At 40.0% G+C, this 72,089-nt stretch overlaps 1 long non-coding RNA gene across 1 annotated transcript; it reads left to right on the top strand.

Moving 5' to 3' along the window:
- The first annotated feature begins 36,787 nt into the window (after positions 1-36,787).
- On the top strand, positions 36,788-67,400 carry LOC137159715 (uncharacterized). Its single transcript, XR_010921713.1, has 3 exons — positions 36,788-36,875; positions 64,201-64,289; positions 67,209-67,400. It is a non-coding gene; the product is annotated as an uncharacterized lncRNA (long non-coding RNA).
- Positions 67,401-72,089: the final 4,689 nt, after the last annotated feature.

Here is a 72,089-nt window from a genome sequence, read left to right as displayed (position 1 = left end):
AATCTTTATTTCATGCCCCTGACTTTAGACACTCATTTAAAAAAATGTCTATTTGTTTTCCATCCCTCCACCCTCTTCCTCTATATGTATTTATTGTAACCCTTCTACCACTTGGAGTCCTCAGTAACAAGGACTAGGTTCAAAATCTAGAGGTTCCTCTTCAACAATACAACACAAAACCAGCTTGAGCCCTACCCAGTAACCTGGGACAATTACAGACCACCCCTTGGGTGCCTCTAAAGGCAATATTTTCCCTCTCCCCTCAAGCACAGAGAATGAGGGTAGGAAAGAAACTTTTAATAAAAGGGGAATGTAACTTGGCATTAACTTGGGAAAACACCACAAGCAGGGTCCAGAAGCATAAAACCACAAGCAAAAAAACACCCACCCCAGAGTTCGTTGAGCAGTTTCCTTTTTCCTCAGGTTTTTAAGTCCAGCAACCAGAAGTTCCTTTAGTTTGCCCCTCCCTTCACCGCAGCCCACTCGCAGTAGTTGTCCTTGGTCAGAGAAAACTCAGAGTTCAGAGGTGCATGTGTGGAGTTCACCTTCCACCCATTTTAAGGTTCTTCTGACATTGCTAACACTACTTAGGTATTTTGCTATTTACCATCCTATAAGAAAATGTGTAACAATGCCACTGCTTTCACTATGGGCCCTTGAGGTCAATGAAAAGACTCCCATTGACCTAAGTGGAGCTAGAGGAGGCTGGCTCCATGCTCCAGCATGGCTTGTGGAATTCCTGTGACATTACAGCATATTGAGCCATCAGTTGAAGATGGACTTTGCTGGTCTGGACTTGCGGACATTTAATCCTTCTCAGTGTTTTAAAACTTAAACGTTTAGGCACAGAATCTTTAGACTGGTACTTGGAATATTAACCTGACCCTGAAAATGTCTGATGTATATTAATGTTTTATTGTAACTTTGCCTTAATAACAACTTAGGCACCTAGGCCTCATTTTCAGAGCGTGCTGCTCCCGCTAAAGTCAAAGGGAGAGGCAGCTGCTCAACAACTATGAATGTCAGTCTATTTACTTGAAATTGGGAGTTAAATACCTAAGGGGCCCAGTCTACCTCAGAAAATTAGGTTGGTTTAACTACGTTGGTCAAGGGTATGAAAAATCCACACCACTGAGCAGTGTTGTTAAATCAACCTAAATCCTCATGTAGACAGTACTAGGTCAATGGAAAAATTCTTCCCTCGGCCTAGCTACCACTTCCCAGGGAAGTGGATTGCCTGCACAGAGAGGAGAACCCTTGCCATGTGCCTAGGTAGTGTCTACACTGAAGCACTGCAATGGTGCAGCTGTGCCGCTGTAGTGTAGACAAGCCCTAACTTAAGCCATCATTTTTAAGTTTGGGTATCTGAAGTTGATTGTGGGTGAATGTGTCCTTTTTTTCTTAGGGCTGTTGGTTTTCTAAATAAAAATCTAATTTAATTGATGTGATATGCAGCTTCAAAATAAAATTAATTACAACTTTATTTGAAATATTCTGTAACTATTAAATCTTTTGAGTGTCAATTGCAATAGATAGCCTAGAGAATTAGCTTAATTTAAATATGAAGTTCACATTTTGTGTATGGCATCTCAATAGGAATTTCTTAATTAAGTGACAGGGCATGACAGGGTGTGAATTATGGTGCAATAATTCATGCTTACTGAAATCTCACCTTATGCCATCTTCTGCAAGTAAGCAGGGGTAATTATACTATATTTCAAGCCTTAGAGAGCTTTATTTTGATAACATTTGTCATTAAATAAAAATTACTCTTCTCCTATTTCACTACTTCTCTTATCTCTCCATGAAGAAGCCTTTGAATATATGTGTTATATCTCTCTGCCCCCGTTCTTCCAGTGAAAAGTAGATCATGGTAGAAGGCAAGAAATGCAGAGTTTGGAAAAATAGTAACTGACATAGGAATTCCATTATCAGAAAAGAATAGTAAGCCTTCTACTAAGTTACTTTGTCCACTGCCCCAGGGGATGGCATAAAGCATGCATAGGAAAGCTGCTCATCTTGATAGCATAGTATAAATCTAAATACAACAAAGAGAGTTCTTGACCACCTAAAATGTATTAAATATTGTGAAATGAACAAGACTGGTTTTATACCTGGCAAGTGCCTAAAGCATTGAGGATGTGATTTATTACCTGCATTGTAAAAGCAAAGATTATTACCATTTATTATTTGTATTGTGGTACCACCTAAGGATCCCTCTTACAGAACAGGATTCCACTGTGGTAGGTGCTGCACACATGCATAACAAAAAGAGTTTCTCCCCTGACGATTTTAACATCTATGAGACAACAGATGGATACAACAGATGGACATGGAGAGCCCAAGGAAACAATGGGAGTTTTTTAAAGTTATTTGGGTTGAAGTGCTAATTTCAAAGAGGTTTTAGATGTTAATTAAATGTCAAATACTTTGTTTATTAGGAAAGGATTTTTGGCACCACACATCATTGAAGTCCACAGGGTTATTTCCTGTGGACTATCTACGTCAGCTGAGAGCCTGGGAAAAGCATTCTTTTTTGGTCTAGGATGTTTAACAACTAGAACCAGCCTTGGGTTTGAAAGAGATGCAAGCTCAGCTCTCCAGGGGCTTATCTACATTGAGAAATTGTATTGTGTTAAAACATGAACTTTAGGAGTCATGGTAATTAATAGCATAGATGTAGACTGTAAATTGAACCTTAAGGTAAACCACAACCAGCTGACCCAAAAGAAAACAGGACTGTCAATCTTTGTCCTCACTGAATGTTTCACATCTTTTGTTACCCAACACTGCAGTGACATGTTTTAACATGATACAGTGTAGATAACAGATAGTTCTTCCACTAGACTGCTTAGCCTAATGCACAGGTAAGGCCAGGCCTTTAGAACTAAAAGTTTAGTGTCTTAGTCCACTAGATGTGAGGTCAGAAGCAATATGGTATTATCATAAAACAGAAATACCCGAAAATAATTGTTGAAAAGGAAAATTGCCATTGCCACTGTCATGTGATCTCTTCAACAGACATCAATATCCCCTGTTTTTTATATCGCCAAAACAACATCCCATAAAATAAATGCACTGCTGACTTCACTGTGAAGGACACAGACAATGGAACATTGAAAATAAGTGTTACAGACAGATAAAAAAATTTAGACCAAAACTTGTGACCAACAGAACTTTGTGCAATGGTGTGTTGTTACTAGAACAGAACTAGCTTGACAGTTGTTCAGATATAGAGTCAAAATACTCTTACAACCATAAATGGAACCCATTGCAATGAGTACTTGATGAATAGGACCCTACCAAATTCACGGCCGTGAAAAATGCTCCACAGCCTGCAAAATCTGATCTCCGCCATGAAATCTGGCACCCAGCTGGCGCTGCTATCCTGCATAGGGTTGAAGCTCCTAGTCCTGGGCAGGGATGGGGAGGGCTGCTCCCGGGGCGGGTCAGACCTCCAGGAACTTGCCCCAGCTGCAGGAAGCTTTTTGGCGGAGAGGCTGTGACTCCAGTTGTCACCCCCACACTCCGGAGGGAGACTGTCAGGAAAACCAGACATATGATAACTCCTTCCTCCCCTCCATGCCCTGTGACCCTCACGTCTGCGCTGCTGCTGGTGGTGACACTGGCTTTAGAACTGTGTGCCCGGCCAACAGCATTCCTCTCTTTTTTCCCATGTCTGAAGACAGCAGCCCGGCCAGCAGCAGAGCAGAAGTAAGGGTGACAATCTCACGACCTTCCTACAATAGCCTTTCAACCCAGACCCCCACAGTTACAACACCCTGAAATTTTAGGTTTAAACATTTGAAAATGTGAAATTGACTAATTTTAAAAACCCCTGGCCATGAAATTGAGCAAAATGGACTGTGACTTTGATGGGGCCCTATTGATGAACTTTGCTTTGCTTCCAAACATTCAGAATGATGTATGTTGTCAAGTTCAAAGGAGAAAACCAGTGAAAGATGGAAAATGGCTAATCTTGAGACAGCAGCACTAGAACATTTGTGATTTTTGACCCAGGTAATCTCAGTACTATGACAATCTCTAAAATCAAAGTTAATATGGGCACTAAAATCAGATGTATGGATTTGTACTTCTTGTCATCTAAAATTTTAGACAAAAAGAAAACGGTTTTTTTTGGATAAGGGTTAATAGCCACTAACTTTCCTCATTTAAGGAGTGTCCCGGAAATCAAGAGACCATGTAACCATTAGTGAAAATTGGACTGATACTGAACTTGTTAGGACAAACCTTTTACTTCTTCACTTTCATAATGAGCAAATTAGTGGTCACCATCAGGGCAATCTGCATCTAAGTATGTGCAGTAGCGGTGACCTCTAAGAATGAGTGCCAAAGAAAAGTAGCTGACTTCTTACTCATTTTTTTCTTTATAAAGCTTTCTTGATAAAGTGTTTACTTGGGAATTCGTCATTAGAGGCACTTAGAGGATTTTTGTCTTGCAGCATTCAGAAGAACTTTTATAATGCCATTTTTACTTTACTTTTGCCACTTTTGTTGTAATTTGAAGTGACCACTTGTCAGATAATGAATGGGAGTGCTCATTAATGAGTCCATTTTAAATGACCTAAAGGACCTAGGTTTTCTTTTCATGTACTTTCCCTATTAGTTGGTGAAGTTAATTATATTACTACATTTGATCAGAATATGTTTGATGAAAAAAGTATGTTTTCTGAGGACTGTTACTTCTCAAACTCTATCTCTGTCAGTTAATGCCTCATTCATATTATATTTTGCCATTGGTTAATTGAAACCTTTTTGGGGAAAGGAGTGGTATTAACTTTTTATATTATGCTGGCCATGCAGCAAATATATTTAATTACTTTAACCCTTTTACAATTGGACTTTCACTGTTTCTGCTGTGCGGCTCTTTCTCAGTTACACTCAGCTGAAACTAATAAACTTTATCCGTCACATTCAGCCTCACAGCAGGCTTGTTCTAGTTATAAACATTCCAGGTACGTCTATGAATGTGGTAAGTGAATGGCTGCAAACTTTGGTGTCCATGATACTGAAAACTGTGTCTTGCAATGATCTGTTTTAAGCCTTTATGTTCAAGTTTCAAGACAAGCCAGGTGCTTTCTGGAAACACATATGACAATATGTAGTTTTAGTATGCCAAAGAATGTTTTTCCTCCCCAACGTATTTCCTTATACTAGCTGTAAAGGTAACAATTTCTGTGCGTATGCTTTTGTGACAAAGGTAAGAACAGAATTTCTCAGTAGAAAAACTACCTGATTTTAAATTGGTATTGTACAGTTTTAGCTACTAAATCACATTTTATTTTTATATTGATCTAGAAAATATATAATCTGTGCTTCTGAACAACTGAACTTAATTTTAAAGTTTATCACAGGCAGAATTGAATATGCAATGGAAGCCATAACAAAAGTTGTTAATGACCAACAGCACAGTGCTCTATACTGGCACTGGAAAGAGTTGCAGTATCCCAGATAGCACAGAGCAATAACTGCTGCTAAAAGTTGACTGTAATGCCAACTATTGTATAGTTATTTGGGTGTCATTACAGAACAACACCTGCCAGTTGGGTCACATAGGAAAATGCTTTCAAGTGGTGAGAAAAAATAAACTGTGAGTGGTCAATTGCAGAATTTTCATGCTCTGGTACCAAACCTTTTTTGTTTAAAGAATGGTGAGGTTATGCACCCCATTATGTAGCAAACACTCGTTATGAACTAGGCTGGCTATTTAGCCCACTAAATAGCATCTTGCTGGCATAGGCAACATACTGCAAATGTATACGTTGCAGATGCAGCCATTTGAAGGAAGACGGCAAACAATAGTTTTACCATTATAGAGTCTAAGATTTGCTGTTTGATTCATTTGCTGTTTGCTTTGAAAACTAAACAATTTTACCATTAATAAGTCAATATTTGCTAACAGTTTCGAGAACTGTTTTCTGTTCTCAATATGCGGTGACATTGTGGTTTGCGGACTATCACTGTAGCATCTGTGAGAAAATATTAATACTTTTACTTGTGCCCACTATTTATCATGAAGACCATGATCTAAAGTATCATAGTCTTGTAGAGAAAGCAATGACAGGCCTAACCCTCTAAGTGAATTTTACCTGCCACAGAGAAGTCTTGTTACATAGATCTTCTCTCTCATATTCAGCCACTCCCACCTCCTTCAGATCCAGATGGAGAAACAAGCCACCTGCTTCAGTGAGTCAACAGAAGCCATTTGACATTCCCCATCAGGATCAACACCTACTGCTAAGAGGGTGTCGTGTTTCAGGAAAACAAATGCTGCAAGTGTTTCATGTACCATGTGCTAGGTAATTACCTGAGAGGACTCCATGTTTCTACAACTAAACTGGGTCTTTGTTTAGACAACTGCAGCTAGCATTCAAGCCACAGACGGTCTAACTAGTACCTTTTCCTAACTCTTCCCTTCTACAATTTGTGCTCCTCCCTCCAAGTTCCATGCAGCATGCTACAACCGCCACATTATATTTACATAAAGGTAAACTCAGCATAAAAATCATCTCCTTTTTTTCCAGTTTTATACACATACTGATATAGCATTCCTCAAAATAGAGGCAATATTCATTTGTATGGATCTACCGTCACTGGTAACTTCTATTTCAGCATCACTACAGTGCAGACACTTTACACAAGAAGGCCAACTGCTACAGCCCTTACCCACATGATTAATCCCAAATGGGACAGTTTATATGAATATTTGCTGCAAGATGAAGCCTGTAATTAACTGCTTTTGGGTGCAGGAATTGCAACGTGTGAAATGTGACAGTCTCCGGCAGCCTGTTCATTTAGAAAAGCTCATTTCTAGAACTGGTTGGAACTTTCTCAACTAAATGAAATTTCACTGAAATACACTGTTTTGTTGAAGCATTTCACAAAGATATATCATTTTTCAGAAAGTTTTCAGTGGTGAGAGAGACCGAGACAGACTCTATAGCCTGGGATTTAGGGCACTACCCTGGGACGTTAGAGACTGAGCTTCAGTTCCCTGTTCTGCCTAATTTGGAGTGATCTGGACTGAACAACTCTGATTCAGGCAGAGCCCTGTCTCCCCCAGGTTTTGATCTGAAAATGGACAATTCCATTTCTTTGCAAATGTTTTCAAGGCTTTAGTTTTGTTCCCGTGTGGAATGAAAATAAGTTTCAAAACCTCAAAATTTGCCACAAAATGGAATTATTGTCCTCCAGCCAGTTCTAATTATTGCTGCCAGATTAAAGATCAATTAGACATTGTTATTGCTTTCCCCAGAGGAAAATTGCTCTGGTGTGAGATTAATCACTAGATTACCCTGCTCTGACATACAGAACAAGATGCACAGAAACAGATATGTGCCCGATGGTAATTGTGGTTACAAATAGTTGTCAGATTAGGCAGTACAGGTCTGCATAGTTCACTGTCACTGGGAAATCCCATATGGGTATTTTTATTATTTCATTGCTATGATGAATGGAAATTGGTTCCCAGAATAAGTCATATTAGCTGCTGCCAGCTTTCCCAGCTTCTTTGTATGGTCCTGATTCTTACACTAGTTTTACACAGACCTAATTCTGTTGACTTCAGTGGAGTTATTCTAGACTTGCACCAATCTGAGATCAGAATCAGGCACACAGTTAACATTCATCATTCCATGCTGATGTACAAAAGCTGATTGTACATATTGCTGTGCTTTACCTGTTAGATGATGCAAGCCTATTAAGGAACCACATAAGCCAAATATAATATACTAGACTTCCATGATTGAAAGAGCGGGTTTTCTGGTAATGTATATATCTCAGTCCAATATTCATTTTTGCCTATGGTACCATGGTAGGATCCCAAGTCCATTTTGTTGTCCATTGAATCTATGACCACCTCCTAGATCTTTCTCTACTTCACTGATCTGTAAGTAATTTCCATTTTGTGCTTTTACTTGGTATTATTATTCCCTAAGTGTGTTACTTTGCATTTATCTAAATTAAATCTCAGATAGTTGTCATTTGCTCAATTTCTCTAAAACCCCTTGATCACTCAGTTATATGTCTGTCCTTTCCTTGTTTGCAGTCGGTTTAAATTGGGTATTGTCTGCAAATTTGATTAATGTACAATTGCTTCTTCCTGTAGATTGTTTATGAAGATATGGAAATAGTATTGATCCCAAGACAAATCTCTTTTGATGCTTTATACAGCTTGCCTAATTTGAAGTCTACTATAATCTCTTTCTGTTTACCATACAGCAAGCAATTTAGCCACTCCATAATAACTTATTAAAACAAACATCATTCTAATGTCTCATTTAGATCCCTTCCCTTGCAGGATCCTCATTAAAAGTGTTACTGAACTCTAGAGTTTTGTTTTGAGCGGCCCTCAGTTAGGAAGCCTAAGAGCAACCAAGCCTGGGGAGAAAGCATAAACTGAACTTTATTTTTGTAAATTTTCTTCTCAATAACGTTAGACCCCAAGGAGGGGTAAGTTTGTGACTCTGCACAATGGGTGGATTTTGTTTTAGAGGAGGTTGGGGAAGGAAGCTGCTTTATAATCAAATTTGAAGATGTATATTGAAATCTGTTATAAATGTTGATTATTGGCAAAATGATATTTATGCTCCATTTGTTACCGATCGGGAACCAATTGTAAGTTAGTATTTAGTGTTTCATTTTAAAATGTGTTAAAGGCATATACTGGCTGTGCTCAATGGTGTACTTTTTTTGAGATATCACTGAGATATTGCTTGGTGGGAACCTAGGAAACTGTTCAGAGGAGTGTGAGGTCACCATCAGAAAACTGAAAGGTTAATACTAGACTTCAGGTTGCCAATGTTAAATTCCTAGCCAGAGCACTCGTCATGGGGAGAGCTGGGATGTGGACAGTCTGATTTAGTGGTCAGAGCAGGAGTCGGGAGTCAGGATGTGTCTGATATCAAGAGGTCAGAGTCTGAACAGGCCAGAGGGCAAACTGAGGTTAGCAGTCAGGAGGCAGGCAGAATGACAGGGTCCTCTGTCAGAATTCAGCTCCTATTCTGATAACAGTTAGCAGGTCACTGAGTGGCAGGTTGGTGCTTACTAGCTCCAAAGAGCTAGTCCTGTCTACCATGGTTCAAGATCAGAAGTTCCTGACACTGTCACAAGTTAGAGCATCCACCGGGATTCTGTCTGGAACAGCATAATAAGGAGCGTTATGGTGGCCCAGAATCACCAGAGTGTAGAGTGTTCCAGTCTCTGCTACTTTGGTACCCGTTACAACACTCCATGTTGGGGGAACCACGGATGGGGAGATATTCCCTCCATGTAAAGGAAAAGAGAAGATGGTGGTGTCGGGGAACGTAGCTTTTGCAGCATAGAGTGCCCCTTGCTGCCTGTTGCTTGCTTTGTAATAGCTTTTCTTCTGGTAACTTGCCTGCTTCTGGGTTTATCACAAGAGCCTATTCTACTCCCTGTGGAAACTTCACTCCCTCTTAGCCCTTTCTAGACCCCTACTCCAGGGAAGAATCCCTGTGCTTCCTCTCCTCCCCACCCCCAGCCTTCCTCTTTGCTCCTGATGACCTCCCTCCTTCCCAGGAGTGACTGCAGATTCCTCCCCCTGCAGCCCTCTTCTGCTTTCAGCATTTTGGCTTTATAGTGCTGGCCCAAACCTTCCACAGCTGGGTTTCATTCTCAATTAACCTTGGCCCTTCCTCTCTCAGATGACACCCGGTGGTAACCTAACAGGGTTCTCAGGCCATTGTTAATTCTGTCGGGGCTGCCATGGTGTGCACACCGCAGCACATTCTCTATGCCTTGCCTAGCAAGAAGGTATTAAGGTTGTGTGTGTGTGTGTGTGTGTGTGTGTGTGTGTGTGTGTGTGTGTGTGTGTGTGTGTGTGTGTGTGTTTAGAAACAAGGATGGCCTGGTGGAATAGAGATTAGTTCACATTAGGAGCGTAGCTTTTATAGGTCAGACTAAATGATCATATTGGTCCATTCTGACCTTAGAATCTATGAGTCCATGAAGTCAGTGGCAAAACTCATTGACTTCAGTGGTGCTAGGATTTTACCCATTAGAAAATAAGGCCCTCTTGGAAAATCATCTGCATTAAATTAGAAGGGTGTGTAGTTTCAAAACTGAGTCACTATTTCTAATGCCAGTAGATGGTGCTAACCTATTTTATATATGTTAAAACACCAAGCTGAGTGATTTTTCCCTTTTTGAAAAGCAATGTGTTTTAAACAAATTCAACTGCTTCTTAACTACTTCACAAAACACCTAGCATTTTTCAGGTATTGGTTTTTTTGTCCTCTTCCTATTGCTCTTCCCCCTCACAAATCCAGTCCCATTGCTCCTGCATGTATGGCAGTGGGCAAGAGTATGTGCCACAAGCACATCGGTTAAGTTAGTGACTGTGGTAGCAGACTTTCTGGTTTTTAATGAGCTCTTTTATAGTGGGACCATTGTTCAGACTTATTTTCTCAGACTCACTAAAGACCCCCTACTAATGGGCAAGATCCTTCAACAGTGCTTCAGATGACATGGGATAGTAAATTGTATGTAAATTGACTCACTGCAGTTTACTCTAGTTACTTCCCTTGAGTTGTCCTAGTTTAAGTGAGAGCACCTGCACTGCAGAATAACATTCAAACTGCTGGGTCCATACCAGTGTTGCACTCACTTGCGTGTGGCACTAGAACTCCTAGGGGCATATCCCATGGTTCTTAGTACTGCAGTAAGCTGAGACAACCTATGAATTCTTTCCCAGAGGATTGTGGAAGAACTTGTCTGTCCTTGACACACAGGAGGAATTGTGGAAAGGTGCTGGAGGACTATCAAATGGTGGTAGTCTGTATCTGCTACAGAATGGTCACGTTAAAAATTGATGCGTTGTGCTCACTGGAACTATAGATGGAGGTCACTTGAATTATATGTAGCCTGGCCTCTTGGACCAGTCAGCTAAAGTTAAAAGGAACTGTGCAATGGGAGTTGATGGGATTTGAGTTAGTGGATGTGTTAACAGCTAATGTTTTGTACTAACTTGAGCTTTCCTTTATATGCCCTGTCAGGCCAGCTAACTCAAGTTATGAACACAACCACATTCAGGTTAAGGGGTTTTGTGTGTGGACAGAATATGAGTCAGAGCAATACTCAAGTTTATAACTTGAGTTCATTCTTCAGCGAAGACAAACCCGGAATTTAAGAAAATTTTGGTTCATCTGTGAAGCTGACATTGCATTGTCTCCCCCTTGTCCCTGTGCTGGAGCTAAAGCCTTGTGACATATAATGTTCTGTGTTGACTAGAGAACACTTCAGGGTAGAACATTAGCATTTAATTCTGAATTGCTCTCCTTACTTAGGGGGTTATTTTTTTAATGTCAATTTTAGCATTTATTCTAGACCCTGCTCATTGAGATGAGAGTAGATGTAACCAAGGACAGCAAGAATGACCTTTTTATCATAACACCACCGGACCCTGGCTGTAGGTGGGCCGAAGCAAACCTGGAACCTTTGAAGCTTAGTGTATGAGTCTCTACGGCACGAGCGAAAAGCCCCATGCCCCTTAATTAAAGCTGTAGCAGACTCATCAATCTCTAGCTGGGCTAGGTGTCACTAGAGGGAGACAGAGCGCCACACCAAGCAGGCATGGGTTATCATGTAAACTGCAGACTATTGAAAAGGTCAAAATAATAAAGCACAGCACAATAAGTCATACTGCATGTGATGCATTAAAACTCAGATACCTTAGTTTTCTGATAAAGATTTGTAGGAGATGAAAACCAGGCTGGACTTGAATGCCTTTTCATGGCAAATATTGTAAAAAAGGATAGTAAATAATATTGTAAGGCTTGAGACTGTTTTCAGCTAACAAGTTGTACATCAAAACTCATGTAAATGGCTAGTGCAAACATCCGATGATTCAGGTAGCCAGATGTCCTCTTAGTGATTCTAATTCCAATGAGAACAGCACACTTGCTTTTAGAAATTCCTGTCAGGGGGTGTGAACAGTGGAAAAAAGATGTATCTAGGAGATACAATGAACACAAGTGGTGGCAAATTTATGAGGGAGTCAATGGTGGCAATTGCCTGAGTGAGAGTCAATGAGAATGGAGTCATTCTTTTTGGCTAAGAAGATGGTAGAAGAAAAGGAGCAAGAATGTGAATTTGTAATTGAGGAAGTCTGTGTGTGGTTCATGGAACTTCTCAGAGTCAGAAGGAGTATTAGAGGAAGGAAATGTTGGAAGTGACCCATGACGGGGGTTGCTGTGAGGGAGAGGGATGAAAGAGTCAAAGGTGAAGGAGAGCACAGAGTGGATGGAATCAGTGACTGATATGACAAACTAGAACATGGGAATGGACATACTGGGTCAGACTAATGGTCCGTCCTGTCTCTGTTAGTGGCCAGTGCCAGATGCTTCAGAGGGAATGAACAGAAAAGGTCAGTTTTGAGTGATCCATCACCTGTCGTTCATTCCCAACTTTTGGCAGTTGAAGGTTTAGGAACAGCCAGAGCATGGGGTTGCATCCCTGACCATCTTGGCTGATAGCCATTGATGGACCTAAACTCCATGAACTTATCTAATTCTTTTTTGAACCCATATATATTTTTGGCCTTCACAACATCCCCTGGCAATGAGTTCCAGAGGTTTACTGTGTATTGTGTGAAGAAGTTTTTCCTTATGTTTGCTTTTAATTTTCTGCCTATTCATTTCATCGGGTGATCTCTAATTCTTGTGTTTTGTGAAAGAGTATATAATACTTCTCTATTCATTTTTCCATAACATTTATTGTTTTATAGACCTTTATCATTTCTCCCCTAGTCATCTCTTTTCTAAAGTGAACAGTCCCAGTCCTTTTAATCTCTGTTTGTATGGAAGCTGTTCCATACCCCTTGTCATGCTGTCTGGATAAGGGGGGCCCCTGAGGTGTATTCAGGAGCTCCGATTACTCCTTTCTACACCAGTCTCATGTTGGGGGTGTCATGCGGGCTGGCTTGAGTGGGGGGGCATTTAGTATATTGGGTGACATCAGTATGGCAGAATCATAATGATCCATGTGGGATATGCCATGTCAGGTACTGTTCGGAAGGTTATAATGTGCTAAGTAAGATAATAATACTTATGTTCATGTGTGATATTTTAAATGGAAGTTATAGATGTATTTGAGATATCTGTATTTCAAATTGTTCTGCCTGGGCAACACCCCTGATAGGAAGGCTGCAGAACAATGGCCTGCATAATGGCCCATTAAGGCATTCCCAGGTGCAAGGAGCCCTGAGGGAGAGGCCAGCATCACCACTGAGTCACCAGAACCTGCTTACGTGACTCTGGACTCCATTGCAGGCAGCCTACCTGATGAAGCATCAGGACTGTCCCATGTGACTATGGACTCCATTTTGGGTCTTGTGACTGCCCACAGGCCACATGGCTGGAGGAGGGGGTTTATAAGATCAAGCCAGAGAAACCATCTTGTCTGTGTTCCTGTCCAGTCTGCAGACATACACCTATCTCGGGATCAATTCATCTTGCAACTGAACCGAAGGACCTAGACCCATCCAGGTACTGGATGTGAACCAGAGGGAACTATACAAGCCTACAACTCCACATTTCTTCCAGAAACCTGATGTGTATGGACTTTTAATCATTTGTATATCTGTGATTCACTTTAACCCTTTAACATTTCTCTCATGGTTTATTCCTTTCTTTTTACAATAAACCTTTAACTTAGATACTAAAGGATTGGCTGCCAGCATGGTATCTTAGGTAAGATCCAAACTTATATTGATCTGGTGCTGTGGCTAACCCCTTGGGGTCAGAGGAAATATTTTTGGCAAAGAGCAGAGAGTTTAAGTAACTGGTCTCTTTGCTGGACCTAGTGCTGATTTGGGAGCCTGGAGCTGAAATGCAATAAAGGGGGCTGTGGGCATTTGTGGACTGGCTTCCTGATACCCAGTGTGGGGTAATCAGAAGCAGTTCGTGGCTGGTTGGGAAGCCAGGCTTCAGTGTCACCCACCAGTGGGGAGAATCTGCTGTCCTTTTGCAGCCTGCCCTGACCTTGGCATTATCAGTTGGCAACCCTGGGCACTGGTCGTAACACATCCCTAAACATTTTTGTTGCCTCTCTGCACCTTTTCCAATTCTAATATATCGGTTTTGAGATGGGGCAACAAGAACTGTGCACAGTGTTCAAGGTGTAGGCATACCATTGATTTATATAGTGGCATTATGATATTTTCTGTCTTATTATCTATCCCTGTCATAATAATTCCTAACATTCTGTTAGCTTTTTTGACTGCCATTGCACATTGAGTGGATGTTTTCAGAGAACTATCCACAATGACCCCAAGAACTTTCTTGACTGGTAAGAGCTAATTTAGACTCCATCATTTTGTATGTATAGCTGGGATTATTTTTTCCAAAATGCATTACTTGGCATTGAACATTGAATTTCATCTGCTATTTTGTTTCCAGGTGACTCAATTTAGTGAGATCCTTTTGTAATTTTTCAGTCAGCTTTGGATTTGCCTATCTTCAATAATTTTCTATTGTCTGCAAAATTTGCCACCTCACTGTTTACCCCCTTTTTCCAGATCATTTGTGACTATGTTGGATAGCATATGTTCAAGTACAGATACTTAGGGGACCCCGCTATTCTCTTCTCTCCATTGTAAAACTGATGATTTTTTCCTACCCTTTGTTTCCTATCTTTTTAACCAGACATCTTATCCCATGACTGCTTATTTTGCTTAAGGGCCTTTGGTGAGGGACCTTGTTAAAGGCTTTCTGAAAGTCCAAGTACACTATATCCAGTGCATCAGTCTTCTCCACAGTCTTGTTGACACTCTCAAAGAATTGTAAAAGATTAGTGAGGCATGTTTTCCCTTTACAAAAGCCTGTAGACTTTTCCCCAACATATCATATTTATCTACATTTCTGGTAGTCTTGTTCTTTATTATAGTTTCAACCAATGTGACTGGTACTGAAGTTATGCTTACTGACCTGTAATTGCCAGGATCACCTCTGGAGCCTTTTTAAAAAATCAGCAGTACATCAGCTATCCTCCAGTTATCTGGTACAGAGAATGATTTAAGCAATAGGTTACATTCTACAGTTTGTAGTTTTGCAATTTCATATTTGAGTTTCTTCCGGAATCTTGGGTGAATACCATCTGGTCCTAGGGACTTCTTACTGTTTAATTTATCAGTTTGTTCCAAAACCTCCTCTACTGATACTTCAATCTGTCATAGTTCCTCAGCTTTGTCTCCTAAAAAGAATGGCTGGGTTGTGGGAATCTCTCCCATACTCTCTGCAGTGAAGACCAATGCCAAGAATTCATTTAGCTTCTCCCCAATGGCCTTGTCTCCCTTGGGTACTCCTTTAGCACATCAATTGGCCATTGGCCCCACTGAATGTTTGGCAGGCTTCCTGCTTCTGATGTACTTTGCTGTGTTTTTTGTGTCTTTAGGTTGTTGCTCTTCAAATGTTTTCTTGCCCTGCCTTATTATACTTTCACACTTAACGTGACAGAATTTATGCTCCTTTTCTATTTTCCTCATTAGGATTTCACTGCCAATTTTTAAAGGATGCCTTTTTGTCTCTGACCACCTCTTTTACTCTGTTACGCTGTTTAGCAATGGTAGCTTTAGGAGGGGGTCCTCTTACTGTTTTTGTAATTTTTATTTATTTTTTTATTTGGGGTATACATTTAATTTGAGCCTCTGTTATGATGTTTTTAAACAGTATTCCATGAAGTTTGCAAACATTTCATCCTTGTGACTGTTCCTTTTACTTTCCATGTAACTAACTTCCTCATTTTTGTATAGTCCCCCTTTTTCAAGTTAAATGCTATTGTAGTGGGTTTGTTTGGCATTCCCCCCCTACAAGAATGCTAGATTTAATTACATTATGGTTGCTATTATGGAGTGATTCAGCTATAGTCACCTCTTGGACATGATCCTGTGCTCCACTTAGGACTCAACTATGAATTGCCTCCTCCCTAATGGGTTCCAGGACAAGCTGGTCCAAGAAGAAATCATTTATGGTGTCTAGAAATTTTATGTCTGCATCCTTTTCTTAGGTGACTAATACCCAGTCAGTATGGGGATAGTTGAAATCCTGCACTATTATTGCATTTTCTGCCTCTGTAGCCTCTCTAATCTCCCTGAGCAATTCATAATTACTGTCACCATTCTGTTCTGGTGGTCGGTAGTATATTCCTACTGCTATACTCTTATTATTTAAGCATGGAATTTCCACCCATGGAGATTAAATGGTATAGTTTGATTCATTTAAGATTTTTTACTTTGACTCTATGCTTTCTTTCACATATAGTGCCACTCCTCCACCAGCACTAACTACTCTGACATTCCTATTTGTTTTGTACCCTGGTATTACCGTATCCCTGTTGATGAGGGGGTACAAGGAAGAAGAAAGAATAGGTGTCAAAAATCAGATTCCAGGTAAATGGGGGGGTTGGTGTCAGATGGGTTATAAATGCATCAACATAGAAAGGGGGAAGAAAATAGGTGGATGGGAGGTGCTTTTTAGAAGACAAGAAATCAGAAGGAAATGGAAACAATAATACTAGGAGTGGTGAATTACCTTCCTATGTTCATTTGAAAAAAAGAGGCTGCTATGAGAGAGAGCAAGAAGCAGCAAAGGCTGTGGCAGATGTGGAGCTCCAGGCTTCTGTAAGAGCAAGGAGATGTTCAGCACCTGTCTCTCAGATCAGACAAGTGTTGCTTTTCTGGGCATGCACTAAGCAGCCCAAAAGCTCTGAATTGATTCAAGCCTAAATATATAATAAAATGTATTTCAAACATTTAGGGCTTGATCCTGCAAACCCAAAATGTATTTCAAACATTTTGGGCTTGATCCTGCAAACCCACAAACCTACATAGCAGTAACTTGATACATGCGAGCAGTGCTATTGAAGTCAATGGAACAACTTCCAAGAGTGAAGTTACTCATGTGTGCAGGCCCTTGCAAGTTAAGACCTTTGGTTTGATTAAATTGTTCACATTATCATAGAAGACTGTGCTTTAACTTGACAAAAGTCATCAGCATGACTTTGTGGTGAATGTGTGTGTTAGGTTGCATGTGGTTTTCATTTAATGTCTTATTAGCATTAGCCTTACAGTTAGTTTTATTGTTTTCAGGCTCTGTATTTTAATGCAACTCTATTATCACACGGCAGAGGGCACTAATGGTGCACATGAACAGTTGAGTGAATCTGTGGCTTTAGCTGGGCATAAATAGGACAGTGTATGTCCGCAAGTATATGTTTATTCATTCATAAATGTCAGAGCTATTTGGTCTACTGATGCTAAGGGCTTGGTGCAACAGTGGTACCTGACCAAATAGCCTTGCAGATTTTTTTTTTTTTTAATTCCTATAATCTTATATACAAAGGTTTGTCTACTTTAAACTTTCCTAAAAGAACATAACAAAGGAAAAGAGAAAATTGTAATTTAAACAATGTTAATGGGAACAGTTCATTGTCATATCGTTATGCATATTTCTCTCAGGCGGTTTCAGATGCCATGGTCTGTATGAACTGGTGTTCTATATAGAGAATCATTGTTTTAATACTCGAGTGACTGACCAACTCATAAAACTTCATAAGATTATTGCTTTTGTATTTAAAGCACATACTCAAGTACACACTTTGATGCATGTTCAGACACGTCTTAAATTAAACAGTTCGTTTCTGTGTTCAGATGTGCCACTGATTTGCACTTTGACCTTGGGCAGCTCAGTGTCTCTAGACCTGTCAAAGAAGCCTGAATGCTGGTAAAACGATTTGGCATTTTATAAGTGAAAATCATTTTGGAGAGTCTGTAGTCTCTCTAGTTAATGTAGTTTTTTTATGATTAGGCTGGTACTAACTCACTCTCTATTTTCACTCTAACTCTGGCAATCCACTGGAAAAAATCAAAGTGCACTTTTATGCTAGCTTAGGTGTTTTTTGCTTGTGTAAAATAAACTGGAAAATTGTTCCTCCAATTTAAGGGTTTCAAAATGAAAGAATTTGCACTTGTCTGAATTCTGCCAAAAATGTTCTGTTGCATAACTCAAAAGGGGTTTGAAGTGTGAACTCAGAATGGGGTTTAATCTGTGCGCCTTGGTAAAAATGAGTGCCTTGACTCTTTCTGAAATATTGGTAGGTTTTTATTTTAGTTGTTTAAGATTTACATAAATCTCAGTTTTTCACCAGATCCAGTTTGATCACTCTAAGACCCGAACAGGTTGCTGAGCATTATAATTCTCAATGTTCGTATGAGAACATTAAAATAAATGTCCTGCACACTAAATACTTTATTCTGGTATGTGCCTTTCCTCAAATTAATGAATATTCAAACCTTTGTATTGCTGATAGACTCACCACTTACAAATGTAGTTTTAAAGTTGAATATTAGAGCTTGCTGGGAAAAGGCAATTCCATTTCATAGAGGATTTCAATATTTTGACATTTGTTTTGGGATTGATTTGACAAAAACTGAAATTGATGGCATTCCTCCAGAGACGGGGAGAGGAATGGCTGGTGATGCTTTTTACCACTGTTCATAGAACAGGAGAAGTGCCAGTAAGCTGGAAACAATGGTTGCCTCAGTGAAGCCTGGGAAACTTCCAGAGGATACAGCCAGCTACTGTCCCATCTCTCTCCTCTCAACCACCAGCAAGCTCATGGAATGGACGGTCTCCCCTCTCAACCACCATCTGTCTGAGATTATCGAAGCCATCCTCCCAGTGGAGCAGGCAGGATTTCACCCTAAGAGGAACTGCTGTGACCAAGTAGCTTCGCTCACCAGCCACTGTGAGGCAGGATTCCAACGTAAGTTGAAGACAGGGATCACCCTTGTTGATTTGTCCTCAGCATACAACACCCTCTGGAGACAGGCCTCCTCCTCAAGATGTCCCGTGTCATTTACTGCTGGTAAATGATCCATCTCTTGGTGGCAATGTCCAGTGACCACTGCTTTAAGGTACATCTTAATGGCCAGATCAGCAGACCAAGAGCTCTTAACTCGGGCATCCCTCAGGGCCCCATCCTGGCCCCAATGCTTTTTAAGTTATACACCATGGATATACCAATGACAGAGTCAAGGAAATTCATGTATGTGATGACATTGCCCTAGCTGCTCAGCACACACGCCTCCATACCATCAGCTGCACACTAACCTGAGATTGTTATATAAGGGCTGATTATTTCCAGCACTGGAAACTTTGACCTACCCCCCAAAAAACCCCATAGTGACTGCTTTCTATCTAAACAATGAAATGGCTAATACGAAACTCAGTGTGCAGTTCTGCAGGGAGAGGGTCAGCCATGAGGCTAACCCAAAGTATCTCGGCATTATACTGGACCAGAGTTTGACCTTCTGACAACATCCTGAGAACACCCATGATAAGGTCAGGTCTCATGTCACACTTATTAGGAAACTGGCCAGAATATCAGGCCCTCCAGTTCCTGGACCCTACGCACCGCAACAATTGCCTTCATATGCTCTGTGGCTGAATACTATGTGCCTTGATATTCAATTCAATAAAGCCATGCTCATAGTGTCAGGCATGCTCAAATTGACCCCAGATGACTGGCTCCCAGTCCTATCGTACATCCAGCCTCTATAGATTAGAAGAGCTGCAAGGATCCCATTGCACGATGACCTGCAGAACCCGCCAAAGACAAGATTAAAATCCTGCAACCCTCTATGAAACTGCATCAGGACCCTCATAGTCAACTTCAACGCTGAGGCTCAATGTAGAACCGCCTGGAGCATTCTGACTGCTCAAAACAAACAGCTTGTTGTTGATCCTGCCAAGGAACCACCAGATTTTGATTTATGTCAGAAAGACAGATGTGGATTGAATTGCATCAGGCCATCTCATGGGAGATGTGGACAAACCCTCTTTAAATGGAAAATGAGGCGAACACCTGTATGCGATTGTGGTCACCAGTCACAAATGATGGAGCACATTGGATCTGAATGTCCCCATTGTTCTTTCACTGAGAGCTTGAAGGACATTCACCAGCTCACTTCTGCAGCAATGTGCTGGCTATGAAACCTAGATATAAATTTGTAATCATTGCTACCTACCCAAGCCATACGAAAGAAGATGAAGCACCTACATGGGGGACAGAAATTTGATAACTGGCTCTTCAATCTAGCAGACAAAAGATATAACAAGACCAAATGGCTAGATGTTGAAGCTACACAAATTGTCTAGAAATAGGGTGTAATTTTTTTTAATAGTCAGGGTAATTAATCATTGGAATAATTTAATAAGAGTTGCAGTGGATTCATCACAAACAATTTGTAAATCAAGATTTGATTTTTTTTTCTAAAAAATATGCTCTAATTTAAACAAATTAATTCAGGGAACTCGTGTGGTCCTGTACAGGACATTAGATCAGATTATTCCAATGGTTCTTTTTGGCCATACAATCTATAAATCAATAAAATCTATGAACATGGTGTTAGTAGTGGGTTTTATCTAGTACAACTCTGCACAAATCCTTAACAATCAGTACATTCCAGGTACAGCCACTGTCAATTTGACATATGTGTGAGATTGATTCCTTGGTGATATTTGAAGTGTTAGTGTGGTAATTGCTGTTCAGTCTTACAGGTTGGATGGCACTATGCTGTGTTTTTTAAACCATGTTACAGACTTGAGATTTAACGGGGCTTTAGTACTGTTTGCTCTGGTCCACACTGTAAGATCACACTGTGTTTTGACCATTTTAGGATCAATCACAGTTTAATTTGGTCCTCCAGTATGGTAGCCTTTACAGTATAGCTAGAACTATAATATGTTTAAATTCCTATGTTTTGTTTGACCTCTTACTGAGGTCTCAGTTCAGCAATGTGCTCTTAAGTACATGCCTAATTTTAAGCAGGAGTCGTTCTACTGAAGTCAAAGGGATCAGTCACATGGTTAAAGTTCGGACTATGCTTAAATATCTTGCTATATATGGTACAGCAGAGTGCATACAGACTATGATATGTAAAACTAATCATTTTCCATATCTAATCTTAGATTTCCTATTCCTGTGCATTTTCTATTCTAATGTATATAGGTTCCTGAACCACCCTCATCACTGTAGTGATGACTGTCTGAGCACGGTGGTGTATGAGCTCCTTGCACTAGTACAGATGTGACTAACATCTGTCATGTGGGGTTTATTTTCTCACAATTTTCCCCACTGGGGAAAGATGAGAATGTGCTGCGTAGTGTTTTGGTAGGACTCTTTTTGGAAAAAAAATATATATGTACACATTGCCATGTGTTTGTCAGAGAAAGCAAGGTCAAAGAAATGCAACTCATACTTGGAGGGGAAGGTGGTGAGGCTTATGGAACTTCTTAGTTCTTGGGGGAGTTTGTTCCACAGTCTGAAACCAGCCCTCCAGAAAGTTCTGGCTCCTGCACAGATGCTCTTGTGGTAGAAAGTTCCAGTGTATCTGAGGAGTGTAGTTGTCGACAAGTCTTCATCCTGGAGTATTAGGCAATGGCAATCTTTTAGAGATGCTGGGCTCAGGACATTAAGCTTCCTGAAGTTAAGGACCGAGACTTTTCCTTTAACTGGATATTATATGAGAAGCCAGTGTTGTGAGCGGTGGTCAGGTTTAATGTGCCCCAGAAGCCTGTGAATGCTACCACATTCTGAATTACTTGGAGTTTCCTAGGGGCTGATGGCTTCGTGCCCAGATATATTGCAATTGGAACTGGTTGAAAAATTTCTGAAAGGACAGTTTTTTGCCAGAAAATGATGATTTGATGGAATCAAAACATTCCACAGGAACATGTTGCTTCTGTCAAAACTTTCTCACCAGCCCACCTGGCTCCCCAGTTTACCAGTCTCCCCAGCTGACTGGCTTCCCAGGCTGCTTGCCAGGTAGGTAGGCTGGCTGGCTGGCTAGCTACCCAGGCTGCCTGTCTTGTGGGTGGGCTGCCTGGTCAGGCAGCCCCAGGGAGGCTGGGAACAGACAGTTCAGCAGTCCACTAAGTGGAAACTCAGGTAGTCCTCCAGGTGGGCTGTTATGAAGCTGGGGGATGTATTTCCTTTTGGAAACACCAGAACATTCTAGCAGTGGGAATGTTTGTTTCTGAAACGAAATATTGCTGAGTTTATGTTCACAAAAAACAGAGTTTTGCTTTGTCCTGATTTGGGATTACGTTTTTTCCCAAAAACTCTAGGTGTTTTGCCAACCAGCTTCCCAGCCAGCTCTAGCTGCAGTGCTGTAGTTCAGATGGAAGGAGACGAAGGCATGCATAACTGAGGACAGCTTACCAATCACCAAAATGGGACGCAGTTTCCTAGCCAAATGGAGATGGTAGAAATCATTACTTGTGGATGCTGCTGTGTGGGAGTTTAGTATTAGTAAGAACTGCAGGAGCATCCTTAAACTAAAGCCTGAATTGACCATTTGTGGATGATTGCCTTGAATCAAAAGAGATTGCACTGTGGCTGCTAACTCTTCAAAGTGCTTTCCTCTGCCCATCAGTATTTTCTCCTGACTATCTGGTATATCTAGCACCTATTACTGTGGTATCTAAACATTACTCCTGCTGGCATACTCCAAGAATTTCTGGTCCTTTTCTTCCTGGCTTGAAAGCTGCTCTATTAAAAAAAATATTTACAATCAAAGGGGTACACAAGACGATTGCATACTTTTTCTGATGTCCTTTTCTAATATCAGATTCCAAAAAAGGCTACACATACATTTACAAATCTATTTCCAGGCTTCTCTATATCTTATATAAGGTTTATTTTAGACATTTGATTCCAGTCTTAAAACTTACAGTGCTTACTATCCTATTGGTCCTAACCAGTATCATATTCACTAGCCTATCTGCTTATATTTTGCTTTTTGTCCTTCTTCCAAATTACTGTGAATATTCTCTCATGAGGTACATTGTTGCCTGTACTGTTGATGTATTTAATAAAAATTCCCATACATTGAGAACAATAGGTGCTATTTAAAATATATATTTATTTTTTAAATCACACTCATCTGTTCTGAATTCTGTCCCTGTTTCCCTGTCATTCATTGCAGCTTTCTGATAAGGTTATCATGAGACTTTGTTCACTGGTGGTTCATATTACTTCAGCTAATCATAAAAGTCATTTTTTAAAAATTGCTTGTCATGATGGAATATTCATCAGAAAGGTCCTGCTAAATGTATCCACGTTGACCATCTGAGTGCTGCCTCAATACCCTGCATGCAGGCCAAAATATCATGACAGGTACAATCTCAAGGAAGTGGCAATATTCAAATATCAAATGGGTTCAGTCCATATTTGCTTAATATTCTTATTTTACACAACTTCTATCACCTTAACAATGAGCACATAAAGTTAAGGTGAATAGAATTTGAGGTAGTGGAAAGAAATCTCCTGAATGTATTCTTACAATGCCAGTTACCTCAGAAGTTTGTCCAACTGATGAAGAGTGGGAAGGACACTATATTGATTATGCCATCACAAGTGTGAGGTTTATTATATTGCTGCTTGTACTTCAGCAGCAGAAATAGGCTTTCCTCATCTGTAATGGTTGTTGCATAAGAAATAGATCAAATTCTGAGTTCAGTGCATCACGTCTTTGAAAACCTTGTAGAGAAATTGTACAGATCTTGCTTCTAGTAAGAAATATTTTTCAAAATTAGGTGTCTAAAGTTAGGCTCCTTCAGTAAATAAAAATGGCCTGTTGTACAGAGGTGCTGAGCAACCACAATTCCCAATGTGTTCACTAGAAATGTATCTGCATATGGGCTTCAGGCTTTGACCCCAAGAAATACATAATCATTTTCATAGTAGTAGTAAGTGGCGTGTATTTTTAGAAAGGAGTGATGATCGGCTAATGCTATCACTTCCCCTTGCTAAGCACGCAGTAAAACATATACAGGAGTTCCGTGGTGAAAACTGTTCTTTGTCTTAGTGATAATCTTTCTTGTACTAAAATATACATGAAACCTGGATCTTGCTGACCTAGGCTGGACAATATGCGTACAACATTTTTAAGATGACCATATTATCCTTTGGCTTTAATGCCACATCCCAGGTTCTGCCTAGTCATCTTCAATAAGTCGTTTGTCTGACAGCTTGTCTAGCCCAATGGATGAAGCCATCTGCTTTTCCAGTGAGCATTCCAAGTCTTGTAAGCCTCTGGGACTCTTTGGATGTTTGCATTTCTTCAGGCCCTATGTGCATGTATGTTTGTTATACCCAGAAGTGGTAAATTTGGATTCAGAATTTCATTGAATCAGATCATTTTTGTGGCTTACTCTAGCTAGAATTTGGGAGCTTTACTGTTCCTATGGAAATGTCAGCTCACTTTCTGTTAGAGAGTGAGGTACAGTCTTCGGAGCTGTGGCTCCCAGTATTGTGCTTAGGCCTTTTAAGTGCTAATCTTGGCTCTGACACTAACTCGTTCTGTGGCTCGGTTTCTCTTACGTAACATTGGAATAGTAACATCCTGCCTCACAAGGGTGTTGGTAGGATGCAGAACAGTAGTTCATATTTGTAAAGTATAAGTGCTAGGAATTTGTTACCCATATACCATGGCAAAAGGCATCTCATAAATGCAGACAATAAGATGATCGTTGTTGTTTTGATTCCTGACAAAGGAAGCTTAACATATCAGTTCAGTGAAAATCAGTTTCATTTACTTTGATACAGAAGCAGCCACCCACTTTTTGATTTTTAAATCAGCATGTAACTTTTCCATGGGGAACAGATCAAATACTTTCAAAATAATAGTACTTGAGGGGCCAAACAAAACTTCCAATCCATTTAATTTTGTAATTAATGTGGAGGTGGAATCCACTGCAACAAGAGACTCTAAATATTAAAGCCCTGGCATATGAAATGCAAGAGATATATCTGGATCCAGATGATTGCAATCTTTTATCTCTTGTCTTCATATTTAGAGGCCTGATTCTTTTTACACTCTTTTTACTGCTTTGAAAATTGCATTTCAACCTACTTGAAGGCCCTTTACAGTGCCAGAGTGGTGTAAAATGGCCTATGGGTGAATGAGAATCAATCCCAGAGATTTCCTGACTGAATGTGCTTTGTGTCATAGATCTTTACACTCTACGCCTATTGGCACGTCTCACCCCAAAGAATACTGAATCAAAGTGAGTGAACACCATATTGATATAAACAGATCTTATTTTCAGAACAAGAAACTGCTGCTGCTGACCAGGGTAAAATGTTTAGTTGAGTTTGCAGACCATGGCAGAAAAAAATTGTGCCAAAATAACTGCCATCGTTATGGCTGGGAAGAAATAGTGAGTCACGACTGGTTGAAAGAACATAAGAAAGAAAGAAAATAAGAATGGCCATAAGGGTCAGGCCAATGGTCCATCTAGCTCAGTATCCTGTCTTTGACAGTGGCCAGTGCCAGATGCTTCAGAGGGAATGAACAGAACAGGACAATTCTGAATGATCCATTCCCGGTTGTCCAGTCCCAACTTCTGGCAGTTGGAGGTTTCGGAACATTCAGAGCCTGGAGTTGCGTCCTTGACCATCTTGGCAAACAACCTTTGGTGGACCTATCCTCCATTACCTAATTCTTTTTCGAGCCCAGTTATACTTTTGGCCTTCCCAACATCCCCTGGCAGTGGGATTCTTAACTGGATATATTGTAAGAGTGGCATGAATATGTGTGTACCACTTTTTAAAAATGGTAACAAAAAGCCAAGAAGGAGTGGGACTGAGAGAGAGATTCTAGACAGTGACTGAACAGAGAAGCAGAGCAGCGGTAAAGTAGTTTTAAAGATAATACTGTTGTCTTTTTCTAATCAATGTCTTTGTTCAGTGTTAGAAGAAAGCTACTCCTTTTGTAATCCTTTCTCACTGGTGCACAAGGGTACCTAAAGTCAGTGCTATAGAGTGGATAGAGCACAGGACTGGGAGATAGGAGACCTGAGTAGTTCTGACTCTTGCCTATGGTCACATCACAATTTAGAGTCAGTCACTTAACTTCTGTCTTCCTCAGTTCTGTCTGCAAAATGGGATGATATTTACACACTTATGTAACACACTTTGAGATCTGTGGCTGATTGGTATACGTGATAAGTAATTTAAGTGCTAATAACATTTACCACACGACTCCTTAATTATTTATGTTGTTGTTTTTCTGACAGTGTATTTGACATTTAACAGACTGTCACTGCTTTGTAGCTGTTGGCCTCTGTTTTGTTGATACTGATGCTGTGCATAGGAGTAAGGTCTGATACTGCATTCTTAAATAAAGCAACATTCTCATTAAATCTAATAGGGGTTTTGCTTGCATCAGGACTGCAGATTTGGGCCCAAAGTCTACATGCTTTAAATTGTTATGGATGTTCATAGGAAAAAAAAGCGTGTACATGTGGTGAAAAGTGAAAACCTTGTCTCTAAATGAAATAAATCAGTTGTTTTTGTGTCTCCCCCCTCTGGAGTACCTAAAGGCATTAGTTCATATTATGGACTAATGGGCTGCAAAATTTCAGTGTAATGACAGAATTTTGTTTCTGGCAGTTTGACAGAATTCTACTATTTTAGGGAAGGCTGCAGGGGTAACCTTAACATAAAAGTAAGGTCAACTCCAGTCAAATCATTTTTAGTAACTGAAAGATTGTGATGGTTGCCTGGCAACCACATCAGATATAAACCAGCGTTCCCAGGTGGCTTGGGAGATTTAAGGATTTTCACTAAACGTATTTTTCTTGTTGTGTTTTGGAAAGGTTCTTTTCCCAAATGGATCCTAGCATGAGGAAATTCAATTTTTAACACCTTGACCATGTCTATTGTTACGTACAATTAAAGGTTTAAGATATACAGACTTTAACTGCACTTGAAGTGGAAACTTAAAATGCTGCTTCTCATTTAAGTACTAAGAGACATGGGCCAAGCATAACTCCATTGACTTCACAATGCCCGATATCTCCTTACTTTAATCCCTTATTTCCTGTAGACCAAAGTAACTGCGGCTTCTGCTACTTCCTCTATCCCTCCCATCAAAAGCTGTAGTTCTGTGCCTGGGCTGACTCACTGTTTGGCTTGCACACAAGGAGCTCTGTGGGACTGAAGCATGCTCTATCACTTTGATTTTCAGAGATTTTAGAAGCAAGCCTCTAATACGCTCTACTAAGCACATGCAAATGTTGATTTTTCAGGAGCATATAACTCGGCTAAATCTAGGTAGATTTTCCTGGAACTTAAAAACGGACCTCTTTGACTCCAGGACTATCCTCTTGCCAAACTTCAAGCACTAGAGCTCTTCAAAGAAATACTTAGAAAAAATGTTAATATTGATACAGCCACCTGTTTTCCTAGATTCACTTTCATAAACAGCTGGCCAACTTTTGCTGAAAATGCCTGAGTAAACAAATAATCAGCCTGAGGACAAGAACAAAAATGAAAATTTTAGCACATGTTCAAAATGTAGCAAAATTATAAGCAACTGAATATAGAGAGTTATAATGGAAAGTGTTAGGTAACCTTACCTATCGGTGTCACTACCGACAATATGCAGAACACATTATTTTGTACATTGACAAACTTTGTTATTTGTTTGATTATTTCACCAGCACTAATTCTAACACAACAGTGGCATGCTTCATAAAGGTAGGACTTCAAGTTAAATATCCTAAATTTACCCTCCCTTAGAGCAGTGTTTCTCAACTTTTTAAATAGCATGTACCCCCTAACTTTTGAAAATTTTAATAAGTATTCCAACACTCAGTTTTCCACTCTGAGAAATACAATCTTTTTCCCTCTTACCACTGGATGACTGTATTTCTCGTAAAGCCAGTGGTTGCTGCCCAAGCCAGCGGCTGCCAGCCAGCATCCCAAAAAGCTGGCGGCTGCCGCCCAGCTTCCCAGGACTGGAGTAGCTGCTGTCTACCTCCCAGCTAGGAGGTGGGACTGGGCAGGAAGTCGGCGGCTGCCGCCTGCCTCCCCCAGAATCCAGCAGCTGCCACCTGCCTCCCAGCTGGGAGCTGGGACCAGGCGGGAAGCAGGTGGCTGCCATCTGGCTTCCCCAGAAGTCGGCAGCTGCCGCTTGCCTCCCTTCACTGGTTTTTTCGCCGCGTACCCCCTGCCTGTGTCTCGCGTATCCCCAGGGGTACGTGTACCACAGGTAGAGAAACTATGCCTTAGAGCATTCCTTTCAACTTACATAGAAAGCCCATGTTTTTAACAATGTTCTTATTGGATCCCAGATGGGATCCATTTATACAGATTCCTCAGTAGTGTCTACAAGTACCACAGCAGGGAAAAATAAAGCTCAGCAGGTGTATGGGAGGAGATGATGGCTTTAATTGGTTGTGTCTAACCACTGTTATCCTATTTCTCATTGTGGGTGCTCCTGTCCCTCTGGAGGGCCCTCCTCTCCTCATACACAGTGATGTGCGCTGAGCAGATGACCCTCAGAGGCACATGGTCACTCAGCAGAGAGGAGACCTTCTGCTGGGTATTCTCATTTCTGTTGTCCCATCTTCTCTAGGAGAAATGTACTGAAGCTGGCTATGCTGGTCCTGGTTGAGGGCATGATTTTTCTGATGGCTGAACCCATGCCTGCTCTCTCCACTGCTCTTACTGCTGGTGTCACCTGATGGTTTTCTGGTACAAAAGTCTTGGCAGTCACATAGGTGGTACTACATTGACAATGGCCCATTACTTCTGGGCAACTGGAACTCAATAGCAATCTCTCTTCTTGAGTCCTGGTGCCTGGGCTCATGTCTTTATCCTTATCCCCTTGTTTCCTAGTCCTGCATCTCTCTCCTACCCCTTTTATTGGTCATGCTTTGTCTCCTACTCTTATCTAGTCTAGTAGAGTCTGTTTCATCATATCTAATATCTAAATTACTCTATTATATCTGTCTAATCTCTCTTCCATCCTCATCACTAGTGTCCAGAAACCACAACAAAGATTTAAAAATGACTCTGATGACACTATTGCTGAACAGTTATACAGGAGGATGGAAGGCTTTTGAATTTTCCAGCACTTCTGTGGAATTTCTCCTCCTATTTTTTGACCGACTTCTGATATCAGTATATGCTATGGAAGAAGGTGATATTGTAGCTGTGTGTGTCTGCACCTGGAACCTTCAATATATCTTTCATGTGTCTTCTGAACCCCTATAAGGTAACTGTACTGTATAAACTGCGATAAACTCTTAATAGTTCTCTAATTTGGTTACAAACTGTCAGTTTCTTAATTGTGTTACAGTTGTGCAGTTTAATTGCCATAAACCTGTTTTCAGATGTTTACCTTTAGTAACTGGTGGCTGAATTCAGATTGTCCTCATGGCATATATTAATGTATAGTCAAACAAGCAACCAGATCTGTCTACTTTGACTGTTGACAATTTGAACAGTTTAACTGGCTATTCCATTTGGCCTTTGTGTAGCTTTGATTCAGTGTAACTTGCTCAAGACGCCAAGCACAGTATTTTTAATTTTGTATTAATATACAGTGCAGCACTAGCTGAAAACATTTGATAAAAATTATTTGTTGAAATATATATTTTATATGACAAATTACTTTTTCACTAAGGGTTTCTTGTAGAAGATTCAATTCACAGTAGTTTGAATATGAGTCCTCTACCGCTAAATAGTCTACCTTCAAAATATGAAGTGAGTAAATGAATTTTGTCAAGGTCTGTCTGTTACTTCCTGAAGATATGATGGTTCTTTAGACTGTTGTAAGACACAGAATATTTCAAAACTATCTGAAAAATTTTTTGTGTGCTCATACTCATCTAGTAAAAGACTTTTCTGGTATTCCTTTTGCATGATACCTTTCATTAATGTGACATTGCATTTCTTCCCTTATGCTGTATGGAATCACTCATTTTTGTCACTTTCAGAATTGTCACCAACATCTATCAGTACATCATTTACAGACCATTAATGATGAACTACAGACGAGGCTTATCTCTTTGCTACTGACTACCTGTTAAAATAACATCTTTTCAAAGAGCTGCATTCTCACAAGTTCCTTGTATAAGTTCTTGAATTTTATCAGCAGAGACCTGGTTTTTAGCAAGCATGTATTCTTGTGCTTCTATCCTGTTCCATGCCTCTCTCATTTTCTGGCAGATATGCATTAGATACTGCATGTATCTCAAGGTCTTACTCTGAACATGGCTTAGGTTAAATTTGTAACACTGCAATCCCTCCCATTAGGATAGCTGCTGTCTCTTACTATGCGTATGGATAGCACCTAAGCACAATGGGCCCTGATCTCATTTGGGGCCTCTAGAAATTACTGTAATACAAACACTAAGTGCTAAGTTTGGGATTGGGTGAATAATGTTTCAAAGGCTACGTCTACACTACGAGTTAGTACGGATGTAATTCCTCTGCTCATGTACACATACTTGCGCTAACTCTCATTGAGCTAACATGAGTATAAATAATGGGTAGCCGCAGTAGCATGGGTAGTGGCCATAAAGGCAAGGCTGAGCTGTGCTGAGAACGTGCCCACCAGTTTCAGATAGATTTTGTACTTTGCGTGGCTCCACTGTGCCTCTGCTGCCGCCATCCTTGCTACCATGGCCATGCTGCTATTTATGCCCATGCTAACTGTCTCATTGAGCTAGCACAAGTATGTATACACAAACAAGGGAGTCTCACCCATAGCTCACACTGTCGATATGGGCAAAGTGTTTGCAAACATATGTGATTAAAAGTCACAACTTTATTTCAGTAGTATTTATGTTCTGCAAATATTTGTACACGTGGATTTTTGGTCACCAGAATGTTAGCAGAGTTGCAAAGACTTATGGAAACGTATTCACATGAATATTTGGATTGTAAAAATTCATACTGCTCTCTTGAATGTTTGTGGGTTTGGCAGTCATTCAGTTATGGGAAGGAGAAAGTCACTTACCACAAACTACGGGGAAGCACTCAAAACCATAGTCATAAATAATAATTTGCAAATAATCTGTAAATTAAAATATGTATGCATAAATCCTTCACATTATTTTGAATAAATATCAAAGTCAGCAGAATTGAAGCCTTTCACAGATAATTCATAAAGAGAAAAAGGGGTCATATTTGTTGAATATATTGCTTGCTGTGAATAGCTCACCCAGCTAAGATATTATAATACACAGATGTTTATTAACTAATACCTATGTTATAATGTTACAATTATTTTAGCTCACATCTTTAAGTTCGTTTAGACAATTCTTTGAGTCAGTTGCAAATGACACTTTCTAAAACAACTTGGTGCTGCCACATACTGTATATAATAGAATAAATAATAAAATGTAACACATAGCACAATACACCTCATAGGGAGAAGTCCTAGCATAGCTGGGACAAGCTCCTGAATTTCAGTGTCATTGGTCAGGTATTTTATTGTTAAATATCATCAGTGCAATAGTTTCTATTGAGCAGGGTATCTGTTACAATATTATATTGTCTCTCATGCCATTCTACCTACTGAATCAGGGATATCTGCCTGGATTAAGTTAAAAGGCTCTGATTCTATTTTCTTCTATTTTTCACTTAACATATGTCCTCAATTTAATGTCATCCAGTTTTCTAGTATCAGAAACAGATATGTTTGATAGTTGGTCGTTTGTACCATAGGTGTAGAAATGAGTAAATTTGCATGTGAGGTATGCATTAAGAACTGGAGCTTCATTCATCAGAAAATAAAATTTTAGATGGTTTACACATGGAGAGCCTGAGAGTGAGTAATGGCAATTTGTGTTCTTAATCACAGGAAAATAAAAACTGAATTGTTAACAATACAGAAGTTGTAGATTATATGAAAACTCAATAATCATTGTAGAAGGTTGAGCCCTTTCGGAGGGGGGGGGGGGGGGAAGTCCCCTTTTCATTATCATAATACTATCACATCCAGGCACACAACTTACTTATAAACAGAACTGAACAAATTACTTGACTAATTTTACCCCTGTTTGTAAAATGCTGCAAGCAGATTATGATTTTCCTCAAAGTTATTTGTTGTTCAGAATTATTTACCAATTAATTCTTGGCTTGTAGATTTTTGTGTGTGAGAGTATTCATTATCGAACGTTCAAGCTGTGTTGCATAGCTTTGATTGAACACGTAGGTCAAGTGGTATTGCGTCTCTTCTCCGACAAGATGTGATAGCAGATTTTTTATGTAAATTGAATCTTAGGGTAGGGCTGGCTGGAACACAAGAATTCTATATTGCAAAAATACTTCCAACTTTTGCCATTTTGTTTCATTCTGTATTGAGACATGAGTGTGTATGTGTGCACGCCAGCCAGCCCATGGCCCAGACTAGTCCTGGTGATTACGGTACATACCTATCGTGAGAAATGCAGGTTGAAGACCTTGCTCTGAATCAGGAAGAGTAGGAACACAGAGCTCGGTTTGTCTGTTCCTCTCTCACCACAAATTCCACCATGGACCTGAGACATTTAATTGAAACTGATAATTTTCTAGGGACAATTCTGGTTTTGACAAATCAGCATTTCCCAATAAAAACTATTTCACCAGGAAAATTCCTGACCAGCTCTAGCTGAAGGCTCCTGACACCTTTCAAGTGTGGAAAAGGAGATATCTGGAAGTTCTGGCTTTGTTAGGCATTCAGTATAATACACAACCATGCTACATAGTGGCCAATGATCAGAAAAATGTGCCATCATTTTTTATAAAAGCAATAACAAATATAAAAAGGACAATTATACAGGATACTTCTATTTCGCCCAACACTGTGCACATCTACAATGCAAATATGCATAATACTTAACTTCTTGGACAGTCAGAAGAATGCAGCAAAAGCATGCCAGTGTCAGATATAACCATAATCCTTACTACTGCATAGATGTTTCATATTTTATTTCTCTCTGAATAGTTATATTCCTTCTTATAGATTCTATCTTCAGTGAATGTATTCAGCTGTCATCTAGCCTTGGAAAATGAATATTGCAAGAAGGGATAAATGGGTAGAGAACTGTTACAGTTTGACTAACTCAAAATGACCACATGCAACTACTTCCCCTTGAGTTAAGGGCAAATCAGGGACAAGCAGAGGAGTTAACCCATGCTTCTCCATGAGAATTATTTAATTTAAAAACCAGGAGCATTTATAAATAGTACATTTACTTAAAATCAGTTGACCTAACCTTATTTAACATAGTCCCAGATATGAGCTCAGTCACTTTTTGTTAACTTCAAACCTCTGGCTGCCCACGCCGAATGCCTCATGACAATTTAAAAGCCCCAAGCCAGTCATGAAATTGACAAACATTCCAAGAGCTGAAATTCTAAAGATTTTGCATTTATATATAAATGAAAGAGCTGACAGAGAATACTGTGGAATTTTATTTAAAAAACTCACACTTAGTTTGCATAATAATTTAGTGTGGATAATATCTTTGAACTAAACGTATAGATATTTCTGTGACACAGAATGCTGTGCCATTGTCTTGAAGTTTTCTTAATGATTTTAATAAAATATATGGACTTTTGTTATGGCTTTTAAACAAAGAACTTACTGAATGCATCTATATTTTTTACATGTTTCTGGTTTGGGAAATGTATTGTGCTTTTTACCCTAATCACCTCTTATCCCAATACTCATCCCTATGCAAAGACAAACCCTGCAGCTATTAGGCAATGCAAATGCCTTATTGTTTATAATGGAAAACAGCACTTCTTTATAGCCTGCATTTTACCATTCAGGAGTCTCCAGCAGAGCTGCAGAAAAAACAGTTTATGCTCACATTAACCATTCATAAGAATCCATATAATAGAGACTGAAAAACAGGGATCCTAGTTAATGTTGCTGATATGTTGAAGATCATAAAGAGAACTGTAATTGGTTCTAATGTAACAAAAGTCCATTTGACAAAGTTTGACACTTGGGCTGGTCTATGCTACAAAAAATTTCACGCTCTGTGCAATGTAATTAAGCCAACATAACCCCTGGTGTGGACATTGCTAGGTTGACAAAAGAATTCTTACTGCTTCTGAGATGGATTTACTACAGGATGGGAAACCCCCTGTACTTCTGTAGCGTTTTTAGTGTAGACATACCTAGAGACCCCTTGGCATGGTGTCCCCTATTCCTTGCAAACAACTCTCCCCTCAGACTTGACAAATTCATATCAACATGTCTTGCAGGATATTTATCCATAAAGAGTAACATGTAAGCTCATAATTTGCCAAGATTTATAATCCTCATGAGATGCATGAGGAACAATGTATTTATACTGAAAGTATGTTTTATAGAGTTGTAGTAGAAATTAGTCACCAAGAGACGATGTGTCTCGGTGATGAATCATTCAAGTCAGCCGCCATGGTAATGCAAAGTTCTATTGCCTATCCTGCCCACGTCCCAGAACAGTCAATGGGAAATCATCAGAGATCACCACAAACAACTGAAACCACTTAAAGGTCGTGTGTGTGAGAGGGGGGGGGGGGGGGGGGGCACACCTCTACAACAAGGCTAGGGTTTGCCTTGCTTCTGAATAGAAATAGAAGACTGTTTTCACTATAACACAGTGTAGGGAAAGACACTCTGGAGCCATTCACAGAGGAAAAGCCCTGGCGGATAGAGTGCTTTCATGAATTGGATCCTGGTTCTTGAAAAACTAGCCAGCTCTGCACTGGACTGAGTTGTAGGGTGCGGGGGGGGGGAGAGCAGAAATCTACTTGATTAGATAGGTAAAGTAACTACTGACGGGTGTAGACCCGGTTTGCATGTTAAGATTTTGTTTTGTATTGTAGCTACTTGTTTCCACTACTTTCTTGTTTCTGCTCAATCCTTATTCTTTCTTAAATGAACTTTCTTTTGTTTTATTATAAGTGCTCACAAGTTCTACGTGGTTTACAAGAGCAGTGGCATAAGGTAAAACTGGGTTACACTGCACCTACCTGTGCAAAGGAATTTCTGTAGCCAGTGTCAGGCTGGATATCAAAGACACTTGGGGACTGCGATGCATCTCTTGTTAATGTGCAAGGCAAAGACAGGGCTGGCATAGCTCAGAGGAGAATTCTTAAGTCGCTGAAAGGCTGATGGTGCCAGAGAGCTGACATCCAGCAGCCAGAAGAAAGACTGTCTTGCCGGAGGTAAGGAGTAACAAGGTGACTCAGAAAACCACCTCTTTAGGTTGTTCCTTTATGTCTGGGTGCTGAAAGGTAGTGTGTGTCGGAAGCCAACACACTATTGTAACCAGCGTTTCCATCATAACAAGTTTGAGAGAGACACCTTCAACATGTGGACAGCGAGCTTCCACTTACACATTTAATGGAATAGATTAAACTCTGGATTGTAAAAGCTTTGGGGTAAGAATTATCTTTCTAACAAATATTTATTGATAATGATACGATGCTTGTAGCTGGACAAAAATTTTTGGCCTAAAAGTGCTGTTTTGGTTCACCAAAAATTATTAGCTAATTTGATACAAATAGTTTTAAACATTCATGGAACAGCCCAAGAAGAGGGAAGGGGTGCTGGGGCTAGTGCTGCCCCTCCCCCACTTATAATCTTTACCACACCGGCGTAAGCCGGGTTCAAATCCCCGCTCTGGAATATATGAAAAATGGACTTTTTAAATTCACCAAAAATTCAAAATAATTGTTAGTTTCTTCATTTTTTTCTGAATTGCCACAAAACATAAAATCAGTTATTCACCCAACTAGCTATATTAACTGTGACTACTTCAACTTAGTGGCTATAAATCCTATGCACAGTGAGTCTATGCTATATATTTGCATTATTCTATCCTCTTTCCCTGATCATCCTCATCCACCAGTTTGTTTCATCCACTTGTTATATCTGACCTTTTAGCCTGAAAGCTCTTTGGGGCAGGGACTATAAATTACTATATTTACAGTGTCTAGGAAATGGGTTCCTTATCTATCTGAGGCCTCTGGATACTAGTGCAATATAAAACATTAAATAGTAATTAAGATAAATCTTTATGAAGCAGAGAATTAAAAAAACCTCAGACTAGCAGGTAGTCTCAGGGTTTTGCAAACAAAATGGTGTTTCATGATTCCATCTCATATTTTTACTGAAAGTGAATTATGGGGAGTGAATTGTAATAGGGCTTCCACCGACTTACTTAAGCTCTGTAATGGAGGCAAATAGAAGAATAAAGCTGATTTTGACAATGAGAATGTAGGGCTTCACACAGCAACGTTGGTTTCAGTGGACGCATTAACTTTAATGGGAGACGGATCAGACCCATACAGATGAGCTAGATAACTGGACATTAAATGGGAACATAACATTTCATTACTACAGCTGGCTAAAAAATGTTTTGCAAAACTGTTTTCCACCAAAGAATCCCATTTCATCAAAACTAAAATGTTTCACAGAAACATATCCCTTTCAATGACAATTTTGTTGGAGAGGTTTCTTGCATCCAGGATGGAATTTTATGAGGGAAGCTTGAGTCTTTGCTCTGAATCAGACAGACTAGGGAGTTGAACATGGGTCTCCACCCTGTTAGGCAAGCACAATAACCACCAGGCCATTGGTAGGTCAATTGCATTTCTTGTGTTGGCTTTTGTGTGTGTGCATGAGATAATTTTAGAGTGGTCTCAGTTTCATTCAGACATTGAATAAAAAATTGAAACTTTGACATTTTTCACAAAGCAAAATTGTTTTCTGGCCAGGTGTACTGGCAACCCCAAAAGTTAAAAAATCATGATTCAGACTCCATTAGCCCCTATGTCAGTAGCCCCCAGATCATGACATTTTTAAGCTTGTTGTAACAAGGCAGCCTGCCCCTTTTAGGCCCAGGAGGCTTGGGGCCAATCAGTCCTGTTCAAATAACCCCACCCCACTACCCCTCTGCTGGGTGTTGGACTTAGGGGGAAGGAAGCTCAGCAGTGGAGATCTGACTGAAGATGAGAGCAGAAGGCTGTGAGGAGCCAGAGGAAAGCATAAGGTAGGCAGAGGCCTGTGAAAGACTCCAGATAGGAAGGCCTGGGACTGGTTGCTCAGGAAAGTGTAGGGAGCCCAGAAGGGGCTGAGAGCAGAAATGGAGAGGAGTCTTGGAAGGGCAAAAGCTGAGCCCACAGTGTGGGCAGGAGAGCATCTCAATTAGAGAAGAGAAAGCAGATCCACTCGGGAAGGAGGGGCTGGGCCCAGTTTGAGATTTGGGCAAAGACTTTGGTGTGATGTTTGTATTAGACACCGATGCTCTGGGCTTTTGTTAATGACTTAGCTGGAGGGCCAAATCACTGCAGCAAACCATCTCTGTAAGTGGAGAAAGCTGAAGACCATTGAAGGGAAGCTGAGATACATTGGCTGCAGCACCACATGATGTTGTGAGAGGGCTCTCTGGGATGGTGAGTCTTGTAACAATTACAGTGTGTGGGGAGGGGTTGGTCTCTTGATTTTTTTAAGAACTCCCCCGCCCATCTCACGTATGTGGGATAGTTAGTTTTCCCCAGTGTTATAGAATGAGATGATTCTGTACCGCACTGCAAGAACTCTCACTGGCTGTTGGATGGTGCAGATTCCAGCTTCTCTGCAAACCCAGAAATTCTAATAGTTCTGTGTCTCCCCTCCCTGCCCATCCAACCTCCAAATCCACTTTTCATCTGCACTCAGCCCCGCATCTGCCTTTGGCCCCTCAGTGCATCTCTGCTCCTCCTGAGGCTCCAAGGGTTCTTCACTCCCTCCCCAAGGACTGGGGGAAGCTTTCCTGCTCCCTTTCCGGGCCTGGCGTTGTAGGGATGGAAGTGTGATGCTGTAATAAAAAGGAAGGTGACCATTTATATTACCGTTGCTACCACTATTACAAAATTGCAATATATCATGTATAATGTATGCCTTGTTAGGTACTCATGGAAAAGTTATAATCTGGTAAATATGATTATCCTGTTTAAATCCCTGTATCATCATTGTATCTGAAGTTATGAATATTTGCTATGGTTTGTATCTCAAATGTGTTATGTTTCTGGGTAACACCCCCGAGAGAGAGTTACATCCAGGCTAGCCAGCCAGCTTGATGGCCCATTAAGAACATTCAGCTCTTCCAGACACCCCTTCCAAAGTCTCTTCAGGGAGCGGTAGGTGATGAATGCCTCATGATTCAGCAGTGCACATGTGTCCCAAAACTCTATGTTTGTGCCAATAACTTTCCATGCACCTGGATCAAGAGATATAAATTGCAGACTGACATCATTCTTTGTCTTCACTCCTACTCCCCATCTCTGGGCTGTGATTTCTAACAAAGGGAAGCTTTAAACAAAAGACTGATAACCCCCGATTGTCTTGGGTGATCCAAAGAGACTTATTGCAAGCTAGCAGAATGACCATCACTGCTTATTATCCTGACCTACAGACTCTGAAATCAATTATAAGGGATATGATTCATTAAAAACTTTTAATAACACTCTTCTTTTTTATATATATTAATAAACCTTTAGTTTTAGTTACTAAAGGATTGGCTTTCAGTGTGGGTTTTGGGTGAGATCCAGAAGCACATATTGAACTGGGGTTTGATCCTTTGTGGTTGGAAGAACCTAATGTGCAGTGAATTTTAGTTTCAATAACCTTTCAGCACTAAGTCCAGTTGTTGGGTGATAACCAGGAGGTGGAGTGCGTAGAGCAGGAGCTCTCAACCTTTTCAGAGTACTGTACCCCTTTCAGGAGTCTGATTTGCATACCCCCAAGTTTCACCTCACTTAAAAACTACTTGCTTACATGATCAGACTTAGAAATACAAAAGTGTCACAGCACACGTAACTGGAAAATTGCTTACTGTCTCATTTTTACCATATAAATATTGTACTTACATTTCAGTATATAGAGCAGCATAAACAAGTCATTGTCTTATGACATTTTAGTGTGTGCTGACTTCGCTAGTGCTTTTCATGTAGCCTGTTGTAAAACTAGGCAAATATCTAGATGAGTTGATGTACCCCCTGGCAGACCTCTGCATACCCCCCAGGGAGAACCACTGGCTAGAGGACCATTGTGTGGCTCTCTGTTAACTAGAGTAGTTATACAGGACCTCAGTTTTGATACTGGCTTGGTGGCCTCTACTGATAGAAAAAATCACCAGTTTTGGGGTGTGTCTGCCCTGTCTCCTTCAGTCTGGCCTGAATTTGGCATTCTCAGTTGTGACCTAAACTGGGCACTGTGACAAGCAGAGAGGGAGCTGACCCATTTTACACTGACAGGAAGGAGTGAAGAGGGAGCAGAGCCATCCTGAGCTCCTGGGTTTTGGGGCCTTTTTTTTTTTTTTTTTTTTTTCTTTTCCTGCTCCCTTTTTTCCCAGTCTTTTCTTGTAAGAATGGTGTTGACTGCTCCCTCTCCCACCTCCCCTACCTATTAACTTTTTGCTGCTGAAGGAAAGGAGAGACTTTGCCTGCCTCTGGCAGTAACTTTGATTGGCGGCTCTTCTCCAAGAGATGGAGAAAGCAGCTAATCAGAAGGTTTTTTCCTCTGCGCTAGACTGGAAATAGAATGAGGGCTGGAGCTTTTTGCATCATCATGAGACTGGCTCCAGCAGAGGCAGCTTATGGTGAAATTGTGGGAGTTGGCAACACTGATTGTGCCAAAAACAGCTTCTATTTGCAGATAACCCAAGAAAGACGATATTAAAAATATTTAGGTTGGATGTTGTATAAAGTACTTTTTTAGATGCAAGGAAGTCTGCTAGAAGACGTGGTGCTCCTGTAGCATATATTCAAACATGTCGTTTGTTTAACTAAGAAACCAGTAAGACAGATGCCTGCAGCAAACGAAAACTACACATGAGATTTTCAAAAATGCTCAGCATTGACTACCTCTGCTCCCACTGAAGTGTTTAGGAGTTTTATCACTGACTTTAATGGGAGCAGAGTTAGGCCAGCACTGAGTGCTTTTGAAAACCACTCCAACATGCTTTAGTGGAATGTGATTTAAAGATAAAAAGACTACATAAACTTAGTGGTGCATTCATTTTGAATATTTATTCTTTGTTGCTTATTTTTTTCTTTTTTCTTCTTTCTGACTTTTGCACGTACATCCTTATTTTTCTCTGGACTCCTAGAACTAAATTTTCTTACCTCTGGTAGGCCTTTCAGCACCCATATGTTTGAAAGTGACATCTCTGTAAACATTGGCCTTATGGCTACATCGAGCTAGAAGAACTATATTCACTATTATAATGAGCAATTTATCTGACAAATATAGCTCTTAAAGTCTCAGACCTATTTTTTAAATTACCTTTTGTTAAACACTTGTACAAACATTTTGTCCTCTGGCTGGTTCATAAACCGTTCACTTTGACTACTGAAGTGATGGTATTGTAGAAATAGCCAGAAAAGCTAGATGGCTTCAACTATATGCTATTCATTATTCATGGTACAGATTCTGCATCCTTACTGGGAGACTGTATAAATAAGGCAAGCACTGCTGGGGCAAATAGCATTTCTTCCCATATGAATGTGGGTAATTGTAACAAGCACTACCGTTCTCTGTCTTCAAGAGAAGGTTGCCATGTCAAAACAATTCAGAATTTGCAGGGGAAAAAATTGCCCCATTTACTCTACTCGTCTTATCAATATGTTAAGCCCCAGACATATGGGCTTTCATTTCTGTTTGCTCTAATTACCTGAATTAAATGAAACAGTATGAAACAGTCTCTCAGATTCTGAGTTCACTGGTTGTGAAATATTGTACAGATGAAATGTTTCATTGTCAGTTGATTCTCTACTGTGTTTGTTTTAAAGTGGTTCTTGGATTCAACATTAACCTGTTTAATGGGTCAGCAATTCATTAGATTTTGGTAATATATAATGTTAAATTTCTGGTTAGATTAAAAGCAGCATTACATTAATTAAAATAGTGACAAGTTTACAGCTTTGCATCTAACAGGCAATGGCTCCCAGTTTAGCAACTGGTGCATCAGATCAAACTTGCAGTTCCATATTAAATCACAGTGTCCATTGAATCGTCAGTACTTTACTGCAGAAACATACAGTAGCTTGTCCTTCTTCATGAAATGGAGGAGTCTAGGTTGAGACAATTAAGTATAGCAGAACCCCGCTTATCCGATCTAATTGGGATTGAGGCCCGATTGGCGAATCTGAAATTTGGATAATTTAGAGAATGGGAAAGTGTGAGGCTGAAGTGCTGTCTAGCGGCCACAGGAGAGATCGCCCAATTCTGGACCTCTGTGCGCTGGTTGTTCGGCTAATATGGAGAGTCGGATAATGGAGAGTCGGATAAACAGGGTTCTGCTGTATTTGTCAAGCCTATTCTTAAATCTAGTTTTTTAGTATATATAGATTTGAAATTTCTTGAAGAAAGCGGAAATGGAATGTGTTTAAGATTCAATGGTATCATCAATACATTTACATTTAAGCTTGTAATGGATGCATTTATGTGCTGGAGAGGAATTGCAGGAGCCCTTCCTTAAGGGCTTGATCCAGAGTCCACTGAAGTCAAATGGAAGGCTTTCTATTAACTTCTTTGGGTATTGGATCAGGCCTGATTTCAGGGGGTAACTAAAGCAGGAGTTTAGAAACGACATCTCTTGCACAGGTGGCTGGCCTGCAGAAGACATGTTGTCTTAGAATGCTGCTTTCCAGCCACTTTAATAGCATCATTGTGTGCTTCCACTGCTGTGGTGAGCTGGAGGGGGGCTCAGATATACCCTGGATTAAAAGTGCTGCTCTCTGGGCCTGCTCAAGTAGAATCTCATCTTAAAAAAAATTACCAGCCCTACAAATATAGCCTTGAAACCCTAAATCAATATAAACTGACCATAAAAATTGAAATCTTTCAGCCAGAATTGCATACGGTTGTGTGATAATCATGGAAAACTAGCCAAATTTGAAGGAAGATCGCAAAAAGTCTGGTTAGCAGCACTCCCTCTTAAATGCTAAGGCCTCCATCTGCTTGTTAAATGTATCAGCTTCTCTGAGTGCAGCTACTGTTGTTGCAACTGCAGGCCTTCTTCAAGAATTTCCTTCTTGCATCCGCAAATAATGCCTCTAGATGCACACAGGAGATGCACCAGATAGTCACTGCACCCTCCCTTCTCTCTAGAGGTACAGAAGAAAGTGGAAAAGAAGCAGGACCACTTTTACTGAGCAGAAGCCCTGTAGCCACTGCATGTCACCTCACATCCCAGCTGGTGCTTCCCTGTCCATGCCAGAGCGTAACAAGCTGGTAAGGCGTTAAGAGCCCTGTTCTCTTAGCCACCAGACTTAAACTTGTCAGGTGTAAACTTTCCCACAACACCCTCCCCTCTTCAAGAACCAAAGTAAATCTATTTTCCCAATTGGCCACCCTGTCAACCAGAGAGGACCTGCCTCCCCCACCCCCCAAACCCAGCTACCACAAAGTGCAGGGCTACATGTCTGCCACAACTGCTGCCAACCGAAGTTGCATCATAATCCACATGTAGCTGCTGTGAGGAACAGAGCCTTACTGATATGCTGGGGAAGGAAAAGCGTGACAGGGAAAGGGGTACTGGATAGAGGGTGGGAGGGATTCATAATTTTGGGAGTGGGGTGAGTGTGTGTAAGTGAGTTCTTGTGGTGGTGATGGTTGCGGAGAAAGCATTTTATCTTGGGAAAGGCATAGGCAAGAAACTGAGATTACTCTTCTTTTGTTGGGCATTCTGATTATACTTGAATATATTTCACAAGTGTTATGGTCTTAACGTAAATGTGTAACGTACATACATTTTGCAGTTTCATTGGCAGGGGTCCAGGGAGAAAGTATATTGATGATTATTAGACGTCAGGATCTCTGGAGCCTGTATTTTGCACAGTGCCAGAAAAGACCTGTAAATAATGTTTTGTTTTTATTCTTTAGGGTTAAAATCATAACAGCAGGGAAGAAGGAAAAGCCAGTGGAGGTGTTCATATGCCTTTGGAGTGTTGTCATGTATGTGTTACTGGATCAATGATCATTATCCTCAGGGAGGATGCAGCAGAAAAGCTTGCAGTGGCATTTTGTTCATACTGTAAAACACAGTGTCAACGTGGGTTCTTGTTACACAGAGGAAACAATCCACAGGGATTAAGAATTTTTTGGGGGAAAAAAGTAAAGTTGTCTATAAAGCCAAAATAGCTGGTGCTTAACATGACGTAACTGAATGAGCATAATGCTCAAATCCAAGAACAGGAGATGCGGTGTATGTAATTTCCATTAGTTTTGTGACTAGTATGCAGTACTGCACTGTGTGAGTCCCAGCACAGCAGCACAGAATTCTGTAATGCTGAATTGCCATTTCCTTTTTATATCTAGAAAGTGAAGGTAGGTAGGGGGGAGGGAAATGAACAAGAGAAAAAGAATGGTAATTCCAAACAAAATTCTGTTAGTGTAATCCTTCTGCTAGTCGGAGTTGGCATCAACAAGAGCTGGGTTCAATATCTGGGTTCCTTTCAACAATACAACACAAAACCATCTCGAGTCTCGTCCCAGTAACCTGGGACAATTACACACCATCCGTTGGGCACCTCTTCCCCTCTGGCAAGCCCAGAGACTGAATGTAGAAAAGACTTTTAATAAAAAGGGGAAAAGTAACCCGGCTTTAACTTGGGAAAATGCTGTCAGCGGGATTCAAATGCATAAAACCATGAACAAAACACCCACCCCAGATTACGTTGGGCAGTTTCCTTTTGCATCAGGTTCTTAAGTCCAGCAACAAGAAATTCCTTTAATGTGCCCCTTCCTAGAGGTGCAGCTGTAGAATTCACCTCCCACCCTGGTTTGGGGGAGGGCGAAAGAAGGCACCTTGCTCGCTCCCGTGTCTGGCTGCTACATTGCAGCTTGCCTACTGGCTGCTCTACCTGCCACTCCACTAGCTGCTACGCCAGTTGCTCCGCTGGTAGCTCTGCCAGCCGTTCTGCTGGCCTCTCTGCCAGTTGCTCCAGTGCACACCGTCCCCATCTGCTGCCTCTGCTGGTCAATCTCCTGAGTATCTTCCCAGCTCTTAGTGAGGGAAACTAAGGCAGGCTGGGCAGGAATGCTGTCCCACAGCTCACTTAACAAAACAAGAGGACTCCTAATGGAGCCTTAATTAACTCTATCTTTGAACCCTGGGGAGGGGCAGGTCAAGCCATACCTAGGGCTCTTAAGCAAAGGCCACACCTCCCCACAGGGACACCTGTCCCTGCCCCCTCTATCTTTCACAGGGGTCTGCATGTGAGCCCCCTGCTTACCAACTTCAGTTCAGATGAGAACGACCCTTCAATCAGGACAGGCTAAGCACAGTTCTGCTGCCCTTTGCTCATACAATAATGAGCACATTTTATTATCTCTGCATTCCGCAGTAAAATGATTTGTAACCCAGCACCAGCCAAAGTGACCGTTTGCTCAAAGCAATCCCATCATGCTGAGCACCTAGGCAGGGTGGGTGTGCTCATGCAAATACAATCTGGTCCTGCAGCCTGTTCCGCTCCACCTCAGCCAGCTGGGCAGGGGAGAGCTCATTCAGACCCTGCTTACATTAGGGTGACCTATTTACAATACTTGAGGTCAGAGTGTGAGCTAGTGCAAATATGGAATGCCACTGCTAAACCCAAAGTAGTTATTCTGGATTTACACAGGTGCAACTGAGCAGAATTTGATGTGTAGAAATTACAATAGCTGCATTCAGATTTCCCAGTGAAGCATAAGTGCTGGCCCTTAGCATTTATCTACAGAACTGTTGTACCATCTCATGCTGGCCTGGTGCTGCTACTATAACATTTTAGTTAGTAATCAAACAATACTACATACAGTACCTGTAACACACTCTAAATATTGCTTTTCAAATCCTGATCAGCCAGCGTGAAGAGCAAGATTGTTGCATTCATTATGTCACAAAGACTTTGATTAAGCTGTCAAGAGATAAGTTAAATATTGTATATCACTTTTTTCAGAACAAAATGATTAAAAAGGAGAGAGAGTGTTTGTGACCTGTCCATGCCTAGGGTAGCCACCTGAAAATGCCAAGATCAGGGCAGGCTGTAAAAGGAGACCAGATTCTCCCAGCACTGGGAGAACTCCCCAACCAGCCACAAACAGTGCTTCTGATTCCCCACACCTGGTTATCAAGAAGCCAAAATAAAATATACATAGCCCTCTTTACTGCATTTCAGTCTCTGGCTCCCAATCACTCACTAGGTCCAGTAAAGAGACCAGTTATTTAAAACTCTATGCTCTTTACCATAAAGGTCTCTCCTGACCTCAAAGAGTCAGCCACAGTACCAGATCAATGTAAGTTTGGATCTTACCCAAAACACCACGCTGCCAGCCAATCCTTAGTAACTAAAACTAAAGGTTTATTATAAAAAGAAAGAAACAAAGTATAAGAGAAATGTTAAAGGATTAAATCAATCAGATACATACAATTGATTTGAAAATCCATATAAATCAGGTTTCCTGTAGAATTGTGGAGTTTGCAGGCTTGTATAGTCTCTCTGGTATACATCCAGTACCTGGATGGGTCTCAGTCCTTTGTTTCACAGCTTCAGTTCAGTTGTAGATGAGTTGATCCAGAGGTAGGCTGGAGACTAAAGACAGAAGACAAAATGGATGTCGTGCAGCTGCCTTTTATGTCCTTTGGTCTTTGCCATGCTGCTTGTGGAATTTTACAGGAATAAGATGTCACATGAGTAAGTCCTGGTGACTCATAAGGTACATCCCTGGCTTCTCCCCCTGGGCCCATTGTACCTGTGAATTTCCTTAATGGGCCATTAAGCAGGTAGTGCCGCAGCCATCCAGTCTGGGGTGTCGCCCAGACACAGCACAATTTGAAATGCAGATATACCAAACATATCCATAACTTTCATTACACATGTAACACATGAGCATAAACAACATCATCTTACTTAGCCCATTATAGCCTTTCTAACAGTACCTGACACGGCATATCTCATAAGAATTATTATGATTTTGACACACTGATGTTAAATAATATAATAAATGCCCTCCTCTCCCAATCCAGCCAGCATGACAGTGTTTTTGAAATCCTAACCCTTTTCTTGAGTGCCTAATACACCAGGGCACAACACTGAAAAGTATTCAGGCACTTAACTCCCAGGTCTTTCCAATCAAAGAACTGGTGCCCCCAAAATCTATAAACTGGGGGCCCTGCTGTCCTCATTACTTGTATATTTGAATCAAGATTATGGCAATTGGAAATAAAAAGGCTCATGGCCATCTCTAATGCACGTAGAAATTTATGATTGTTTTGATCAGATCTAGGAAAACTATCCATGAATTCTTGTTCATGAACACATTATTCTCTATTCACTCAGTTCTAATTTTAAGTGTCTACCTGCAACGTGCACCTTCCATTCCCAATGACATCAAGCTGCTCAGCACCTTGTATTACTGAGCCATAACTATTCATAACTATAACTATTCATTGCTATAATATTAGGTACTTTAGTTGATCTTTGGAGCTTATCCTTTTACTGCATTTTTTTTTAACATAAGGAACTTAAATATTCTTGCTCTAGTATTGGGGGGAAATCCTCTTATTAGTTTTTCTGAAGATGCAGATTAAAGAAATTCAGGCTTCAGCCCACACTGAAACTATGATAAAATTGAATGGATTTTGGATGGTTTTCTATCTCTACATTCATTACTAAACATTTGTCTATTGCTTTTGGGTAATTGAGCAAACAGTGCCCTTGACAGTAGTTCCCCTTCACTAAGATTCAAAGACAAGGTAATTAATTAAAGGCCAAAAGGGGGTTGTTAACTGCTGGTAATGAACCACTACTGAGAAAATTGCTGCTACAGGACTAATGCTATTAAATACTGTCTGTGAGTGTGCATAAATAGGAGCTTTGGGAGAAACATCGTGTCTCTGGTAATTCTATAAGGGATGATCTTAGCATGCGTTGAAAGGCTCAGCCAAAAAAATGGGAAGAAGATATAAAGTGTTCATACTGTTTTGCCCTCCATTTATTACTATCCATATAAATAATTATTTTTAGAGTGGAGAATTGAAGGCATTAGTAGTCCATATGGACTGTGAAACTTTTGTCTTGAAATATCTGGCAACTGACCTAGAAAAATATACCATATCTAGCTAGCAGTACTGTACTAGCATTTACTCATCCTAATTATTTTAAATATACAAATGCCAAAAAATGTAATGCCCTATGGAAGAGTATATGGGACTCTGATCTACATGAAATTAGTTGTTGATTTCAGTCCATCCTAGGAAACAAGTGTCCATCGCAAAAATCACCACAATTGGCACTCATTGCTACTCTTGGTGCCAGTCTGAGCAAAAAGGAAAAGGATCAAGTATGGTTTGTGACCACTTACCCGTCATGATTATTCCTCCAGGTTAGGGTTGAGGCATGTTGGTATCAATTAGTATGCAGCACAAAACGAAATACTCTTCCTCTTCCCAAAAAGTCCTCCATATTAACTGGTTCTGTGAGATGACAGCTCATATGTACCCACCCCATGCCACCTTCTCTGCATCTTTGAAGTTTTCAGTCCAAGAATCTTTGGGCTCCAGTTAAGGAAATAGCATGCAGTTTGGGACTTGTCCCCATTTGTATCCTTGGGAACCAAAGCATGGGAGATGGGAGAAGGTGAACAGTCCTAATGGACACTGCTTGCTAGAAACATCTGGCCTTCTGCTCCAGCCACTTTCATCTTCCGAGAGTGCAGGTTCAAATTTTCATAGTTATTTTTATTTCTAATTTTAAATACTTGGGAGGCTCTCAAAAACTATGGCGGTGTGCTATATAAGCACCTATATACATAGGTATATGGGTAATCCTGTCAAAGAGCCATGGTTGCTTTGGTAAGGAACTGTATTTTACCCATTAGTGGGTAAATTCTTTTGACCGAGCTAAACTGTAAACAAGGTTATTAGGTGAAATGTTAGATAAATGTTGAATACAGTAGAATCTCACCAGAATTATGAACATCAGATTTACAAAGTGACCAGTTAACCACACTCCTCTTTTGGAACCAGAAGTATGATATCAGGCAGTAGCAGAGACAAAAAACAAAAAAAACTAACAGTACAGTACTGTGTTAAATGTAAACTTTTAAGAAATAAAGGGAAAGTTTTAAAAAAAGATTTGACAAAATAAGGAAACTGTTTCTGTGCTTGTTTCATTTAAATTAAGATGGTAAAAAGCAGCATTTTTCTTCTGCATAGTAAAATTTCAAAGCTGTATTAAGTCAATGTTCAGCTGTAAACTTTTGAAAGAGCAACCATGACGTGTTGTTCAGAATTATGAATATTTCGGTTACAAACAATCTCTGTTCCTGAGGTGTTCATAATTCTGAGGTGGTTGTGTACTCTCAGTACTTACTATATTAAAAGCACAGTAACAAGGAGTTTGCTTTATTGTGAAGTCCAGCATGATATTTTTTGGGAGGGCATGATGGGGTGTTCACCCCCACACCAGCCCTGAAGGGGTTAAAGTGGCTCAGAAGGGGACAACTAACCTTATAAGCTGCACCTTGAGGAGAGTCAGGCTTGACTAATAAGATGAAGCCAAACTGGGCAGGAGCAGATCGGGCTTGTATAAAGCCAGGAAATTGCAGCAGAAAAGGGCTGAAGAGAGAGTTTGCAGTTGCTCTCTGGGCACAGAGAGTGGGTAGGAGAAAACCCTGGGAGGAGCAAAAGCCCCTGACAGAAGGGGTTTGTCCAGAGGAGTTGCAGGGAAGAAGTCCAGGGAAAAAGCAGCAAGGGCTGAGACTGAATAGATATCGGCTGCTGATGGCTGATAGGGTCCCTGAGCTGGAACCTGGAGTATGGGTGACCCCGGGTTCCCCTACAAACCACTGAGAAAGTGGCACAGATTGGGAATTACAGAAGGCTGCCTGAGACGGCACATGGGCAGAATGTTCGGTGGGGCTTGGCTACCCAAGGAGAAAACTATATAGTGACCTGGCCAGAGGGCTCAGTCACAAAGGCAGAGCACCCTGAGTCCTGGAGAGTGAAAGGAGTTGTGGAGCAATGAAAGGGAGCACCAGACCAGAGAAGAGCTGATCCCCAGACTCAACCACAAGGGGGCAACCAGCAGTGAGTGAAACCCATGACAGGGGCTTTTTATACTTGTTTTGATGGATTTTAATAACATCCAGCTGATGCCCTGAATTGAAGAAAGAGCCTGATTATCTTCCCACACCAGCATTACATCACTGTAGCTCCACTGATTCCTGATTCACACCTCCTGACTTTTTTCCTCACTTGCAAGGGTAAGTGTGAGGGAGAATCAGGGCCAAAACAGGTAAAGTATATCTATAAGAATTTGAAACTAAAAGCAGGAAATCTTAGAGGTTGTCTTGTATTGTGATAAATTATCAGTTATATACAGGCATAAATAACCTTAAGGATGGCTGAGATTTGGTGTGACTGCATCAAGATTAGGAACTGATCACGTGCCAAATTTAATTTTTTAAAATGAAGCTATTTTGTTTATACAATACCAAAGGTGTGCAGGGTGTTTTAAAGACAGAATAAAAACAGGTCCATATTCTTAGGTACATATATGTCCCCCATTACTATAGTATCTGAGCATCTCACAATCTGTAATGCATTTGTCCTCACAACACCCTACGGGATAGGAAAGTGGCTCTGTTTTATTGCTTGTGAACTAAGGCACAAAGGGTGGTCAAGGCCAAGTTCACTGTGACACTGAGCACTCCTATATTTATCCTACACACTATTGTAGTAGTCTTTATACAAAATATATCTTGTGAAGTATCCTTTGAAAACTACTAACTCACTGATCATTAACATTCTTGTGAGATGAATGTAAATGATGTGTATTAAGAGTCATGAATATATGCTGGAATTATGATTAAAGTATGTGTAAACTGGATACGTCGCCCCAATGGAGTTGTTAAATAAGTCTATTTTAAGCAAAGGAATGTGTGTTTACCTCAACTTATATATAAACAGATAATCAAGACAGCATGAGATGACTGCTCATACGTACCCACCCCAAAGATTTCTCTGCGTCTGTGAAGTCTATAGTCCAAGATTCAGCAAACACAAGTGGGGGAAAAAGAGCATGGAGCTTCTTTCACCACCAGACAGTGTCACCTTCCTCATAGCTTGAATAGACGATACTTTGAGAGCGATCCTTCAGAAGACTCCACTACACAGGTTTATTGGTCTATAAAAATGGGGGAACTAAACCTCAAGTGATAAGCAATTGAATCAACTAAGAAGTGTATAGAGTGAGATCTTTTCTGAAAGCTAATGACACATTGGTGACTGATATCACTGTGAAATGGGTGTATTGACACTGTATGAGGCAATAGGGATATTTAATGATATTACGTTTTAACGTCTGTGGCCAAATGGGAGCAACAGGTTCCCTCCCAGACAGGAGAAAAGGCAGCTTTCTAACAGTCTCCAATGAGATTAAGCGAGGTGTGAGAAAAAACAATGGAAGCCCTATTTTCATGTAAATCAACAGGGGGTGGAAAACCCCCTGGAAGAAAGAAACAGCATGAGGGCATCCTGTATCTTAAAGCAAGGTCAGTGAACTTTGGAAGATATAAGCAAGGACAACAGCCATCTTTGACATCCATCACTAGAGAGAGACAAGGAAACAGAACTTTTGCATGCTGAGAAAGATGGGTCCTTCAACGAAGGGGGAGGGAGATGGTAACTGAAATCTGTGGAAATCTAATATAGTTGGGAAACCATCTTGAATAAAACCTGTACCTTGCTAGATCAAGTTTAGACTTTTAGATGTGTTTCACTTTTATTACTTTTACTTATAAACCTTTCTAATTTTTTTTTTTTTTTGGCTTGGCATCACTTAACCTATGTCCTATTGTTAATATATTTGTTTTTTATTTTTTCTTACTATAAACTGACTTGGTGCTGTGTTTAAATGGCAGGGTACATTTACATCAGCTAAGTTAATAAGCTGTGATGTTTGTGTCCTTAGAAGAACAAACAAACCATGTTATTTCGCTGAACTGTACAGGAGAGGGGTAGACACTGCAGAGTACACAATTTGGGGGAAAATTCAGGACTGGGAGTGTGTTGGGATCACATTGTTGGTTGTAAGCAAGATTGGTGGAAGCCAGAGTGGGGCCATAGGATTGTAGACAGGCTGCTGAACCAGTGCTGTCTAGCATGCGGACACTCAGTGTGTGACTTGTAGGCTTGTAGCAAAGCATTGTAAGGCACCCAGGGTTCCAGGACAAGTGCTGACATAACCTTTCACTGGTCTGGATTGCACCCCAGAACTGTCACAGTCATACAGAAAGTCTTTGGCACAGCAGATAATTGAATTTGGGGCTTTCAAATACCAGGCTAGCACCTGGATGGTTACACTGTGCCACTCTTCCTCTCCTCTGCTTGAAAGATCTTATCTAAAGGCCAAATTCTTATACCTTCATTCATATTAAATAGTACCTTACTAATGACTTGAAGTCAGTGGAACTACTCATTGAGTAAAGTGCTACCTAACGTGAGTAAAGGTATCAATCTAACACTATCTGAGGAGTTTACAAGCTAGGTTTTTAAGAATTATAATCAAAGTTGGAATGTTATTTCTCTAAATAAAACACAGGTGAATCAATCTGGTTCAGATTTGTTTTATTTAAAACAAAACAAATCCTTTAATTTGGCATATTTGTGCCCAATTTTAGTCTGGAAGGAACTTTTAGTTGCAAATACCAAGGGCCCACAAACAGGAGTTTAGAATGGAAATACCATCTCAGTTTTAACTATCTGGTACTTCTCTAATAAAGCACTAAAGCCATCATCATAATGTATATTAATAAAAATTCTCATTTATTACTCATTTACTAATAGTGCTTTGCTACACAGACTGGCTGTATATTATAAGATGTAGTCAGCAATAAAAATCTTTGTCTTGAATTGAAGGAAAAATAAAATAGGGGTTTAGTGCAGTGACATGTTAAAAAATGAACTTGATGAATATTTTCAGCGTAACAAAGCAAAGTATATATACCCCCATGATGAGTAGTACATGGAAGGAAATATACATATATAGTCTGCTTTCTGTATCTGGAGATGGTGGATTGTGAGTTCATATAGAAGCTGGGTCGACATGTTGAATAGCAATCACATATAGGCTATATTTGGGAAAACAGAATAGAAGTATGTGGGCTATTCAAAATCCCCCTCCCCTTATAAGTGCCCCTATCTGCATGCAAACAATCCATAGTTGTCATTCCTTTTCACTACAGGCCTCTGAAGGGAGGGTTTACATGCCATACATACTGTGCCATTTGACTCATTCTCTAATACTCCATTTCTGTTGCATATGGGATTAATGTTTTCTGTTTCAAGAATAGTCCTTGTTACAAAATTCATTGTAAGTGGGCTGACAAAATCCACATAGCAAGAATGATTTGTACTTTGGAGAACACATAATCTAACAGAAATAAGGCAAAATAGGTATTACTATTTGTAGAGTTTATATTGCCATGGAGCTATGTAAATAATAAAATCTGGACGAAGCTGTACATTATAGAAAATACTGGCATTGTATAATATTTACAAGTCACAAGTGCATTACTACTTATTTGGTAACATATTGCCATAGCTAGCATTATAGTTAATGTTTTGTGACTGTCTCCATTACAACATAATTCTTAGAGGGTTATCACTGGATGATAAAGTTCCCTTTGGGCTAAACCTTGGCACACAAGTTCTCAGTACATGAAAGCATTTTCTTCATCATATTTAGGGGAGAATGCTTTATCTATTTTTGAATGACCAAGATGTAACTGCTCTCAGTTTTGTGCATTTTCTTGTGATAAAATCTGAAAGCAGAATTTAGTGATAACTAATATAAGATGATTGCTATGCATATATAATAGAAGGATATTTCTTTATCATTTTAAAAGTTGCATATGTGCAGAAAGAACAGATTAAACAGTTTGTTGGGCACTTACTGGAGAGAGAAAATAGAAAGTTAGGAGAAATTGATTGATATTTAGGAAGAAAAACTCCAAGCAGTAGCTGAGATTAGAAAACAATACAAAGACAACCAAAACATAAAACCTATGTAACCAACAAAAAATATAAACAATTAATTAGTCTGTTCAAATGATTTGCCACTGTGACCACTGCAAAGACTGCAGTAAGTGCTCAATTTTAAGCACAATTTTAAGTGCTCAATTTTAAGCTCAATTTTAACCTATTCACAAGTTATTTGCTTAGATCAGTGCCCATGGGAATACTTATCCTTCCCAATGGTATTTATAATCGATTGCCCTCCTGTACATTTACTATTTGTCTCCCCTATGCCCACCCTTCCCTATTCACTACTGTCTATTCTTGGGTTTTATGTTGCATTCTTAATCTAATAGATCCAGATTCTGCAGACACTTAAATACTGTTGGCGGTGCTTGCAGCTTTTCAGTTTCAGCAGTAAGTCCAAAGGACCTGATCCTGTACACATTGAAGTCAATGGCAAAAGTCCCATTGAGTTAAATGGTGCAGAATCAATCTCCAAGTGTTTTCAGTATCACATTCTTCAGGGCTTTTTCACAAGGATTAAGCTAGGTAGGTGCATAACTGCTTGAAAGATTGAGGTCTTAAATTGTGAACTCCTTGGGGAAGGCACTTTGTCTTTTTGCCAACTTTTAAAATATTATGTGCACCTGTGGTGCTATGACAGCTATGAGACGATGTGGAAAGCTATTAGAGGATGAAGGGACTAGGATAGGCGGAGCTATGGAAAGTAAACTAGAGAAAATTCTGTTCCGTTTAACTGACAGTACAGTACATGCCATACGAAAATAGACTTAGCCTGGGAAATCAGCTTTTGTCAGGATTGTCTAGACAATTGACATCCAGTTTAAGTGGAGTCCATTCTATAACCTCTATAGAAACATAAAATCAAGGATTAGCTTTATCTGAGATTTTAACCTGATAGTGATCTAAAAAGGTCACATCACAAAATAAATTACGTAACAACATATGAATCTGGGAGGGGAAAAAAAAGGAAGCAAAACTGGAAGCAATCATTTTTTATCTTCAAACATCATTTTAGGCAGTTAGTGTCAGATTTTATATATTTACAATGGCTTTCAGTTTGGTCCAGGCAGAATGTGCATGCTCTATTTCTGTATGAGCAAGGGCAAGCATACAGTTAAGTGTAAAATTGCAGAAAATAACCATTTGCACAGGCAGACTTCAAACTGTGAATGTAACACTGATGAACATGCAGTTTTATATGAACAATTGAAGGTTAAATTGAGATCCTTCGTTGGCTCAATGCCAAATTAAAGGCAATTTTTCATTTGTAGTTATTTATAGACAAGTATGGTTGGGAGGGAATGATGAAAAAAATCAAAAAAAGAATGATCTGAAATAATTTTAAAATGTCAGTTTGTAATGTTGAAAATATACCAGAATAATAAATCATTAATATTAATTATTAATGCATTGGTATTAATATTATAGCATGTGCTGGTAACATAAACTATAGTTAAGGTTTATTTCCATTGTAACACCCATTTTTAAGTTGCACTTAATTTTCTCAAACTAATTGTTTCTCAGTTGAAATATTTTCAGGCTTTTATTTAGACCAGAGGTGAACCTGTTCTTTAAAGGTGAAAGAAAAATTGGTTCTATTAATATTTTGCATATTCATAAACTTAAACTAATTTTATTCATACTTTGCATGTTGTAGATCTCAGTGACATAATGAATAAACCACATTAAAAAAGATCTGCTTAGTGCTACTTATAAAGTTATGAGCATGTATAGGTTTTTTCCCTTTCAGGTACATTCTGTAGATTGTTCATCTGAAGCCAGAATGGCTTAGAACATTGGGACCACAGTGAGCACGTTAATTTGATTTAATCATGAAAGAGCTCTTACAGTCCACTAAATCACAAGCTTATAGGAGGTCTGTGGCACACTCTGTAACATCCATATCTACTTAAGGATAACATTTACAGAGACCATGGTCTGAAGGAAAGAGGACAGGGCTAGTTCCTCAGAACCCCCTGAATCTAACTGGCCTTACTACTTATATATAGTTTGCCTTACAAAAACTGGGCCAGATTTTCAGACCAGTTGGTATAAATTGACATAGTTCCACTGCCTATTAGTTTGTTAGTCATAAATACCCATAGGAAGTAATTAAATAGAATATCAGGATTGAGGCTCAAAGAGGTTAGGACTGCAAGGTTTGGGCCTTATCCTTTGTTCATACAATTTGATGACTTTTAGTGCAGTTATCTTAGTATGTACTACATTTACATCACTGTTAGTGTGCATGCTGGTTTAAAGATATGTAAGAAGACAAAGATACGTAAGAAGACCCATTTCAAAGATCTTACATGATAAATTAGACAGAATGCAGACAAGGTGTGTAACTTTAGAAGAAATGTCATTTGAGTTCAAGTTTTTTGTTTGACTTGTTGGTTCCAAGGTTAAAATTTATATTACTATTATTACATAAGTGTTTCAAGCATAGGAAGCAGAATGAAAAATGGTGGAGTTTTGGATGGGAGAGCTTTTGTATGTCTAACAACAAAAATTTCAGAGACAGTTAGGAAAACATACTTGAAATTTGGCCCAATGTATCTGTGGCATAGGACCCAATGGACCAATATAAAAAAGACATTAGCTTTGGGTAAGCACGGTGGTGATTCATAGAAGGAGTTAACATATTCCTATAGTAAATCATAAACTGATTGTTAGTTACTTCAACTCATCCTGACCATGCTGGTCTCCCACTCTGTGTTATACTCAAAACAGCCTTTGTTTTTATTCACAGACAGCACAAACCGCTGTCTTGTAAAGTTCCTTTTTTAACCTTCAGGTAGCTTCCGTTTGTGTGCAGTTGCCTCTGATGGTTTTCCCATTGAAATTCTTAGTATTGCACAAGGGTAAATAAATTAGCCTTGCATTACATTGCCAGTTAAACAGGGTGGGGTGGACAACTCCTCCCTACCCAACTGAGCCATTGCTGAGGAACATTCTCACCGGTGACTAAGTTTTACTCAGCATACTTTCAGTACAAATACATTAGTCCTTAAATATTACCTGAACATACATCTTATAATGATTATGAACCTTGACAAGTAATGTACTTTCTGTAGATACTTTACATGTTGTTCTTTATGGATACATTTCCTGTAAGACACATTTTTGTAATGAGTTTGTCAGATCTTAGGTGAGAGTTGTTTGCAAAGAATAGGGTACCCTTTGCCAAGGGGTTTCTGAGTCACAACTTAAATCGCAAGAATGGTGTGAAGCCAAATACTTTTAGTAAAGTGCATTGAAGTTGCATGTGCTATGCATGTGCAAGTATTATTTTGTCACAATATGAAGATTTTCTGTTTAACTTTTTATATTTGCTCTCACTGTGGCTAAAGTGTTTTTTGTGTTGGGGATGTTTTTTAGTGCCACAAAAATCTTTGTTCAAGGCATGTTCTTATCTTCTACCCCAAAACAATATTTAACCAGAAAACACTTTTGAAGGTTTTATTTGATCTGATAAGAATTAAGTGTTCCTATGGATTTCTAAAAATGATGATCTGTGTTAATAAGTAGCAAGTCCAGGGCCTGTTCCTTTTCTTGCATTTAATGGCAAGATTTTCTTGAGGTTAATGGAAGCTGGATGAAGTCCACATATGTCAGGGAAGCTATTTTAAAAACTTTGAGAAGAGTAAATAACTTCCATAGAGCATTCTCTATTCCCCCTTACAACACTGTATGAGGTCTGTGGGGAATGTCCTATACATGTGTTCTGTACAACCACCAAAGAGAAGAAAAGGCAATCGTCCAATAAGTTTTCTGTCTATCCTTTAATTATGCAAGTTCAGACCTTAGATTATTAGATTTTGAAGACTGACATGACTAACAGCATCTCACATATTTGAGGTGTGAGTAAACACCTATAAAACAACTAACTGAAAACCAGATAGTATTCACATGGTTTCCTAAATTTAGGGACACCAGGACAGTGTTGGTAAAAAGCTTCCAGAGAAATGTTCCAAAACTAGAATTTCTTCTACCCTTCCCACCCCTCAAAGGCCCCGAATAGGCAAAAAAGCACTAATGACAAATTTAAAAACCTTCTACCATATGAATCTTCAGAGCTAGAAATGGGATTTCTATACAGCTGAAAATGGAAGTTTCCAAGCTTTCCAATGGAACAGTCTCTTAGGTCTCAAGATACAGGACCTTAAAATCACAACATTGAGCACCAATGCCTGGGTCCTGCTGGCACAAGCTGTCCCCAACTTCAACTTCCACAGTGGGTTTGTAGCCAATGGGTGCAGCCTACACCTGGTACTAGTCTGGAAAAGGATAGAATCAAAGCAGCTAAGAAATTGTTATTATTTGTATTATTGTAATGCCTAGGATCTTTAGATCAGGACTTCACCCTTTCTATCTATTATACTGTACATTGTGGCAATATTTCATATCTACTATCCTCATTTAAAAACATCCTTCCCTGAATCATATGTCTGTCTTCTTTCCATTGTCTACTCTTTGTTTTTAATTTCAATTTTAATTTGTGTTTGAGAAACAAGATCAGGTAAGTTATCAGAAGTGGGAATTTCTGCTTTTTAAAAAAAATGTTAACGTTTTCTTTATGTATCTGTATTCTATGTCGTGTAGACCCCTGAAACAAAAGGAACCAAATGAGTGGGCATACAAGATTATATAGTGAAACTGCCACAGTTGTGAAAAACAAAAATAATTAGAGATTTTAAAAAATGAATCCTGAAACAAACAGTACCAAAAGAATAAAATGTTTAAATATTAAAGCTAAGAGATAGAAATATTGCAAATACAGTACTGTAGGCCAAATTAAGGGACCAAAGAGAGACTTTGGTCTAACACATAGAAATATAAGGCTGGAAGAACCTCCAGGGGTTACCTAATCCAGCTCCGTGCACTGAGGCAGGCCCAAGTATATGTAGACCATCCATAACAGGGGTTTTCCAACTTGTTCTCCCCTAAGTCATCTTTTCTCAAGACTAAACAGGCACTGCTTCCTCTTTGTGACTCAGCCCTCTGGCCAAGTTACTATGTGATTTTTTCCCTTCCAGACTGTAGATTCTCACTGGACCTGCCATCCAGGCACTGCCACTGTATCAGTGGCTGGTGGGGGAACCCAGGAGCACCCACTACTCCAAGTGCCAACCCAAGAACCTTAGAACATGCAGCCAAGGTTACCACAGTCCCTAGACTTGCTGCTTTCTCCCTGGGCTACTTCCAGGAGGCTTTTTTTTTTCTCCACCTTTCTGTCTTCTGGGTATGCCCTTCCCTGGGAACCTGGGACCTACTGTTTTCCTTCTTCCTTCTCTACTGCACAGAGAATGGTTGGAGACTTCCTCACTGCAACCCTATCTGTTGCCACCTTCCTGGCTTCATACTAGCACAGACCCCACCTGTTCAGCTGAGTTCCATCTTCCAGTTAGGGGTTGCTTCTCCAGCCTAAACCCCTCATATTGCCTTTCTCACCAATTGATCCTTTTTTCAGCTTCCTTAACCCTTTTGGGGCTGGTCTCCGGTGAGCACCCCCTGCCATATGCCCCAGAATTAACCTTTTTTTGCAATTGTATCACATTGTTGACTCATTCAGTTTGTGATCCACTATAACTTCTAGATCCTTTTCAGCAGCACTACCACCTAGCCAGTTATTCCCCATTTTGTAGTTGTGCATTTTTTAATTTCCTAAGTATAGTACTTTGCACTTCTCTTCATTGAATTCCATCTTGTTGATTTCAGACCAATTCTCCAATTTGTGAAGGTAACTTTAAATAATAATCATGTCCTCCAAAGTGCTAACAATGACTACTTGGTGTCTTCTGCAAATTTTATAAGCATACTCTGCACTCCATTATGTAAATCATTAATAAAAACATTGAATAGTACTCCATCCAGGACAGACTCCTGACGGATCCCATTTAATACTTCCATACAGTTTGACAATGAACCATTGATGATTACTCTTTTGAATATTATCTTTCAACCAGTTATGCACCCACTTTATAGTCATTTCATCTGGACCACATTTTCTTAGTTTGCTTATAAGAATGTCATGTGAGACTGTCAAAAAACTTACTAAAATCAAGATATCACATCTACTGCTTCCTCCCATTTGCTAGGTCAAGAAACCCTGTCAAAGGAGGACATTACATTGGTTTTACATGGTTTGTTCTTGACAAACACAAATTAACTATTACTAATTACCCTTTATCCTCTAAGTGCTTACAAACTGATTGATTAATAATTTGTCCAGTATCTTTCCAGGTATTGAAGTTAGGCTAACTGGTATATAAGTTCTTGGGTATTCTTTGTTCCCCTTTTTAAATGATCAATACTGAGTCTGCTCTTCTCCAGTCCTCTGGGACCTCACTTGTCCTCCGTGAGTTCTCAAAGATAATTGCTAGTTGTTCTGAGACTCCTTCAGCTAGTTCCTTAAGTACCCTACGGTGAATTTCATCACATTGAGTACATCTAACTTATTTAAATGTCCTTTAACCCATTCTTTCCCTATTTTAGTTTACATTCCTCCCCCTTATTGTTCAGTCTTAAAGAGCGATGGAACCAGAGTCTAGTTATTAAATGAAACAAGGGTGATGTCCTCTTAATGGAAATAAAAGTTGTTAAAAGAAGCACAATAAAATTTGTGTCTGTACCAATATGGTACTCACGATTGTAGTTTGCTGATATGCAGAGTTAAGAATGACATATTCTACTGGTAGATGTTACACTGCAGTACTGACATTACGGGGCATTGTTTTTAGCTAGGGCTGATCCCAGTTGCTTTTTTGGTGGTTGTAATTAGCTGGGGCACAATCTGTTACTTTTGAATGTCTGAACTCGTAAATTAGGAAGTTAAATATCTGAAACCTATCGACTGTACTGTACAAGAAATTATCTGAACCCACAGAATTGTAGGCTATTGATGAAAGTAAAGTGATCTGGGTGGCAATGATTCAGGGCCTCCTTTTGCAATATATCAGATGAGTTATGCAGCTGATGGTTTTATATTTAGGTCAATAGAAAGTGTTCTGCCAGATATCCATTAATACTGCATGTTGGTGTCATTTTTGTTCCTAGAGAACATGAATTCCTTGGCAGGAATTTCAAATGTGGACTACCAGTCGTGCAGATCATTCAGATATCTCAAGACCAAAAATAGCTTTCCACATAATTAGTACTATGGAGCCAAAAGAAGAATGTATTTTTAAACTTTGAAGATAGTTCATGATCATCACAGAGAGCGATATGGTGGAAGCAAAGGCTTTGGTTAAACACTGTCTGAGCAGGCTTTCTGTAAGTTTCACTACACAATTCTGACAATCTATCTCACTCCTGACCTGCTCTGTAACAATTTTGATAACTGACTTTACTTAAATATTAAAATTATATAGATTAACAGTGAATGTTTTAAATTATATCTGTATCATACTCTCACGCTGGCTTCCCACCCTTAAAATATGATGGCATAAATAAATCATGACTGTACTCCATATACACTGGAAGAAAAACATCACACACAAAAGGTGAAACAGTAAATCGCATTCTAATCTTGACTGTGCTGTTCCTACAGAACTATGATAACATTTATCATGATTAGTCTCAGTGGGTGCAAGGTTGAGTGTGTGGGGAAGGGGGACATTTGTGGCTGAGTCAGAAATTTTGGATGAATAGAGAAGAACCCTTAGACATGACATACTGTACTTGCCAGGAGCAATCGTATCATTTTTATTCAAATGTGAGGGTGATTAATACATACAAAACCAGGTTTCTAATGATTTACCCATTTGTAGATTAAACAAAGGCTCATTAGCTCACATGAGGTGCTCCATTTTTATTTATAGCTGTGGTATGGCTGGTGCAATGCCTACTTTTATAGCATTTTCATTTTGCATTGCCTTCAGTACTGACATGAAAGTTAACATTAATCTGCCAACTCATTCAGATTGGATTGCTTTGGAAGTCACTCCAAAGTCACAGTGGCTAAATGGGATGAAGCTGTAAGACAGAAATGCATTTCAGTTAATACCTCTGCAGTACTGAAGCTAAGCCAGTGCCAGCCCTAATTCCTAAAAGAAAACAAATCCACAATAATCCATTTTTTAATTCAGAACAGAATGGAGAAATGCCAAAAAATATTAAGCATGTATTCCTTACTAGAACACTGCATCTTATGCTACCATGTTTGCACTTGCCCTTTTATTCATGTAGTTTAGGTCAGTGAGCAGCATACAAGTATAGGTGTTATCTGTACTGACACCAACAATGTTCCAATATTTTCCTGAAATAGGAGGGTTTAGATAGAGAAGGATTTCTTTACAATGATTGTTCCAATTTGGATTTCAACAAAATAATAAAAAAAAAGTCTAAGACATTTAGCGTAGAGGTGAGCAAAACTGTAGCTGGTTCTGGTTTTTAAAAGTCTTGGTCAGATTTTGGCTTTACAGAACCAACTCCAGGTCCTAATTTGTCCTAACTCTCACAGTTCAGAGAGTTTGATTAAAATGGTTCTGATTTTGGCCCATTGCTAAATCAATCCCCAAGAATGTCTTTTTTAAAATCAAATTAACCTGGGAGCACTTTTGAAATGATATCTTAGTGTCAAAAGGAACAATTTCAGAAAGGGCCATTTACCTCTAGAATATGTCTTCTACAGCAGGGTAAACATTTTTTGGCTCAAACTTTTTTTTTTTTTCTTTCTTTTGCTGAAAAATGCAGTTTCAGATCAACTGAAACATTTCACAGTTTTGGCAAGTTGTTGTGGTAAAAATAAAATAAATTGGAAATGTCTAATTGGCTCATTGTGACATTTGCAGAATGAAACATCTTGATTTTTCAGGCTAGGGTCACCAGGGGACTTAGGCACCTAATTCTAAAATGTATGTGCCATTCACAAATCTGTGGAGAAGGAAATGCCCCTTTATAGTGGATATTGGTTGTTTTAAGTGGGCCCCCCTCAATCTGTCCTGTTCACACTGTTCCACTTTGTATAAATAATTACATTTTAATTGGGCCAAAGACAGGAGGAATGACAATGCCCTAAGCATAAGGCTTGAAAGTCACTCACTGTGGTTCCAGTCTCTGCTACAGACAGCAAGTGCTCTAATCATGGCACTATTAGTATCAGTGAGATACCACCTCCACCCTCTCCTCAGTTTTGTGAATGGTGCCAACAAGGGTGGCGGGTGGATTCTCAAGGATTGTAAGGGGAGAGGGAAAAATCTCCAGCTGTGACTGTGAGTTCTGGCAAAGGGCTATCCTCGCCCACTATTAAAAGGTAGAATTAATGATTCCTCTGGGAGTCTTTTGTTTTGTTAAAAGCTGGGACATTGCTCCCGTGTCAGTAGAAGGTTTTCCCGTGAATGAAAGCTGAAATTAATTAAAAGGTGAAATCACTGAAGAAAGTGGGAAACCTTGACCGACAACCAGCAGCGAGGGCTCAGCAGGGCTTGCAGACTGTGGAAGTCAGCAGCGGTCGGCACTTGTAGATGGTGGGAGCTAGCAAATGGGGGGAGGGGCTCAGTGAGGCCTGCAGATGGCAGGAGCCAGCAGGGGGGATTCAGTGAAGCCCACCTCCAGCAGGAGCCTGGAAAGAGGACTGACTGAGCCCATGACTGAGAGATGGATAGTGCAACTATGATGGTCAGTAGGGCAGGGGAAAAAGAGAAGGGAGAAGTGAAGGACACGCTCATTGCGTTCATGATTTCTGTTTGCACTGTTTTCCCAAACCAGTGCTGTGTTACTTCCTTCCTTTTATTAAAAGGTTTACCTTCTACACTCAAACTCTGTGCTTGCAAGCAGGGAAGTATTGCCTTTTGGAGGCACCCAGGGGATAGTGTGTGATTTCCCAGGTGACGGGTGGCGGCTTGAGCCGGTTTGGTGTTGTATCATTGACAGGAGCCTCTAGATATAGAACCCAACCCTTTGCTGCTGCCAGTCCTGCCTGGTAGAAGGGTTACACACAAAGGGCTGAACTGTGACTTTAAAAAAAAAAATAAAATTCCTGAGTCCCAGCAAGGGTGAGTGCCTTATTTCACTGTCCCTCAAGAAGACTGGGAAACAGACTGTGACTCTCCAATTTACAATCTGCCTCTCAGACTCCTCTTCTCTGGGTGCAAAGTACTCTACACCCCCCCTATACCCAGTGCAGTACATTTCCACCAGTGTGTTGGTTTAGCTATACTAGAAAGGACTCCATCCACTCCCTGGTCACTCCCAGCCTCCCTCACTCACATGCATGGAAAGAGGAAAGCTGTGGTTTACTTACAGCCTGTTCCCCTCTCTGCATCACAACCCATGCTATGCGTATCTATGCTTTGGAGCATCTCATGCCCCCTTGTATCACTATGGTAGCAGGGCTGAGATTTGGCCCAAAGTAAACAAATTTAATATAGGTTTTTCTTTCATCTTTTTCAGTTACAGTGATCTTGGGTGCTTGTAACAACAGAAGGTGGTTTTATTTATGTATTTATTTTATTTTAAAAACAACACACACAACAGATAAAAGGGTGATTTTTAAGTTAATGGTCTCCTTCTAAATGCCAAAACTATAAAATAACTCAGTCAATTAAATACGGGTTAGAAAGATCATATAGTCAGATTAAAGATTTGTATTGAATCCTGTTCAAATTTGCCATTTGATGTGGTGTCACACTATTCTCTACCTCACACAGTAGCCACTTGGCTTTCTCCTGTGCCTGGTTTCCTAGAGATGAGGCCCTCCTGGGTCAAGGGCAGCAGTGACATTGTGGGGAGGGAGAGAGGGAAGAGTGCCAGACTTTGACCTCATCTTTGTGGCAGACCACATTCCTCCCCCACACTTTAATCTTCTCCCTTCAGTAGGCACCTCGATCAGATTTCAGCTGACAGAACATTACACATAAAACTGTGTAAATTCAAATAAAATTAATCTACAATATGCTACAGTATTTTAATGTACCAATTACTGGCAACAGAGGGAAATAATCTGTTTGAGCTGCTCTTAGGGTCAGCAGGAAGGCATCCAGGAACCTCTCCTTGAATCTGTCAATATTTGGGTTAACATTTCAGAAGAAGATTTAGCAATCATGCTGATTCTGGTTGGCAGAGATGAATTATGACCTGGCCCATGCCTAGAAATACTGTGAATTATCATGTTCTTTTGTAGGACGTGGTTTAGGACTACTTCTGATTTAATCTAGGATACCGAATTCTGTATGAATTACAAATTCACTAAGGGCTTTTAATAAGAAGTGAAATAAAAAAAGGTCATTAAAAGTGCAAAAAAAAAAGGGGGGGGGATGTGCAACATTGGAGAAAAAAATGTACAAATCCTGTTTTGTTTATCTAGCCCAGTATGGATTGAGACCTTCCACCAACATCTACTCCCAGCCTGAAACTTCTCGTATTTCCTGTCTATTTACTCAGTGATGTGGAAAGGTAAGGGATGCATTTCTTGAAGCTTAATAGTATCTCTTGCAGATGCCTTTCAATAGCTCACCTGAAACTATTTATACTGTAAAATTACTTGCATTAATATATAACAGCAATTTGTAAACCTGTTATAGCTGCAAGATTTTAAGATCATGTATTAGGAAAGTAAAAGTATATGGAGCAGTTATTTACCCTGTGATTTATGGGCATAGGTGAAATGGTTCCGTAAACACAGGTTACAGGCTATCAAACCGTAAACCCAAAAGGGAACTATAACTATGGTGACTTGTATAAAAAGAAAAGAGTTTAGATTGTCCCATCAAATGCCTTTCAGTTAGACACTTATATTCATTGCTATACATGAAGTTTGGGAAAAATGTGGATATTCATTAACTCAGAGATTCTGGGAACATTGCTGCTGGGATAATAACCCATTTAACCTTGGTTCTTTCAATGATAGTAGGAGGAGATGGTGGAGAAAGAGTTAAACATGAGGTCTGGCCTACACTTAAAAATTAGAGCGACCTAGCTACATCGCTCAGAGCTGTGAAAAATTTTGAGTCCCGAGTGCTGTTGTTAGGTCCACCTAACCCCGCACTCTATACACAGGTAGGTTGTTGGAAGAATACCTCTGTCAATATAGGAAATGTCTACAGCTGTGCTGCTGTAGCTCTGCTGTGTAGACATACCCAGAATATTTGGAGGCCCTAGAGAGTTGGAGGTTTTTGGGATAGTGATGGGTATATCTGTATAAATGAATTATTTCAGAAAGGTCAGCATCTGGATTGAGCTTGTGTTTGCCAAGCAGACCACAAAAGCCCTCCATGTACTTCTGGGCTGTCAATGAGAAGAGAGGTTCCTCATTATAGTTACAGATCTGCCTCTATCCCAGACTGATTTCACTTCATATTCTGTAAACTGACATCAGAATGGCAAAGTTGCACTCCATTATAGGCCCTCAGCTCCTGGGAAGGAAGAGCACCATGGATCACTTGCTCTATTGGCCTGCACATTAGCTAGTCATTTACCCCAGTGTCAAGGAGGTGTCAAATGTTATTAAATCAGAATAGCAGTTGTTTGCACCCACTTTGCACTACTGTAAATGACTACACAAGGTGCAGGGCAATGGAGAATCTGGCCCCTGATGGTTGCCCTAGCTTCTCTTTGTCCCTGCCCGTGCCCTCCCCCCCCAGTATGCCACTAACATAGGTTCTATAGCTCTGTAGTCTCTGAAGGTACACTCTCTGACAGTGTGGCCTCAGTGCACTAGTTAGCTGCATTATCAAGGTTTCTGGTGCTGAAACTACCCTTGGGCTTCATAAATTCCAAGGCCAGAAAGGACCACTGTGATCATCTAGTCCGTCCACCACACAGCCCATAGAATTTTCCCTGAAATAATTGCTGTTTGAGTTAGCAATTTAAAAAAAACCAAAACCATCAAATCTTGACTTAAAAATTGCCTCTTTAAAGGGGAGGTTCCTCACCAAGGAAGGTGTCTGCAGAAGATAATACAGTTTAGGGTTGGAGTGGGACAATGTGCTTTGGACACACACATCCCCTGCACAGATCTCTGAATCCTACAGCCATCCTAGGAAGAATGCCACCACAAGAACATCTACCCCTTTTGCACATATGGAAGGGAAGATCCATGCACATATCAGGAGGGCATGATTTCTCACTAATCTGAACATATGATTTTTCAATAGCGCTGACAATTCTAGCGAACTTCGGACAGAGAAATGGCCCAAACCAGGTTAAATGAGTGAGCATACTGAGTGAACATCTATTATCAGGGTTTTCTTGCCATCTAGAAAGCACTTATTCAATTTTAGATACCACCTTTTAAATGGTATGCATTTTTAAAGTATGCATGTGAGTTTCTGCAGGGCAGTTGGCTCATCAAGTCTGGTATTCTTGCAGGAATGTGTCAGGAAATTCAAAACCAGAAAGAATAACAGACCATAATACAGTCAGCCAATCATCTAATGTTTTATTTGTAGCATATGGCTACTCTTCATAGCATATTTTATTTAAGTTTTTATAAGTTTATGCTCTATAAAACTTTAAATATTCAGTTTTTCATAGTCTATTTTATTGTCATGATTTTTTTTAAAAAATCCCATCATAAGCAATGCATTTTAATTAGGTAACTACAGTGACTGCAGTGTTAACAATTGCTCACCATGTCCCATTCATTTACAAAATACATTTTGTCACTCAGTTTTAGGAAAAAGATTTAGGAAGTTTAGGAACTTTAATGCTCATGGATTGGCAGAAAATATGTCCAGTGTTCAAGCACTTTGCATCTGAAGTGTAGTGATGGAAGATTGATTATGCCCTTTAAGGTACAGCTGTGAGTAGTGGAAGGTGTACAGCCTGCAGATCTCTTCTTCCAAAAAGAAGTGTGTGTGTAAACTGCAATAATCTTTGGGGTGGTAAAATTCTCTCATACACGTGTCCATCCGTTCTTTGTAATGCATTAGAGCTGGATCCATAGTATGTGCAAGGACATGGCTCAACCTCCACCCTACCCCATTTCCCCAATGGCCCTTGGAGGGGAGCAGAGTGTGTGTTCACCTAAGCACAGCAATTGCAGTTTGTCTCTGGCCTTCATGTGGGATGTGCAAGGGAGTTGGGGGAAGGTCCTTATGCACTCCCCAGGATGACTATGTAAGAATTTGTCACAATGTGGCCTATGATGTATGGAATAAGAACTCTCACCAATTTTCTTTTTGAACTAATTGGCCCTTCTATCACAGGAGACAAAGTCATAATCAATGGAAGTATCTTTGCTCCATGTGATTGCCTGACTGCACTCTTTGGAGGTTTCCACCATCTCAAGTGCCACCAGAGACTGCCCAGTGGATACACTAAATCAAAGTATTGTCTGGCTGTCTTGGTCACTCTCTCTTCTACTCTTTTCAGCTGCTCTGTCCAGTTCCTGGCTCCATGGTTGAAAAAACTCAGTGAACTTTCTGGTGTTGATGGCTTGCAACTTTGGGTTACATCATCTGAAAGAGGAATAGTCCACAACTGAATCTAGCCCAATGGTGAAAATAGAGGTTACCCATCTGTGTGCTGTCTATGGAAAAAAATAAATGTGAATACTGATCTTAACTCCTGCTATATTCTATTATGCAGCTCTGCATCCTATTCAGAGTAAGTTCAAATCATAAGTTCCATAAGCAATGCACAATATAAGGTAACATTTGTGCACAAGTGGTTCAAGAGATGAGGTTTCAAAATGAGGGAGCTCATCAGTTCCTAAATAAGCCTTCTCTTTTCATCATACTCCATGATACTTGAGGATAAGATATCTATTTACATATATCTGGATCCCTTCCACTTCCCACCCCATTGTGCTACACAACCTCATCTCTCTTCCTTCAGATCCCTCCTCCAAGCTCACATCTTTCTATAAGCGTTCCATCACTGACCTTTGCCCCTGCATTTGAATTAAATAAATTAAATAAATGAAAAAAGAAATAGATAAACAATCTCCTACAAGGACTTCACACACTGTTTAAGTAACAGACAGCATATTGTGTGATGTTGTCACCTTTTTTGCTCCTCTCTAAAACCTTTGTTTAGTGCCACTCCCTCTTATTTGTTGTCTTATTTGGACTGGAAGCTCCTCAAGGTGAAGACCTGTTATTTAAAATTGCCCTCCATGCCTATGGTATTGTACAAATCGATAAGAGAACAATAACGATAAGAGCAGTCAAAGTTTATAAAACTGGAGAGAATAGATTTAAATAAAAAAAAAAGGGGGGTGGGGGAGGCGGTGGAAGGAGGACAAAGTTCCTAACAGTGAGTCACTAGGAAACTGAAATATTCTCCCAAGTGAAGTGGTGGCTACTTGGGTGATTAAAAATTAGCTAGGCCAAGAACTAGATATTTATATGGTAGGGTCCTGAATTAGCAACTGCATACACTACATCTATGTCTACACAGTCTGTGACAGCAAGCCTCCCAGGAGGCTTGATCTAGACAGGCTCACGCTAGCACTCTAAAAATACCCGTGGCATTGTGGCTCAGTCTGGAGTTTGGGCTCTGAAACCTGGGGAGGAGGTTGGGCTTCAGAGCCCAAACTCCAGCTGGAGCAGCAACTTCAAAGTGGTGTCTGCACAGCTATTTTTAGAATGCTAGCACAAGCCCCGCTATCCCAAGTCTCTTAAACCAGGCGGGGAGGCATGCAGCCATGGACTATGTAGACGTACCCTAGATGATTAAATAGATTTGTGGTGCTTTTTTTATTTTGGTTTTGTTTTTTAAAATCTCAGATTTCAGTGTGAATAGTCTGTGAGCATAATTGGATTATTCGGACTATTTTATCTGGCAGAAGTACTAACATCTACTCAGGATTAGAGGCTGTGTGGATTGGTGCTGGAGATGATGGGGCAGGACTGGACTTCAGACCTCCTCCTTCACCACCTGCCAGGCCGACAACTGGGGATAGAACCAGCCTACGAGGCCCTCTAAGGCAACCCCTTCCCTTCCCTTTGAGGGGAGGTGTCACCAGGCACTTGAGGACAATACCAGTCATGAGGGGCACTTCCAATTCTATATAGAAGCCTACTAGTCATAGGTGGGGGAAAATGCATCAGGAAGTCACAAGTGAATACTTAGATCAGTTATGGCCATTCAGGCCTAACAGAGCAGTCCCTTCCTGTGTGTGGGTGAGAGGTGTAGTACGGACAACCTTGTAATACACCATTGGAATGGCTGGGTTTTTTCCTATCATCCTCCTTCCACAATGAGCCTGATCTATTCATGTGAGGTGGCCAGGGTGAACAGTGGTGGAACAGGTTGACTGGGTGGAACTACAATGGAGTTATGACAATTTACATCAACAAGGGCTCTGCCCCTTTGTGTCATCATGTTTGTGCTCAGTAACAGGTACAATGGAGCCCCAGTCCTGAGCTAGCTACAATGAAATAAATATTTAACAATATCAATTTTAGTAGTGCATATTTGTGTGGTTACACTGGTAGAAACGGTCCTGAAATAATGCCTCTCTTAATTTACTGTAATGCTCTGCTGCTTTTTTAGAGAAACCTCTTCTTCCCTCAGAAGCACCACTATAAAATGTCTCAGTCACAGAACACTATACTTTAGAACTTGCACAAAAATATTCTCCACTACTATAAATAAAGGCTTGTCATTCTCTATTATTATCACAGCATTACAAACCACAGACAAAAGAGAGCGGGGGTGGGGGGATGAAAAAAATCTGTTGCTTTATTTAGAAACACTTCCCCATCCCCCATTACTTTGTATCACCAGTTAGGAAGCAAGCTGCAATGTCACATTCTGCAAAGATTTTGGTGCAAGGAATACTACAGTCAATATCAGTTAATTTCTGTAACACTTGGTACTAAAGGAAGTAGAAGAAAAATACACTATGTTCCCTTTGCTGCCACTGCTTATCACTAAACATAAGGATCCTGTAGAGCCAGTAGGTAAATGTTTGCTGTCCATTATAGGGATCATTTGTTATTTGATCAAATCTGCACAGAAGTACAGAACCATGGTGTAAAACAAGGATGTCTGGTATTTACTAAAAGCGTATAGGAATCAGAGTCCTAAAGGCATCCCAGATCCATTGACCAGGATTTTAAATAAAGCTGTATAATCTGACATGAAATGATACATTGAAATGCATAATTCTGGAGAGTGGGTAGTCTTCTTTTGAATTATAAACTGCTTTTGTTATATTATGATATTAATGACTAGGGCTGTCAATTGCCGTTAATTCAAGCGATTAACGCAAAAAAAAAATTAAATAGATTTAAAAAATAGTCATGATTAATCACAGTTTTAATCACACTGTTAAACAATAATAGAATACCAATTTAAATTTTATACCTATTTTTGCATGTTTTTTCTACATTTTCAAATATATTGATTTCAAATTACAACACAAAATACAAAGGGTACAGTGCTCACTTTATATTATTGTTTTTGTTTACAAATATTTGCACTGTAAAAAAGATAAATGAAAGAAATAGTGTTTTTCAACTCACCTCTTACAAGTACTCTACTGCAATCTTTTTACTGCGAAAGTTCAACTGACAAATAAAGAATTTTTTTTTTACATAACTGAACTCAAAAACAAAACAACATAAAAATTTAGGGCTGACAAATCTACTTCTTGTTCAGCCAATCACAAAGACAAACAAGTTTGTTTATGGGAAATAATACTGCCTGCTTCTTATTTACAATGGCACTGTTGTAGCCATGTTAGAAGGTATTTATGTGCCAAATATGTTAAACATTCATATGCATGTTAAACATTCATAAACATTCATCTTCCAGATGGCTATAGCAACCCATTTCTGGACTGTGAAGGGTGGCCTTATGCATGTGTCTTTACAGTGGAAGCTCAGGGCAAGCTGCTCACAAAGCTCGAGAAATATAGCTTTCTTTATGCAAATGTCCTGGACCCACTGTTGGTCATCCCAGGACTGCGATCCCACCAATCTGTGCTTGTGGTCCTGATCCAGAAGTGCCAGGTTATATAGAGGGCATCAGTGACTATATCGAGTGTCATGATCTGCATCATCAGTGTGAGTCTGCTATGCCTGGGTACTTGTCCTCCTCCTCTGCCTCACCTTCCTCCTGCTCCATTATAAGGTCTGTCAAGTGCCTTTGGTGGGTCAGAAAATGCCAGTGAAATGTCCATCAGCATCTCACAGAAGCTCTGCCTATTTCTTCACACAAGAAAGTGCAAGCAAGAGAAGACGCATCCTCCATGTTGCTGGCTCTGGTAGCTGGGAGACCACAGACAGAAAAGAGTGCTTGGCAGGCTGTGTTGGTTGGTTGTTCAAACTTCCTGTAACCCGCAGAGTGGACAGTCAGGTTTTCCCAGGTTTGCAGCACAAGCCAAAAGGGCTAAAGCAGCCACACTTTGGAAGGATGCTAGGGAGTCTGAGATATGGCTGGTTTGACTTGGGTTTGTGTGCTTTAGTGTGGACGCTGCAGGCTTAGGTTACACAAATCCCAACATAGGGCTGTCAATCAATGTAGATCTTCAAGTGCTGGGTCAGCTTCTCTAACCCAGGAACAACTGACTCGAGTTCCACTAAACCTGAGCTTATGGTGCAATGTAGACATACCCTTTGAACCCTGTGCTTCCATGATTCTATGGTTAAAACTCGGACTAGGAGTCATAAAACTGAGGGTCTATTCCTGGCTCTTCCTCTGTGGTTTTGAGTAAATAAGATACTTAACTTCTCTGTTCCTCTCTGCAAAATGAAAATGGTGATACTAATTTACCTACCTTGCAGTTGTGTATGGATTAAGGCATTATTTTTGTAGTTCATAGTGATCCTTACATAAAAAGTGCCTTGTAAGTGCTATTGACTGTTACTGTTATGGTAGAGACACCACTTGGTACTGTTACACATAGTCGGACATGGTAGAGCACAGTTCAGTCTTCAAAGAAATGCTATATCATTGTTAGTTTGGGGGATGCATCTTTCTTTTTGAGGGCCCTCTTGCAAGAGAGTTTACTGTCTGCCTTAATCTGTCTAACTAGAAAAGCTCTTGGGAACAGATACTCCCTGGAAACAGGCATTGTTGGCTGAAATTCCTGAAAGATGCAATTGCCTGCACATTGCTTGTGACCAGCTCTGTTCCAGGACTGGTATATGTGTAAATACAAGAAATTACATTAAGAACATTCCTAGATTCTGCTTCATTGTTTTAACCATTTTTAAGCAAGCTTAAATCCATGACCTTCCCCACTATCTCATAGGTAAGGAGTACAGGATCCACAACCCCTGAACCTCTGAAGCAAAAAAG

The sequence above is a fragment of the Emydura macquarii genome, unplaced genomic scaffold (genome assembly GCF_026122565.2).
Source record: "Emydura macquarii macquarii isolate MOO-44397 ecotype Brisbane River unplaced genomic scaffold, CSIRO-AGI_Emac_v2 contig_1876, whole genome shotgun sequence".
NCBI lineage: Eukaryota > Metazoa > Chordata > Testudines > Chelidae > Emydura > Emydura macquarii.
The sequence above is the reverse complement of the archived record's forward strand: the minus strand, read 5'-3'. Positions and strand labels throughout refer to the sequence as shown.